The following is a 72,089-nucleotide window of genomic DNA, read 5'->3' as shown; positions in this document are numbered from 1 at the left end:
ACATATACAATATCATGATAATACTTCAATTCATCAAACTATGCCTTCAAGGCCATGATCACAATATACAAAGTAATTTAAACACCTCCACCTTTCAAGTGGAACAACAATTCAAGCACAATTCTAATTCAACAAGTAATTAGGTCAAACTTTTCCTTTCAAGGCTATGATCACAAATCCTCGATTCACCATAATTAGGCATAGATGATGATACAATTCAACAATCTAAATCAATCTAAGCATAAATCCACCATCATTTATTCATAATCAACAAACCCACTTCATAAGTCACAATTTAGGAATTGAGAGAAATCATGGGTTCATAGAGTATTTTCATCTTAAATCATCAACTAAACATCAATATAATCATAATTTATCATTTGAAAATGTTTGATGCAAGAACCCATGAGATTGAGTATAACCTAGGGTTTTGTGGAACTTAAAAACCTTGAAAACTTCTTTGAAATTGACTCTAGGGTGAAAACTAACCCTAGATGAAGGATCACCATACCTTTTACTTGAAGAATCCCACGAAAATCTACCCAATATCCTTCCTCTTCAAGCCCTAAGTCTTCTTCTTCTCTTGGTCTTCAATGGAGTTTTAGAGAGAATATATTTTGAGAGGGAGGGGTTTTGATTTGGGGAAATTTAAGAATGAAATCAAAAATAGTATTTTATTGTTTTAATACTCTTAAAATACCTAAATAACCCTAAAACAACCGTCCAAATACTTAACCAAGCAAAGGGTCAATTTACCACTTCACCCTTCATTTGGCCATGTCACTTGACAGCCTACGGAGGCCATCCACGGGGTGTGGACCCCTTCCGTAGGTCACCAAACTTTGGCCAACTCTCATCAATTAGGGCAGCCTTAGGGGTTAAGCTTAGGTTCCTGCTCAAGGATCCCTAGGGTGGTCTATGGGGAGTCGTACCTTGACGTTTAACCCCTCAACCATGACTCAGGACAACATAAAACACCATCAAACCTCACACACTCACTAGTTAGGCTCTAGTTTCACTAATTCACTTTTAGGGTCGTTACAAGATACTTCTCTGGAGGTTGATGTTGATTCCTTACCTGTAGAGGCATCTTCGCCTACCCCGGCCTCTGGGCCTTCATGTACTTCTACCTCTCCCACTTCTTCACAGGTTTTGGGCACCTCCACCTCGTCCCAGCCAGTCAATATTACTCATGCAATGATCCTGAAAATGGAGAATCTGGCCTATTCAGCTAATGTGAGGGCGACTCGATTGGAGAGATCAATCCCAACGATGATTGAGAGTGTTATTTTAGCTACACTGACCCCCCATTCAGGCTTCTGTTGATGATCTGACTACTAGAGTCGCAGCTTGTGAGAGCAGACACGGGGAGGCCTCAAAGGTTACGGCTTTGCAAGCCAAAGTAGCAGACTTGAGGAAGGACATAGACTATCTGAAGTCTACCGACTTCACTTCACTACTAAAGGATGCTGATGATGAAAATGCTCTTGAGATTCCTCCGGCTACCACCGGCGATGTACAGAGTGATGAGACCACAGTGAATGAGTCGGATGCTGAGACCGACGAGGAGCAGATACAGATGTAGGAAGAGAGCATATATAAAGACTTGCCAGATCTTGCAGGGACAAGTATGCAGTCAGTGATCAAGACATCACTTACCAGGACCTCCTTGGCAGCTCCTAGTGCTACTACTGTTCCTGCTGAGCTGACTCCGGGTACTAAGACCCAAGTCCAGATCGATACACCGGTTACTGATGCCCAGACAGATGGAGCAACTGCTTAGACAGGATCCCTTCTTTACCTCTCTCTCTGTCTTTTATTTCTTTTGACTTATGGATATTTTTATCTTGTTTGCATTTGAGGACAAATGATTTTTTGTTTGTGGTGGGGTGAGGCCCACCTTTGTGCATATTAGTTTTGTTTATGCTTACAAATTGTGTTATATACTGCTTTTTGTGGATGTTTGAGCTTGTGGCGCCTTTTGCTTTATTTATAAAAGATTTTGACCCTTCCAAAAAATTTCGCCCAGTCTTGTATGTACTGGAATGTGGTTGTGCTCTAGAAAATTTGAGTCTCGATTTTGATCAATATCGATGACTAAGATATTACTCATAATCGAACAAACATGAATGTGCGGCTACGATGAGACCAAGTGAAGTTACATAGAAAATATGTGAACTCTTTGCATCTCGTTGTGACTAGCAAAGTATCAAATCGATTCTCTTTTGATGAGCGTTGCACACTAGCGAAAGTGTGGAGTCTTGTTTGACTTTGGTGTCAATGCCTTGTATGATGAGCTTACTGTGAACCATGCATGTTAACACCTAGAATATGCCCCTTTGGTCCGGTCGACTAAGTAAGGCTATCTCTTGATATGATTTTAGGCAATTTTGAAGAGTGTAAAACAATTTGACATATACCTCTTTTGTGGCCTATCTTGTGAGCGTGTGTGAATCTCTTTTGAAAACCCCTTAAGACTTATCCTTCTTTGGAAGAAACTTGATGAAAACATGTCCTTTCTTAATCAACTATCTATAATCCTCTTGAATTGTGGTTGATTTAATAGCCAACTTAGACCAAAAGCCTAAGTTAGGAGTGTGGTGAAAAGAGAAGGCAAGTCAAGAAGTGCAAGAAAATTCCCTTCTATCCATGTGTTAAGAAAAATGGAACCCCTCCATACAAAAAAAAAGAGATGAAAAAGAAGAAAATAATGAAAAAAAAATTGTGGAATAAAATATGAAAATGCAAAAAGAAATGGGATCTCCAACAAACCATGGAAAGTGAATAATAGAATGACTTGTGAGTACGAATGAAATTAATGAGGAACAGAGAAGGAAGTGTTGTGAGCACCACATTTCATGAGGATGAAAGTCACTGAGCCTAAATGACCATACCTTTGCACTCAGCCCCATTACAAGCCTTGAAAGACCTTTTTGATCTTGAGTGAGCTGAAACAATTGTCAATTGGAAAATATGGGCAAACCTATGGGTGAAAGCATGCATAGTATTCTTCTTTGTGATGTGAGCGTTGCATTTGATTCTGGAACTTTAAATGATTAAACCATTGTGTGTGAACATGGAATCATTATTTGTGTGAGGGCATTTGATTTCCTTTGTTGAGCTTGAACTTGCATTTGAAGCAAGTATAGTGAGCTTGAGATTCTTTGATAATGGTGTGTCACAACTTGAAGTCTTTGAGTACACAATTGATCCTTGTATGAGTAAGTTGAGTCTTGTGTGTGCATTCATGATTGAGTCTTGTGTAGCACTGTTTGAGACATCCTTTTCGAACTGTTGAACTTGAGTTTTACTTAAGGACAAGCAAAAGTTTAAGTTGGGGGTGTTGATGAGTCCACAACTTGCACTCATTTAGGGCTTTATTTTGATCTATTTAGTGTCCTCAAATGCATATTTTGTCTCAATAATTGATGTAAATCGTTAAGTTTCAGGTATTTGAGTTGAGATACAAAGCATGGACGCTATCAAGCAAAAAAGGAACAAGGCGGCTGAAAGAACAAAGAAATGAAGGCCTAAGGATCGCCTAATGCATTAGGCGAGTCGCCGAATGGCCTTAACCTCGCCCAAAGTTCCAATATGTTGAGCCCTGAAGGAAAAATTCAAGTTGGCGATGAAAGAGAGCAGTCGGCGCGTCACCGAACAGATCCACAAAGCAACACCATATCACCTAATGATTCAAAACGCGAAGATGCTGAAGGCAAAAGCTGAAAGGCGATGAACCAGACCAAAGGGCAAAGCGCCGAGTGCATCGGCAATCCCGACTAACTGCGTCGAGTGGTTGTTCGCAGCACAAATTTTCAAACACTATAAATACTTTTTTGAATTGTTAGTTTAGTATGCTGAAATCTTGTTTTACAATTCATAAACCAATTTTTAGAATATTTCAGTTTTAGTTCTTAGAGTTTTTGGGAGACATTGTTCTTGAGCTTGAAGGTTTTCATCTCCAAGAGATTGGAATTGGGCATCAAAGAATCTTCATCTTAGACATGTTTAAAGACATTTTCGATCATAGCCATTTGATAGAAACACTTTTTGGTATCGAGTTCTATCTTTTTTTTGTCTAGCTAAAACCCCAATTCTTGGGGTGTGATTTTGTGAATATGGGTTAAATTTATTGTTGGGTATTGCTCATTGATAGTTTATTTGTTGATTAAATGTGATTTCTTTTTAGTAGTTGTGTTTGAACTTAATGGAATTGTAGTTGCAAATACAATTTCATCTTTGTGTTTTTGGCTTGCTCGAGATAGAGGTTTTAAAACCAAGACTACTAAATCGATAGCTAGTGGTTATTAGGTCGTCGTGGGTTCAGCTCGAGAGAATGAATCATAGGCCTTCTCCCACACATTCAGCTAGAGAGAGTGAATGGGCTAAGGCTAGGGCTGGCAAGGGGACGGGAACAGGTACTGGGGGACGGGATGAGACAGGGACACATTGGCCGGGATTTTGGGGGGACCGGGATTGGGGGATAAAAATTCGTCCCATCCCGTCCCACTATATATACGGGATGGGATGGGGTTTGGCGGGAACGGATGGGACGGGATGTGGAATTTTTATTTTTTATATGTTTATTTATTTGTATTGAAATTATATGTTATTGAATAGCATTTTTAGTTTATTTAGTTTTCAATAACATTTTTAGCTAATAAAAAATGCTTAAATTTTCAATTTTCAAATTTCAAATTTCAAATTTCAAGTTTCAAGTTTCAAGTTTCAAGTTTCAAATTTCAAATTTGAGAAGTTCAAATTTGTATTTTAAATATTTTAAAAGAATTTAACTTGAAATTTCAAATGTCAAATTTTAATTTTTAAATTAAGTATTTTAAAGTTAGTATTTTAAAATTAAAATTAAAATGCAAGACAATAATTAGATAAAAAAGACTTGAATAAAGCCTTCAAATTTATTCAATAAAATCTAATTGCAACTTAGAACTTAGAAGTTACAATTAACAAATATTAGTGGAGTAACTAATCTACGCAACCACCTTCTAGGAAGGGTTCTGTTTCAATAAGTTCTCATATGTAAAACTAATATTTGTTACAAATATTAGATGAGTAACGAATTTACGCAGCCACCTTCTAGGAAGGGTTCTGTTTCAATTAGTTCTCGGATGTAATTTAATATTTGTATTCTCCTTTAAAATTCAATTCTAATTGTCGCATCATATCGACGGTAACATCCTCCGGTGTTGGGAAACACGCTAGAAACTCTTATGACTCTAACTCATCATCACTAGATCCAATTACCGCATTTATCCAAGCTTCTTGTTTGGAACTTAACCTTGGCAAATTATAATTCCTTCTCTCGGCGTTGACCCAGTCTCTAAATAAAACTGATGTTTCCAAACTTTCTTCCGCCAATGAATGTCTATGATCGCCAATTTGAAACCTTGCAGCACTAAAAGCAGCCTCTGATGCAACTGATGAAGCTTGAATAGCTAGAACATCACGAACCATTTTGCTCAAAATTGGAAGTGCAACGCTCCGCCTCCTCCACCATGCTAATAAATCTTCATTGGCATCTTTGGCTTCCACTATTTCTAAAGATTGATTAAGATATTCTTCAAAATCATCACGGTCAGAAGAATTAAGACAAAGAAAACCTCACATATAACTTGAAATTCAAGCTTTACTCTGAGGATTAGAAGTTTGACCAACTTCTCCTTGAGTATTTCCTATAGTTCTATATTTTTCATACAAAATTTTTGCTTCTACTTTTATGCTAGACTTACACATTTCACAAATTAGAATTTCTTCCAATAAAATTTTTAAAGTATCATAAAAAGTGTCAACAAGTCCCTGCACACCTCGTAGGTGCTGCCAATTTCCTGCCTTCTAGTCTTAGGTTGGTGATTAGGGATTAAGTTAGTTAATTGACTAAGGGCTTAAGGGGTTGTTTAGCTAGTTGATTACTCACCTTTATAAGCTAGCAAGACCTTAAGCTAAGTCATGAAATCATTTAGAACCAAGACCCTCAAAACAGTCCCCTAAAAAGAGTTTTTAGTTTTAAGTTAGGAGTGAGGGTCAACTTTAGATGGTCATATCTCATAGCTTAAAATGAATTACGTGGACCATTACCTATCCAATGAAAGGTCTATGAGTCCTCTATCCAACGCCACCGAGTTTTCCCTATTTCGATCTTGGAGTAAAAAGTTATTCCTGATATAATGAAGCACTGTCAGAACTACGAAGGCCAAACGACGGTCCGTGACTCCACCTACGGTCCGTAGGTGGAGGGCGTAGATACTGCCAGTTTTATGAAGTTTTTAGTTAAGAAGGTTGTTAATGTTTTAATTAGTTATTAAGTAGGGGTTAAGGGAGGCCGGTTAGGTGGTTAATTAATGGACTATATAAGCTTATAGGACCCTAAACTAATCCATTAAGTCACCACCAGTCAAGACCCCAAAACATAACCCAATTATTTTCCCTCCCAAAATTCTCTCTCTCAAAACTCTCTCAACTCAAGACTCTATTGAAGAACTTGGAAGGAGCTTAGCAAGGGCTCGTAGATGGGAGTTTTCACATGAAATTCATAGGGTTTAACTAAGGTATGGTTGTTCTTCACTCTTGGGATCCCTTTCCCCAAGAGGTCCTTCCAAAGGTGGTTTTCAAAATCCCCCAAATTGTAGATTTCAATCCAAAAACGTGGGTCTTCTTTCTAAATGTTGAATTGTTGTTATAAACTAATTTTGATTGATGATATATGAACAATTATGGATGCATTCATGTAGTGTTGGTGATTTTTGAAGAATCCCCCCATGAGACCCATGTTTCCCCTTCTTCCACCAATTCTAACCCTAGTTTGTGTTAGATATTAATTGAAGGCTATGAATTGAATGTAATGTTATGTAATTCATGTTTGTATGATGATATTACCCTAAATTATGTATGATTACTATGGAATTAGGGTTAAGTCTTGAATGGGGCCTTCAAGGCTATGAGGAGATGATATCAATGTGATTCTTTATGTATTGTTGAATGTACTTGCTTAATTAATGTGTGATGAAGTTGGATGATGGTTCCCTCTTCCCTCTAATCCTAGTTGGTAATTGAGCATGTTATGATGAGATGCAATGCAAGTATGAATGGTGTGAGATGTTGGTATTATTGTTGTTATGTTGAATTGAAAGTAATTTTTGTTAACACAATATGAACATGCTATGAGTAAAGGTGTTTTTATGTGAAAGGCTTTCTCACACATGTACACACACATGAATGAATGAAGCTATTGACTAATGTAATGAATGTGAGTCTCTTGAAAGGTTTCCTCAATTGTACTCTAAACTAGTCTATGTCATGCATGGTATGATGATGTGAAAGGTCATTCTCACATGATGAAGGTTCTTGATGAAAGGTGAATTACTTAGATTGTAATGATGCTATACCTAATGTGTTGTTGTGGTGTTGATGTCCTAGTTTCCTCATCCTTAACCCTCTACACTTGAATTAGCTATGAAGTATGTATGTATGTTATGGTATGATTGTTATATGATTGAAAGGTAGTTCTCATGATTATAATGTAATGTAAAGTGAAAGGTTTACTTACTTGCTAAGTGTTTCTAAGGTGAAAGGATTGTTACTCACTTATGAACACATATGAGCTATTATGGTAAGCTGTCTACATAAGAGTCAAGTAAAGGCTAATGTGAACTTATGTGATGACTAAAGATGATTACAAAAGGGAATTAGATGCTTAGCACCGAAAGGGCATGTAAATGAGATGGGGGTCTCACGTTTAGTAAGTCCGGCTCCCCACATGGGTTTCCTCACGTTTAGCAAGTCCGGATTACCCACGGTATGTGTTGTCTCATGAGATGGAAATCCCCACGTTTAGTAAGTTAGGGTTTCTAGAAGCAATCTCCTTGACCCTTAACTATGTGCCCACATAGGACTCTAGCTTAGTGGATCCACCTAGATAGCTATGTACGAATGGTTACACCTTAGGCAAGTGTTAACCCTCTCTTTTCGGTGTGGGAGTAGAACACCGGATTCCATGTAGCTCTCATGGTCTATGTCGGTTATTGCAATATTTCCCTAATGTAAAAGTAAATGAAGGTATGACAGGTGTGAACTCTTACTAGGGCTTTCTTAAGGGTTTCTACATAGTGTAAGGGAGGGTATGAGACTTCTCTTGCACATTGCACTTGTGGGATCCTAAGGGATGGTTGTAGTAGTGTTTCTCTTATGATTATGATGATTATGACTTATGTATGTTGAAGCTATGTTGTGTATGATCATTATGAAGATGGTTTACCTATGATATGGACTATTTGAATTATGACTAAGATGTATGATATGAACATGTTGTATGAACTATGCCTTAATGGTGTTGTTCTATCTTATTATGATTATTATGAATAATGCATGCTTTAATTGTATTATGTTAATGATTGATTTTTCTTGATATGAACTAATGTTTGTGAATGTGACCTTTACTATGTATATGACCAATGGATAAGACTAATGTATGATAAGTATGAGTATGGTGATCCAAAGGTAATACTTAGTGTAGGTAGGACTATGAACCCTACCTATGCATTGCACAAGTAGAACCTAGGGTTACTTATGTTATTATATTATAATGTAATGGTCTTAATGTTTGAATATGCATGAGTAGTATGTCTTGTAATGAGTAATATTGTATTAAGACTATGTTTAGAGACTATGCTTATGGTGATGTTATTATCCTTTGTGCTTTGATGAACTATATGTGAATTGCTTGTGACTTGTGATTCTCCAACTCTTTCAAGATGATGTTCAAAATGTGCATAAAGCATGGTTTCAACTAAATGTCCCCTTTTAAGCATGTTTTAATGGTTTTTATGCATGGCTTCCATACTTAGTACGTGTGTTGTACTAACCCATATTTCATCTATATTTTTACAAAGTGTAGGGTTTGGTGATGTGATGTCTTATGCTTGGAAGTTAGGTTTCTAAGGAGCTTGGGAATGAAGACTTGGGGAGTCCTCATAGTTTCGAGGATGAACCTACCTCATACTCTTATGTCATTATGTCTCTATGTTTTATGTCTTTAGACTTGTGTAAGGGTCGTGTCCCTAGTAATTATTATGTTAGGGCCATGTCCCTAAGTTGTTATGAAAGAGTTGTTATTTTAAATGTTATAGTTGATTTGAGACATAGTGTCATAGACTCTCTCTTATTTTATGAAGACTTTGATTGTAATGAAAAGTTTTAAAATTTCCGCTATTTTCATATGCTTTAATGTTCATGATATGCTAAGGGCTTGTATAAGACCTCCGAGAGGTCGAGTACGCCATGTTACGACTAGGGGGTGCTCTCGGGTCGTTACAGATTTATATCTAGGAGATAGTGTATTTGCATGATGTGTTCATATCTATTATTTCATATTGAGATAATTTGTTCACATTAAAATTTTGAAAATCCATGTAGTAGAAATTGGGTACTGGGATGAAGCTTAGCACAACTTTTCATCCACATATAGATGGTCAGTCCAAGCAGACTACTCCGGTGTTAAAGGATATTTTACCGACGTGCATGATCAATTCAAGAGTTCTTATAGCAATAGTTGTCATTATAACATTTAGGTGGCCCCATTTGTATGGTAGAAAATGTCGCCTTCTAATGGATTGGTTAGATGCTTTTGAGGTCAGATCTTGGAGTACAGATTTGTTGAGAGATTCGTTAGATAAGGTCAAGTTAATTCATGATATATTTCTCACAGCCCAGTGTAAAAAAAAAGGTTATGCAGATCGAAAGGTTCGTGATTTGGAGTTCATGATTTGAGGGAAGATCTTGTTAAAAGTACCGCTCATGAGAGTTGTTATGAGAGTTGGAAGAAGAGAAAACCTAACCTTAAATTCATTAATCCGTGTGAGGTACTTCTACATTTTGGAGAAATGACTTATGAATTGGATATGCCGCTAGACTTATTAGGTGTTCATCTGATTTTCCATGCTTTGATGTTGAAGAAGTATTGTGTTAACAGTTGTCATGCGATTCAGTGTGACTCAATAGAATTCGACCAAGAAATTGGTATTTGAGGAAGGTCCAAGAGTTATTATGGATAGGCAGGTTAGAAATCCACTTGGAAGGTTAAGCCAAACATACAAAGCAAATATTCTCAACTATTTGATAATACATGTACTTTCTTTCTCTTTACATTCGAGGATGAACGTGTGTTTTAGTGGTGGATAATGTAACGACCCTCTTAGTCGTTTTATAAATTTTGTTCATTATTCTGAGTTTAAACCTTTTAGTAACTTTTATAAATAATTTAGAATGACCTAGAAGACTCTTATACTTGGCTCCGTTTGTCACCTAGACCATTCTACTCACGACTTTGTCAACTGAACACTTAAAGTTATTAAAGCACACTATTTTAAACCCATTTGACCGTTGACTTATGTGGTGTTTTTTTGCTGAATCAGATCAAGAGAGTGGTTACAGACATTTAAAAGCAAGTGAAGACAACTATTTTTAAAAAAATTAAAAAAGGATTAAAAGAAAAATATAACAATTAAAAAAAACCTTTCCCAATATGTTGTACGTTTATTCTTCTTCCTCCTCATAATTTCACCCAACCCCACCATCACCACACACACATCTTCTTCAATCTCTTCCAATACTCGTACCCACAATTCTTCCTCTTTCTCTCTCATATGCTACCTATCATTTGAGAGTTCTATAATGATTGAGAAAAAGACATTTATTTAGATTTGGGTAAAAGAGAGGAGGGAAAAAGAGGTTCTAAATTGTGAAATAGACGTGGATTTTAGATGGGTTTTTGAAAGATATGTTTGAGATTCTTTCTAAATGTAAGACAATTTTATTGAGAGCATTTTTGAAGAGTTTTCTATAATGACCCATTTTTGGTCTCATTCTCTTCTTTCTCTCTTCCTCCATTTGAGTCACTTTATTTCTCATCACCATTAAAATAACAAAATTTATAATAAAAAACATAACAAGGCTTTGCTTATCTCTAATTCCTCTTCAACGTAAAAAATTCACTAGGAAAGAAAAAAAATGAATGATTAGTAGCAAAATAGATGGAAAATATAGGAAGAGAAGAAAAAATGAAAAGAAACGATTTTGGAGATTAGTTTGAGATTTCTTTTTAAAAAATATTATTTGTAATAAAAAATTATGTGGCAATATATTTCTGATGTGGATAGTGAGGTGTTATCCACATCAGCGCGATTGGGAGACACATGATCAGAGGGGTTTAAAATACTGTGTTTTAATAACTTTAAGTGTTCAATTGGCAAAATCGTGAGTAGAAGGGTCCCGATGACAAACGGAGTCAAGTATAAGGGTCTTTCAGGTAATTCCGCCAATAATTTATTACTTGTGAGAATGAGTGATATAATTTTCAAATTTAATAATAGATTATTTTGTTGCTAATAATAAAAGAAATAAAAAAAGGAGTAGAATAGGTCAAGCCCAAAAGATAATAACAAATAATAATAAAATAAGCATTTGACAAATAAATAAATAAATAATAAAAGAAAAAAAGTGGGGCAAGTGCCCAAAATTAAAAGAGAAAGAAAAGGGCAAAATGGCTGGGCAGCAGCAGTACACACAGTAACAAGGAAAAATACGCTGTGCAATAAAAGGAAAGAAGGGAGAACGAAAAGGAAAAAGGAGGAGAAAATTAAGATTTTCATTCTAAAGCGTTAAGGTAATGATTCTCGTCCTTTACATTAAATTTTTATGTGCTTATGAATAAATTTTTAGGGTAGAAACGTGTATAATTTATACTGATTTTTAAAAATATAGGTCAAAGATTCTTTAAACAAAATCTTGATTTAGGGGTCAAATAATGATCCGTTTTAGATGAAATTTTATATGCGAGTTTGTTTTATCATGGGTAAACATAATCTGAAAGAAAATTCATATTCAAATTTTGTGGCTCGGGATGACTTTTTGACCCAAATTTTGAGCCGAAACTAAATATAGTAATATGGGTGCCATTAGATTCATATTCTTATGAGGATTATAAATTTGATAGATTTGAAGCACTTTGAAGCTTTATGAAAGGGGAAGACTCAAGTCCTGAAGTAATTACTCGATTATTTGAGGCAGATGGATTTCCCAGCCCTTGTTAAGTGTATAGAATTGTGTATTTCCTTGTGGTATGTGTTGGAAGTAATGGGACTTGGTGATGGGTTGACTTGTTCATATTGAATGACTCTAATAAGTAAAAAGGCCGGGGTAGTAAAAAGACAACTTGATTGTATATTGATGTGTGATGTGTTAGGAATGATATGAAAATTTAATTGATTTATTGTTGATGTTATATCACGATTGTGTTGTTGTGAATTTCTCATTGATATAAAAATGGCCATCTCCTTATTATTTATGAACATATCATTTGCATTGGTTTTGAGACATTGTTGTGACAAGTGTCATGTGAATTGAGGAAGGATAAGAAATTAAAGTGGATGTACCATTTCGGGGGACGTGTCGCACGCTGCGTTGGATACTATATTTCGAGGGAAGTATCACATGCCACGATAGATTCTATTACCGAGGGATGTGTCGCACGCAGAGATGGATTTTATTATTAAGGGTCATGTCACACGCCGCGACGGATGCATGGACAGATATTAGGTTTTGGGGGTATATTTAAGTTAGGCGGAATGGTCTGATGGACCCTTGTACTTGTATTTGTTTGTATTGTGAACCCTTCTACCTTTCCTTTTGTCATCTGGACCCCTGAACCCATCCAAACCCAACATTTTAAACACTTTTTTTGATGTGGTATGGAGCGTGTTGCACAAACACGTACACGTTGGCCAAAAAGAAAAAAATAATAATCCATGTATGATATTATATTCCATGTGGCAAATGACTCACCTTAAACTAAGAATAGTCCTAACTCCGGCGAAATTTTTCAAACCTTCGCGACTTTTACACTTCTCTTCTTCTCCTCTTCTCCTCTTCTCCTCTTCTCTTCTCCTCTCCTCTCCGCGACGTTCGTCTATGATTTTCCAAACCTTCGCTCAGTTGAAGCTCAGTTCCACTCCGATTTTCGTTGTAAGTTCTTGCCTTTTGTGTTAGTTCTGATCTTTTTCATTTTCTCGCGCGTATCTGTTTGATTTTAGGGTCGATTGTCATTCGATTTTCTAAAATTTTTTGGGGATTTTACTTTGGTTTGGGTGTAATATTAGTGTAATATGCTTTCTTAGTTGATGTATGACTTTGAGTGACTTCAATGGCATATTTCGTGAATTCGAATAGATTCTAGGGTTTATTCGTAAAATCCCAATTTCGACTAAAATTAATATTTTATTTCTGGTCAATTGTCTTGGATATTGATAGTGTTAGTGGAGCATTATTACAGCAATTACAGTCATGGTAAGGTAAATGGCTTTAACTGTTACAACAATTCATTATTTCCTTTAAAAAATTAGGGATTTTTGTGTTACATTCATGGTAAGTTTATGGTTTAACTGTAGTTATTTTTTTTTACTTTACAGGCATCGTAAGATAATGGTTTTAACTATAGTGACACTTCAATTTCACTATGGGGGTTGTTTTGTATCTAATCCTACTTTAAGGTATCTCAATGGAATCAGTAGTGTTGAAAAAATTAATATAGATGTAGATGAGTTGCATATTATGTTGTTTCATAAAATAGCAATGGAATTGGGTGTTGAAAATGTTGAGACATTTGGATGTAGAGTCAACAACAAGGGTACTTTTTACATGTTAAATATTGATTCTGATGTTTTAAACTTTCTGAATGGTTTGAAGGGTGTTGATTTTGTTGATGTATATGTTGTACATCCCATTAGTATACCTTTAGTTGTAGAGGAGATACTTGAATTGCCTAGCACTAATGCTGATGTGTCCTCATCTCCACAACAAGATAATGCTGATGTGTCTTCCTCCCCACACAAAAATAGGGCTGATATGTTATCCTTCCCACAAATAGATAGGGCTGATGTGTCTTCATCTCAACCATTTGATGAAAATGAAAATAGGGATTTAAACCAAAATCAGCCCCCCTTTAGTTGAAGAGCAGTCCCCTTTAGTTGAAGAACAAGCCCCTGCCCCTAGAGTTGAAGAACATTCTGATTCTGATTCACTCTATGATATTGATGAAAATATTGATGATTTGAGTGATTTGGATGAGGAGTTGCTTCAAGCTAGGCAGTCTAATATTCAAGAACAAGTTAAAGAAAAGACTGCTAGAGTAAATCTAGATGAGATACCATCTGATCTTATAGGTATAGATGCTGGTTTTGAAGACATTTATAAGGAGAAGAATGGGAGATTTGAAGGCAATTTGGGTGGTGATGACCCTTATTTTGATAGCTCAGATCCTGGTAGTGACATTAGTGAAGATGAAGGGGATCCTGTTAAGAATGATGAAGTGGTAGATCCAGCACCTAGGAAGGAAAGTACAAAGATCTACTTTGATCCAACTGCTAAAAAGGTTTTATTTCAACTGTATATGGTATTTTTGAATCACATAGAGTTTAGGGAGGCACTGCAAACTTACTCTATTCAGAAGGGTGTTAATATTAAGTTGAAACCTAATGAGAAGGAAAGGATAAGGGCAAAGTGTAATAAAAAAGGTTGTCCTTGGCATATTCTTGGAAGTATTGATGGTAACACTGGAAATTTTAGTGTTAAAACATATTTTCCTGTCCATAAGTGTTTTAAAAGAACAAGAAACAAATTGTGTACCCCCATTTGGATTAGTAAACATTACAAGGAGAGGATTATGAGTGAGCCTACCATCAAACTACATCAGATTCAGTCTTTGATACAAAAACAATATGGTTTGTATGTTAGTAAGACAAGTTGTAGAAAGGCAAAACTGAGAGTTATGAATGAACATATGGGAGATTTCAGAGAGGAGTTTGCTAGGTTGTATGATTATGCTGAGCAATTAAAGACCACAAATCCTGGAACTACTGTATCTATTAGGACATCCAAGAACACAATTCCAGGAAAAGAGGTGTTTATGAGCATCTATATTTGTCTTGGCTCCATAAAAATTGGATGGAAAGAAGGGTGTAGAGGGATTATTGGTTTAGATGGTGCATTTCTTAAAAGTGTATGTAAAGGTGAATTGTTATCTTGCATTTCCAAAGATGGAAATAATCAGATGTACCCTATAGCATGGGCAGTAGTTGATAAAGAAACCAAGGACACATGGTCTTGGTTTCTCAAGTGCATCAAACATGATTTGGAGCTTACAGAAGGTGAAGGACTAACAGTGATGTCTGATATGCAAAAGGTATTACTATATTATTTGTTAAATTTATTTCTTCATTTTTGGAGTAATTAATATTTAACATTGTTGTATGTCAAATGTTCTTTGTTTGACAGAGTCTTCATCTTGCACTTATTGATGTATTGCCAAATGCTGAAATTAGATGGTGTGCTAGGCATATATGGGCAAACTGGAAGAAAGACTGGAGGGGTGAAGAAAGGAGAAGAAAATTCTGGCAGGTTGCCAGGGCATCATTTGAGGTACTTTTACGGTCCAAACTTGATGACTTGAGTGAGTTAGGAGTAGGCATTGTAGAAGCTTTGTTAAAGTATAACAAAGAAGCATGGTGTAGGGCATATTTTAAAGAACAAAGCAAGTGTGATGTGGTTGAGAACAACATGTGTGAGACTTTCAACAGTTGGATTTTAGGTGCTAGGTTCAAATCAATAATCACTATGCTAGAGGAAATAAGAGTCAAAGTTATGGAAAGAATGAATCACATAAGAGAATTTTCAGAAAAATGAATTACTGATGTAGCACCAATGGCTATGGATATTCTTAGAAAAAATGTTGAAATTGCAGATAATTGTAAGGTAAAGTTTAATGGTGATCTTGGCTTTGAGATTCATGATCCACTATATAAACATGTTGTTGACCTAAGAAAGAAGGTATGTAGTTGTAGGTCATGGCAATTAAAGGGAATTCCTTGTGGCCATGCACTTACAGCAATTTATTATAAGGATTGGGTTGTTGATACATTTGTTGATCACTGGTATAAGAAGGAAACATACCTGAAAGCATATAATAGGTTTATTCAACCTATGACAAACATGAAGATATGGCCAAAAAGTGATAGACCAGTCATTGAACCATCTGAAATTACAGCTATGACAGGAAGACTAGGAAAAAATAGGAGAAAAGATAGTGATGAGCCACTTAAGAAGAAGTTTGGAAAGGCTACAATGAAGGGAAGAAAAATGAAATGTTCTGTGTGTAAGACTTTTGGACATAACAAGAAAGGATGTCCAACTCTGGTAAGTTGTGCTTTGATGTCTCTTTGTTACTGAATTTTACTCTTGTTATACTTTTGACTTTAAAATATGTTTGTAGAAAAATGTTGCTGCTGGAACAAGTGTTGCAACTTCAAATGTTGCTGCTGGAACAAGTGTTGCAAGTGTTGCAACTACTGGAAGCCAGTCAAGTGTAAATGCAGGTCCAAGTGCAGGTTGCACTCCAAGTGCAGGTCCAAGTGCAGGTTGCACTCCAAGTGCAGGTCTAATTAGTGCTCAACAATCAACTTCTAGTGCAGGTGGCCAAAAAAGAAAGACTAGCACAGCTTTGACAGGTGGTGCAACTCTTAAATATAAGAAACCAAGACCAAAAAAAGCAAAGACAGCTGGTTATGGTCTCTTATTTGGATCAGGTGGCAGTGTAACTGCGAGGGTATGTATTTTATCATTTAAACACATTAAATTGCTTTAATTGATATTAGTTCATCTTTAAGTTAAGATTTTTGTTGTTCTCTCAGTCTGAAAATACTGATAGGGTATTACATAGTGCTACATTGTCAAGTTCAACTCCTACCAATATTGATCTTGGTTACAAACCCAATGGACTAAGGTGGGAGGGAAGAGCTACAATTACTCAAAGGCAGCTACAGGAGGAGAGTTACAGAAGCACTCAAGGCACACCAAGCACTCAAGGCACTCAAGACACACATTAGATTTCACTTGGTTTAGCTTAATGACTTGATCCCAACTAACTTTATTTTGATTAATGACTTGATCCCAATTGTTTTGGTTATGCTATTAGGAAGACTTTGTTTTTGTATATGAATGGCGCCTACATGAATTTGTGTTATGTTGCTATTAGGAAGACGTTGTTTTTCTGTATGAATTTGTGTTTGAATGAAGTTGCTATTTAGATTTCTGAAGCAAATGCAGTCCATTTCATTATCAAATAACACCTAGTACAAATTAAAATATCTTAAAAATAACTGCTACAAACCAAATAACAACAATCACAATAACAGTGATATCACTACTAGTGTTTGATCCTTGTCTTCCTTGCCTTCCTTGCCTTCCTTGCCTTCCTTGTCTTCTATGTCTTCTTTGTCTTCCTTGTCTTCCTTATCTTCCTTGCCCTGAACTCGTTGATGGATTCTTAATGTTGTATTGTTCTTGGCATGTTGAATCATTTGCATCAGCCCATCGGAAGAATCCACACCCATTACCGGATGAATATTTTTGGCAACCCCAAAACATTCTTCCAAGATTAGTTGGTGTTCTTGATGTCTTTAGTTCAGCATATATTCCACAGTAGCAACATCGAACCGTCATTGTGAAGACCAACAAAATCAAACCAACAAAAATACAATAGAACCACACACAAAAAAAATGAAACAAAAATACAATAGAATCACACACAAAAAAAAGATGAGTAGATCGAAGGAAAAAATAAAGGCACCAAAAATAAAATAGAAAAAAAATTGAAGAGACAAAATCGAGAAAAAGAGGAGAAAAAAGCTCAAATTTGTCCAACAATGGTGTTTGAGTGAAAATAAAGAAGAAAGATGGCCATTAAAGGTCAAAATCTGACCGTTAGTTTATTTTTAAGGCGTCTCACGCTCTTACCTTGTGTGTATCACACGCTCCATGTGGAGTCTTTCCACATAGGATGCCACATAAAAACAAAGTGTTTAAAATGTTGGGTTTGGATGGGTTCAGGGGTCCAAATGACAAAAGGATAAGTAGAAGGGTTCACAATACAAACAGATACAAGTACAAGGGTCCACCAGACCATTCCGCCTTTAAGTAAATTGTGAATTTCTGCATTTATCGTATTATTTGGGTTTTATGTTGACTTGTCTTGGTGGGATAAAACGAGTGTCATCACATCCATTTTAGGGTTGTGACAGTTCCTGCCTATTGGGAACATCAAAATAGCATTTATCAAAAGTTGACCATGATCAAACTTAGCTTATTAAAACTCAAGAACTCAATCAATGACTTAATTCGCTCTTGAACACCTAAGGACCCATACTATTCATCCATGTAAGTCATAAATCACATATAAAAATTACACGGAGTGTTAAAATGGACAAATCAAGTAAAATTCATAAAACAGCTAAGAGGATCGTTACAATCATGAAATGCATGCTTGACAAAAAGATTAATATTATAAATAAAATGTCATAAATTATTAAAATGCTTGATAAAAAAGATAATCTATCACGTCTAACTAAAAAATAAATGACTTGCAATGTGAAGTCTCAAGTCAATACTACTAAAACAAATGAAATTGAAAATATAAGATAAGTTTTAAATTCAAAACAAAAAAATTAACATAATGCTCTTATGTCAAATTTCAACAAAACATACATACAGATGATTTAAAAGAAAAGAAAAATGTAAGTTTATAACCTTACTCAACAATGAATTCTCCTTTAATTTAAAAATTAGTATATCAACAGAATTATGCTAATAAAAAAATATTGGTGTAATATACCGCAAATAAAATAAATTACAGTTGAAACTAAAATGAACAAAAAATGAATAAAAAAAGTATTCAGGTTGAGGCGCAGCTATCTTGCTCTCATTAAGGAGATTCAAGCTCACTTCGACATAATCTACACTGATCCAATAGTATCACTCTTGACCTTCCACCTCTGGGATACAACAACTCAACAACGTCGTACAACTCAAGCAACTCCGGATTAGTTAAAGAGTCCAAGACTCCACAAAAAGAACACTTTTTTCAACATATAAATACTCTCTTTTGTATAATGAATAAAGTTGTAGACTTCAAATATTTTCTTTTTCTCAACTCTCTCTTTCACTATTATACACTACAATGTTTCTTACTTATCATCTTTCTTGCACTCTTTCACATCTATCTCTTGATATAGTCAACCCAGAGTAAGACCACACTATTTATAGGTGAGGAATTCTTCCTTGCAATTAATAGGAAGATAATGGGTAGTAAATTGGATAAGTAAATGACCAATAGGTTACATAAGTTACAATAATGGGTGAAATGAAGAGTTGGTGGTCACAAAAGTTACTATAACTAATGACCACATTCTTCCACAATTGTTAAGAGTAAAGAGATACAAATGTAATGTCCACCAATAGACATAACATGATACATAATGTGACATATAATATATTTTTAATAATATTAAAACATCCCCATAAAAAATAAACATGGCATAAAAATATATAATACAAAAAATTACACACAATCAGATGAAGTAAATGTTGAGAATGAGAAGGAGATGAAATATAAATAATAAAAAATAAAAAATAAACTTTTAATTTTTTTAAAATAATAATAATAAAAAAGAATTTAAAATAATAGATATAAAAAATAAATTAAAACGAAAAATTAAAAAGAAGAAATTAAAAAGTACACAACTTGTAATTACACCATGTAATTACCAGTAATTCATAACCCCTCCTTGAGAATTAGATAGTGTAATCACCCTCTGCTAATTACACAATTACCTGCTGACCAAGTAATTACATGGCCAACCAAACACGCTAGACATTGTATTTACACCCAATTACACCAAATCCAATTACAAGAGTGACTTTCCAAACATGTCCTAAGATACGATAAAGAAATGGGAAACTTACATGGATAAGCAAACATATACTAGTTAATTAATTAAGATAACTACAGTTTGCATTAATTATCACTAGTATACGTACCCGCACGTTGCGCGGATATTTTAAAATTTAGAAATCACTAATATAAATTATTATTGAGTAACAAAGTATATGTATAATCATATATAATATTTTAATATTATATATACAATTAATGCTAACAATATATGTGCAATGATGATATGTTCTTCATAAAAACACCAAACATTGTTCTAACAACTTCCCCTTCTTCTAGTATAATGAAAAATAAAAGCATATATGGTGTTTGTTAAATTAATACTTGTGCTAATTAAATAAATTTTAAATTTATAGATAAATCTAAAACCTAGTATTAAAAATATAATTTACAAAGCATGTTGCAATCTCTTTAGCACAATCATCTCTCGTTCAATCCTGCAAAATAGGACGATTATATTTAATCAAATAATTGCATAAAATAAGAATGTACAAAATAATTAATTTCGGTGATCAATTTAAAAAAATTACTATAAGTAAGTTAATTAAATATATACCACATAAAAATAATTTAGTGCAAAGAAAAAGCTTAAAGATGAAAAAACGGATCAGCTTCTATTCCTTTAATTTACTATAAATCTCTTTTTTTAATTTATGGATTTTTAGATTTGTTTAGCTTTTTTAAATATGTTTTAATTCTTTAGTAAATATGTATATTTTCACATAGTATAAAAACTTTAACTAATTTTACATAAATAATTAATATATTATTTTTAATATTAATTAGATGAAGTTAATAAATTATAAGTACCATCAACATGCTATTATCACGGAAAAAATGTTGTTGAGATTGATAAGGTTAATTTCAAATCATCAATTCAAAGAAAAGGAAAATAAAATTGTTTTTTTTAAATGTTTAAAAAATTATGACAGGTTGTTTTTTTAACTATAGATTACAGATTTGTGATATTTAATAATTTGTTTTTAAAAAATACTAATGCAACCATATGCACTATAATTCCTCATAAAAATAGTATTTATTATTAAATATAAAATTTATCTTAAAAGATTCTTTATTAAAAAATGAATATTTATAAAAAATAAATTTACAAAATTATATTTTGCAAAAAAAAAAAACACATGCATGTATTTTGCAGTTAATTATTTTAAAATTAATGGATTAGTTTTAAATAAGTTAGTGGGATCAATTTTAAATTTATGTAAATATTTTTATCTTTTTAATTTCGGAAAAGGGCCAAAAATACTCCTAAACTATAGAAAAGGTTTAAAAATATCCTTCATCTATCTTTTGGTCTAAAAATACCCTTCCATTCACCTTTTTGGCTCACTTATACCCTTGAAACTAACAATTTTCTCTTTATTTTTTTTTAAAAAAAGATTTATTATGTGTCATTCTCCTATTGGATAATATAAAGAGCCACACCTCAATTAGATTATTTCTCATTATTTATCCAAACCAAAGCAATATACCTCTTCAAGACCCCAATTTTTTATATATATAAAAAAATTATTGTAGTTTTTTTACTATTTATTTATTTTTGAATCCAACTCCTCTCCATTTCCTCAAATTTTTACTTAGATTGAAGACGCATGACATAAGAAAAAATTAACGGCTAATAGTTAATTAATTAAATCAAGATTCTAAACATGATATAGATGATTAATATTTTATAAATAAATTTATTATATCATAATCATAACAATATATTATCTTATCCATAAATACATACACACATTTTTCTCTATTTTCCTACTTAAATTTTCCCTATGGCTACAACCGTCCATCTGCTTTTTTTTTCTTTTTTTAATGAGTTAATGTTTAAGTAAAATTGTTTGTGGAACTTTTTCTTTGAAAAGTATTTATCTTTTTTTTTAAAAAAAAAAAGGAATATAGATAGTGTGGCACTATTAATATTCTTATAATATATTAATTATTTTAAAAAAAACTTTTTTTAAAAAAAAAAATAGAGCAAAAACAAAAATTACTAGATTTTTTTAATAAAAATATTGGGTCTTGAAGAGGTATATATTTTTTTATTTGAATAGATTATGGGAAAAAAACTAATCGAGATGAATTTTTTATTTTATCTAATAAGAAAATGAAAAATAATATTTTTTTCAAAAAAATAAAACAAAATAAACTTTGGTGGTTAGTCATAAAGGTATAAGTTAGTCAAAATGTTGAATGAAAGGGTGCAAGTGGGCCAAAAAGGTGAGTGGAGGGGTATAGGTGAGCCAAAAAGGTAAATGGAAGGGTATTTTTAGACCTTTTCACATAGTTCAAGAGTAGTTTTGGTCCTTTTCCGTTTTAATTTTGAGTAATGTAAAGGGAAGTAGTGAATTCCTAAAATATAAGTAAATTGATTAAGAATTTTCTACTTCCAATTTAAAATTCCATAATTCAAATAATTTTAATTTATGAATTAAAATTTAACAAAAAAGTAATATAATAAAAATTGTTAATCATAATTTAACAAAAAAAATACAATAAAAACAAAACAGAAACTAAACAAAGAGTTAGTAGAAACTCCTATTTAAAAACCCACTTTCCCAATATTTCCTCTCCAGTTCACACTTTACTAACAATTAAATTATTTTTTTTAGATAAATTGATTTCAAAATTTAAAAAAATAGAATAACTGAAACACAAAAAATAAAAATTGAATGATAAGCATTATCCGTAACCGTAACACACAATAATCGTATGAATTGCCGAATTGTAATACACAATTAGAATGTTACCACAGTTAATAGGACTCTTTTCTATTCTTTTTATTTTTATTTTTTTAAAAAAAAGTTGAATTCTAAGTTGAGAATAAATTTATAAATAAAGAAATTATGTATAGTTTATTACTTTAGAGTTGATATAGCTATTTTAAATTTGAATTAAGATGTAAGCATTTTCAACTATTTAATTATAATTAAAAAATAAAAACTTAAATGCATGTGTTTTTTTGAAATGATTAGTTAGAATTCTCACACAATCGTAATTTTTCCATTTAAAAAATAATAATAATAAAAAGAACGGAAAAGGGCCTAAAATACCCGTAAACTATTGGAAATGTTACAAAATTACCCCCCATCCACCTATTGGCTCCCAAATATCCCTGTCATACACCTATTGGCTCTCAAATACCCTTGTCATCGGATTATCATTTAAATATTTTTTAAATATGTGGCGACCAATTGTTGGCTGTAATTTAATTATTTAAATTAATTTACAAACTCACTCATGATTAATTATACATTACCCAAATTAATCACACCCGACCTAATTAATTAATTACACGCGTCCCAAATTATATTTACCCCACCGATATAAAAAAAATACACCCTTTATTGCCAACATTTCACTTCATCTTTCAACCTTCTTCCTTAATATATTCGCGTACAATCTCGAAAAATAGTACTTAAATACACACATGTATCACCATAAGAAATCATCAAAACACTCATTATTTTTTATGGTGATACACGAGTGTATTTAGGTAGTGTTTTTTGAGATTGTAAGCAAATATATTGGGGAAGTAAGGTTGAAAGAGGAAGTGATATGTTTGGAATGAAGGGTGTATTTGTTTTAATCGATGGGGTAAATGTAATTCGGGGCGGGTGTAGTTAATAAGGGTCGGGTATAATTAATTTGAGTCAAGTCTAGTCAATTTGGATAGGGTATAATGGATGAGTTTGTAAATTAATTTAAGTATTTTAATTGTAGTCAATAGATGGTCGCTAGGTATTTTAAAAAAATTATTTAAATGATAATCCGCTATAAAAAGTGGTCAATATTGGACCCAAAGGTGGATGGAAGGGTATTTGGCAGCCAATAGGCGAATGTCAGGGGTATTTGGGAGCCAATAGGTGGATGTCAGGGCTATTTGAGAGCCAATAGGTGGATGGAGGGTAATTTTGTACCATTTCCAATAGTTCAAGGGTATTTTAGGCCCTTTTCCTTTCTTTTTATTATTATTTTTTTTAAATGGAAAAATTACAATGGTGTGAGAATTCTAACTAATCATTTCAAAAAAACACATGCATTTAAGTTTTTATTTTTTAATTATAATTAAATAGTTGAAAATGCTTACATCTTAATTCAAATTTAAAATAGCTATTTCAACTCTAAAGTAATAAACTATACATAATTTGTTTATTTATAAATTTATTCTCAACTTAGAATTCAACTTTTATTTTTATTTTTAAGTTTAAAATGGGAAAACAATTGCATTTGTTTTTTTTTTAAAAACTTTTATAAAACATACAAATCTTTCAAAGGTTTGCCCTAGAAATGTCAATTTTTTGTTGATTATTTGGTAGTAATATTTTTGGTTAGAAGTTTTTTATATATATAAAATTTGAAAAATAATTAACAATAATTTAAAATTTAAGTAAATGTAGACAAATGAATTTTAGAAATGTGATTTTATCTCAGACATATTTGTGGAAATATGGTTTCAAAAGTATAGGATCTGAAACATGTAACAACATGTGTAACTTCCTTTTGAAACTGAAAAGGTTGTGTGGTTTTTAATTGTAAACGGATTTATATTTAATTATTTCTTGATTATTTAAAATTTAATTTTATTCTATAATTATTAAAATCATGCATTTACTTTTATTTTATCCTCTATTTATGTATAAGTTTCAATAAAATTTTGAATTCATGAACATTTCTAAATTAATTTTCATTATACGTAGGAAATTTAAATTAATATTTAACATGTCTTATTATAATAAATTGTTATTTATATGTTGAATCACGGTTAAATTTGATTTTAGGGATGAATTAAAAGTTTTAATTTTTAAATTTAACATGTTACTATTTAATTAAATTTAAAATCATTTATATATCAATTTAGAGGAATACATCATTTATTGTGAATTTGGCAAGTAAGTAATAATGTCACTCAGCTTAAAGAATACTTGAGAAATGATAACAGGCACAAATGATTGAAATAAGCAATTTTTAACTTTTTAGTATAAATTTTAGTATGCCTAAATTAATCAATAAGTACAAATAAAAAATAGGTTACACATAAGGGGAGGGGGTTCACATGCACCCATCCTCCCCTTCCTAACCCCTATATAATACTATTATTTTTCTAATTATCTTTTTAAATTTGTATTGGTGAACCCAAGGTTAAAAAGAATACTCTAGTATATTGATAAGTAAGTACAAATAGGGGGTGCATAACTTATAGATTTGTGGTTTAAATTTTTCTATCCACATTAATATTTTTAATTTTTAATTAATATAACAAAATGTGCCACTTTTCATAGATCATTTTAATAATTTATAAATAAAAAGAGGTTCAATTACCTATATTTTTAGGTTGCATTAGCTATGTCTAGACCTTAAGCTAGAAGTGTCAATAAAGTCCAATTATATTTTTTACTTTCTTTTTTTCTTTCCTTCTTTCTTTAGACGTTTTTCTTATTTATTTTTTAAAACTTTTTCTTTTGACTTTTCAATGCCCTAAACTAAAAATTAAAAAGGAGTAAAGACATCATATTGTTCTTCTTTTGGCTTCATTCCACATTTCCACTTTGTTGTTCATGGTGAAGTAGAAGTGAGATTTGAGAACAAGTAACATGGTATGTTATCTAAAAAAAAAAAATTATTTATTAATGTACTTCATTTGTTTTATATGTTTTTCTTGATTTATGAAGTGGTTCCATTATTTGATTGCTTGAATATTTAAATTTATAAGAATTTCTTGATTTCTAAATAGTTATCTAATAATTGTGATTCTTTTATTAGTAAACTTGTTATTTGTGCTAATATTTTTTAAAAATTATTTTGTTTTTATAAGATTGAATAGAAGTGTGAATATTTAATTTTGTAGGTAAAATAATTCTTACAATCAATTCATCAAATCACAAATGGATAAGTTTCTCATCAAGTTACCAAAGCCAAAAGATGGTCAACCAAGTTCTAGCTCTAATCAACCATTTGTGAGTTCACAAGTTGCTCCGGAAATTCAAAGACATACAAATTCTTTTCCACTTTCAAATATGGATAATATGCTTGATTTTAAATCTCTTGAAGCAGATCCCAAAGATCGAATGCCTATTTCATCTTATGGTCCTAATATTCGAGATGCGGTAAGGAGGTATTACCTTCAAAAAAAGCCATGTCAGCCTGTTGATCATATCTTCCCCAAAACTAAGTTTGGAGAAAAAATGCGTCAATTTCGACCAACTTGGTTTAAGAGAAGATCTCAATGGTTGGAATATAGCATTAAAGCAGACGCGGCATTTTGTTTGTGTTGTTATTTGTTCAAGAATGAACTTGAAAGTCGTGGAAATGTCGGAGATTCATTTACAAGAGATGATTTTAGGTGTTGGAACAAAGCTTTAGAAAGATTCAAAAAACATGTTGGTAAGGTAAATAGTATCCATCATAAATGTTTCAATAGGATGCAAGATTTGAAAAACCAACGACAATTGATCCAATCTTCTTTTGACAAGCAAAGTGAAAAGGCGAGAAGTGATTATCGGATGCGTTTAAATGCCTCAATTGATGTAGCAAGATTTCTCTTTACATCGGGATTTCCATTTCGTGGACATGATGAAAGTGAAGGTTCCGAATATAAGGGTGCTTTTCTTGAACTTTTGAAATGGTTTGGGGATAGAAGTTTTGATGTGGGAAGAGTAATATTAGGTAATGCTCCACAAAATGATATGATGATTTGTCCGACAATTCAAAAAGATATTGTGGAGGCTTGTGCTAAAGAAACAACTAAGGCTATCATTGAAGACTTGGACGGTGATTATTTTGGAATATTAGTTGATGAATCAAAGGATGTTTCTCATAAGGAGCAAATGGCTCTAATTTTGAGATATGTCAACAAAAGGGAATGGTGATAGAGCGATTCTTGGGTATTGTCCACGTAAATGATACATCTTCTCAATCATTAAAAAAAGCAATTTATTCTTTGCTTTTGGATCACTCATTATGTACATCCAAAATACGTGGTCAAGGTTATGATGGGGCTAGTAATATGCAAGGGGAAATAAATGGTCTCAAGTCTTTGATTTTACAAGATACGTCATATGCATATTATATTCACTGGTTTGCTCACCAATTGCAATTGGCACTTGTAGGTCTTTCCAAAAAGAATTCGGATGTGGATAATTTTTTTTATGTTCTCACTAATATTTTGAATACTATTGGAGCTTCATTTAAACGCAGAGATTCACTTCGACAACATCAAGAAGATAAGTTGGAAGAGTTGCTTAAATTTGGAGAAGTTCATACAGGGCAAGGTTTGAATCAAGAACGTGGCCTCCAACGACCGGGTGATACTCGTTGGGGGTCTCATTTTAAAACCTTGGACAATTTCCTGATTTTTTTTCTTCAATTGTTAATGTGCTTAAGGATATGAAACGTGATTGTCCATATCATCTTGATAGATTTGCAGCGAAAAATCTTTTGAGCAAGATTCATGAATTTGAATTTGTCTTTATGTTGCACTTGATGTTTAAGGTGTTGCTATTGACGAATGAGTTGAATAAAGTTTTACAAAAGAAAGATCAAGATATCGTTAATGCTATGGGATTGCTTGACCTTTCAAAGAAACAATTGCAAATGATGAGAGAGGATGAATGAGACTCTATGATGGATGAGGTTAGCTTATTTTGTGGTAAACATGGAATTTCAATTTCCAAAATGAATGAAAACTACTCTAATGGGAAGTTGAAGCGTAAGAGGTCCAATATTTCATATTTGCATCACTTTCGTGTGGAAGTATTTTATGCCGTCATTGATTTGGCACTTCAAGAACTCAATAATCGTTTTGATGCGGTGATTAGTGACTTGCTCCTCGGTATGGCTAGTTTGAGTCCGGTTGATTCATTTGCTAATTTTCACAAGGATAAGATAATGAAACTAGCCGAGTACTACCCAAATGAGTTTGGTGAAAGAGCTTCGGGAACTCAATTTTCAACTTGATGATTTTATTGTCTATGCTCAAAAGTGTGATAGAAAGTTTCTCAACTTGAAGGGAATCAAGGATCTTGCAAAAGTGATGATGAGACAAAACTAGATCAAACTTGGTCACTTGTGTATCTACTTGTGAAGTTAACTTTGATTATTCCTGTTGCTACCGCAAGCGTGGAAAGAGCATTCTCATCAATGAAGTACATAAAGAATGATTTGCGTAATAGGATGGATGAAGATCTTTTGAGTGGTTGTTTAGTTTGCTATATAGAGCGTAGTATATTTAAAAATGTAAGTAATGATGCCATTATTGACCGTTTTCAAAATATGAAAACTCGTCGAGGACAATTGTAAGTAAATGATGTTTTTTGCTAATATATTACTATATAAAGATTGCTACTACCTACTTGCTCGTCAACTTGTTCTCACCGTAAAATTTATATAATTGAATTAATTGTCTATTTTGAAGATAATGGTGCCCCCATGTTCTTGAGATCCTGGATACGCCTCTGCTCATTATATAGCTATCGGTCAAATGGTTATAAATTATAAGTGTGCACTTTCTCCCTCATATGAGAACTCTCTTTTCTTTCTCTTTTTTTCTTAGTATGCTATGAGTTAATCAAAGTGAAGTGTAGTAAGCATGTCTGAATATTACTGTTACATTAAATTTTACAAATTATCAAGTTATTTGCAATTATAATAAGATGGACACTTTAATATAATAATAATAAAAAAATTAGTAACTTAAACTAATAATTAATTTACCTTTAATGAATTAAGTGATAATTTATGCTAAGAAGATTCTTCAATGCAATTACTTATGTACACTATAACTATATTTAAAGTGATTTCTTAAAACTCTAATTCTAAGAGACGAAGAGTTCTTCGTTCAGGAATTGTGGCTTCAATATATGCAATGATAATACTAAAATACTACATATAAAAATTCACGTATAATGTTGTCAATTCATTCAAAAAGTTGATCAACATTTTCATATATTCGTAATATATAACTATTTAAGACTAAGTCGCAATACTTTCACTTCAATCTTATGTTGAATTTGAATCCTTCAAATGAAGATCCTCTTGTTTATGCTAAGTATTTTCTTCATTCAATTTTTATTATAGAAACGGTGCAAAGAGATAACTCATCGAAAAAAAAAAGAGAATAATTTAGTTTGTTACCTGAAAGCCATGAAGCATAATCAAAATTTCTCACGATGATTCTCTTTCAAAAATAAAATCACATAAAAAAAAAGAACGTAAATATTATGTTTTGTATTTATAGAGAGAGAAAACAAAGATCAAAAAAGGTAAAACTCTAAAACTGTAAATAGAAGTTATAATCAATTTTGAATTCAAAAATCTCAATTGTTTAAGATAAAGTCAAAATTCTAAAAATGCACCCAAGTTAGTTTTGTTTTTATCTTAGACCCACGTTGCTTTTTAATTTTCCCCTAATTTTCTTCATATGAAACTTTAAAATGTGATTAAAAAAAAGTGTAAAGAAAAAATAAAATTCATGATTTGTCCAATGTAATATAGATCTTGATTAATGTTTTAAATAGTTAATTTTCTTAAAACAATAATCTTATGTTAATCAATTATCTATAATTTAGGAACCATTACCTATAGAGTCCGTACTTATTAAACTATTCAGTTTTATTTTTATATTTTTAAATTCAAATTAAAAAACAGTGACTAATTTTTAATTTTAGGAAAAAAAGAAACATTGAATTATTTAGTTGGCTACTCTTTTTTATTTTTTATTTTGGGTTAGTATTAGATACATATTTAAAATATTTTTAAATTATTTTTAAAATTTTAAAATTATTGAATTTTTGTGGTGCTGACACATGCCACTTTTACTTCTCTTATTATATATAGATAGATTCACGGCTAACCTTTATCGTATTTAGGGCATCTCCAACCCTATACTCTATTTTATTCTCTAAATATAGAGTTCTCTATTTTTTTAGACAACCAACTTCAATCCAATTATCTATTTTTCTCTCTAAAAAAGAATCTTTTTCTCTCTCCTCAATATTATATTATTATTTTTATTTCATTCTTAATTTCTTATTTCATAATATAAACCATTCTTCTTCTTTTTCCCCAAATAATCATTTTATATAATTTACATGTGATATAATATTTTAATTTTTCAAATTATTTATTAAAAATAAAATATAAAATATTTTATTTTAATTTTTTAAATAACATAAACTGCAAGCAAATATTACATAACATACAAATTAATGGACAATTCAAATAAAAGTGAAATCATTAATGAAATACAATTACATAAACATTACATAAATACTCAACTTTCAAGATTATTATATTGCTCCCGTAAATGTTTTGTTAATGCATTACGGAGTTAAAAATGAGCATTTTTGTCCTTAATTTTTTTATAGCTAACTAAAAATTTGTTCAAATAGAAGATTTTCAAATTATATTAGTGACGAAAATTGCAAAAATAAATTAACATATTATTAATTCGGGATGAAAATAGAATATATTATTTAATACATTTAAAAAATATATTATATAATATTTAAAAAGAATAACGAATATTATATTTAATTAATGGGATTATATGTAAAATAATATGTTCACTGAAAAATAATAGAAATAATAATAAAATAAGAAAAAAGTAAAATAGAGAGTATGAATAGTTTGGAGAACTATTATTCACATATCTATAAATAGGAATAGAGAGTAATATAAAGATGAGTTGGAGAGGATATTCTCTATTTTTACCCTTCAAATATAGAGAATGGAGGGTAAAATAGAGATGGGTTGGAGATGGTCTTACATATCTCCTCTCATCCTCTCTCTCACCTCTCTTTGAAATCTCGCTTTCCTCTCTCCTCTTTTTTCAATCATCTCTCCCTTGCGTCTCTCCTCTCCCTGCATAGTCTCTCTCTTGCTTATTTCTACCAGAAATTATACAAATACAAATGTTAACAGTCGTTTATACAAACACAAATGATAACAATCAATTTGTTTATACAAAACACAAATGATAACAATCAATTATACAAATACAAATTGTAAGTGTCAACTCTACAAATCTCTTTAGTGATACAAATACAAATACAGATTTATTCGTTGATAAAAACATTGATACAAATGATGACAAATAAATTATACATATACAAATACAAATTGATTTGATTGTATACAATTTATTCATTGATACAATTTGTATTTGCTAATATTATGGCATTCATTGATGCATATACATACTAATTATATATATACAATTATGCAAATATACAAATACAATCATTAATACATATGCATATATACCAATTATATATATATATAAAATTATCTGATAGATATACAAATACAATTCGCCTCTCTCTACTTTCTACCCTCTCCCGCTCACCTCTCTCCTCCCTCTCCAATCTCGCTCGTGCCTATCCTCACTCTCCCAATCTCCCTCGCCTCTCTCCTCCTCTAACACGTAGCTACAAATTGTAATTAGCAAACTATAACTATTTTTGCCTAATCATGTTTCAAGTCTTGGCTCTTTTTGAGCAATTTGTCCATCCTATTATTATTGATGTGACACAAGTGTGCAACACACATACTCTACACTAGTATATAATATGCTTTTCAACTTGTTTTCATTGATATTCAGGTCTTTTAATTTTGGTGTGCACAAGTAGACATTTAACTTATATAAAATTGAATAAATAGACACATTTTTCCTACATGACAATTTACTTGAAATACAACTGAATTGATTTGTATTATGTCATGTAGACACATATATATATGTCATTAGGATGCATGTGTCTAGGGGTGACAATTGGACGGGTTGAGTCAAATTTGAACGGGTCATAATGGACTAGGACAACAAATGGGTTAAGACCCAATCCAACCCAATTTTGCTTGGATCAAAATAGATTGGGTTAAAACGGGTCAAGTAATGAGGGATAGATCCAGATAAGATTTAATGTAACTCAACCCAACCCAATCTTTACTAACAACAACAACAATATACCCGGTGAAATCCAACTAAGTGAGGTCTAGATAGGGTATAGTATATGCAAATCTTATCAATTTTTACTATGTTTAATTATTTTATTTATTCCTTCCAAAATATTTTAATACCTAATAAATTTATTCTTTCTTTATTATGACTATATATAACATATCAAATTAAAAACCAAGTTTATTAAAAATATTTTGATAGGATTTCTAATGAGTCAATTTGGGTTATTCTATTTTGCAGGTACTCAAAGACTAAGTAGGCGTTTGGCCATGCGACGATATGATATCGTGAGATGAAATCAGCGTTTGGACATGCGATTTTACGCTGATTTCATCTCATGATTCCATATCATGAGAGGTGATATCATATTCTCCAAAAACCATGATATGGAATCACCATATGATTTCATATCATGATTTGAGATATTTTAATACAACAATTGATCCATGAGTTTATTTTTTGTTAAAACAACCCCACATTTATATCTACTAACCATTTGTTTCATATGTAAATAAAATTTATAATCACATCATTACTTTTTAAAATTTATTATTCTCACCGACATAAAATTTATTATTCTCACCAACATATAGTCACTTTAACTCACACCTCAAAGTAACAATGTTGGTTCGTCTTCTTGGTCACATGATCGAGAAATGCAAGTTCAACGTGAGGAAATTGTCCGTACTATGTGGGAGGGTTATATTAAAGACTAGTACACTACAATTTATGTTCAATTTTTTTTATTAAATTAAAGTTAGATGAAACAATTACTTAAGTGGAGAACAAATAATTTTGTAATAATTTATTATGCGATTTTATAATTTTTTGTTTACTTGATAAGATTGAATAAACAATTGGGGCTATTTTAATAGTTTTATAACTTATGGGCTTTTTATGTTTATGAGAAAATATACAACACAAAAATTCCATATCGCATGTCCAAACAAACCTTCAATTTCATCTCATGATTCCATATCATGATACCATATCATGATTCCATATCATGATATCATATCGCATGGCCAAACGGGCCCTAACATACTCAAATTTTTAGAACATACCAAATGTGGCACGATAAAGAAAAAACTTCCTAGCCTTAGGATAAAAAGATATCAAAATTGAGACTTTGCTAACCATGATCATACGCAGAGAAGATAACATGAAAATATACATTATAATAGAGCATTCATATAGCTGGCATTTGAACATTCAAGTAGATGCATTAGTGATAATAAGTGAGAATAATAGACTACCTATTTTTTTTGAATTTCAAGCAGTGGTATAAGCTATTTAAGCTTAATCTGTTGAGAGTCGAGGAGGATGGCGAAACATTGTTCTGGAAAAATGGATGGATGAGGGCATGAAAGCAATCAAAAGGAAATCAACAAGGGCGAAATGGATCGAGAGGAACAAATACTTATCCTGTTGGAAATCTCGGCATAAGCAAGTATTGGAGTGGCATGCTTGCAGCTGAAGCTTTGGTACTAGAATCGATACTCATAAGAGAAAGAAGATGGAGATTTACCACCAGTTCTTTGATTACTGGACAACAAAAACTTCATAATCATCTATGGAACTCACCAGATCTGCTATTGTTGAGTGGAAGAAGTCTTCATTAAGATTGTTTTTATGGCATTCGTGAGATTTGGAATGTCTTAGGTGAAAACACCTTAAGCTCGACAACTTCTAGGTTATGGAGTGGAGTTGGATACTGAATTTGAAGACTTTGATGTCTCTCCAGCTCATTGACGTTTCTCTCAATCGATCCATGGTTGCTTCGTTTGTACTCTGAGGAAGGAGATGAAACTTTTGCCCCTTCCCCTTTTTACTTTGATGTCCGGACATTTCAGGTCTTGGACTTCTTTTGTTTCCTTTTTGTATTGTTATTGGGCATCAGTTGGATCAGGTATGTCGGAAGATTTTTATTATTCAATAAAGGCCTATATGGTCTACTTCATTTAAAGAAAAGAAGAGTCAATATATTAATCCAATTTTTAATAGGTTGAAATGAGTTGAACTAATAAATAGATAGGTCAACCTAAATGAGTTGAGTGGATTGAGTTTGATTTTTTCACCTCTCTCTATATATATATACTTGTTCAACTTTATATAATAATTTTAAATAAATTAATAAGTTGAGCTAATAATTCAAATGGATTGAATTTGATTTTGGCAACTCTATATTTTAGGCTTAACCCATCGGTGGCCCTTTAAAGCTGACAACAATTTTCACTTAAACACCTTAACTAGACTTTTTTTCATTTTAGACACTTTATGTCATGCCCCGTTATGTCATTTTGACACTTTTTTCACAATTTTCTGTTGACCCTACGTGAGTGTTAACCAAACATATCCACATGAAATAAATGACCAATTATGTCATGCCATCTTATTTTAAAGCCATGTCATTAAACACACAAAAAAAATTAAAGGTCAAATAGAAAGGGTTTTGACCAATTAAAAACAAATTATTTTGAAGATTTCCCCTCCCACCCCTCTTCCCCCACCCACCCCGATCATCTTCTTCATCAAAAAATTCTCACCACAACACAGTCATCTTCTTCGGATTTCTCCTTTTTCATTTTCTTTTCTCCCATTCCCACCCTATAAACTTCTCCGCCATATTCCCCCATTTTCATGGTCTTTTTCGTAATACCCACTTGATTTCATTGTCTTCTTCACCATAACTTTCTCCTATTTCTTTATTTAATTTAGTGTTTAGAATTGTAAATATGAAATTTTAGAAGTTATAATGGCGATGTGAATATGTTAAAATCAGATTGTAGATTTTTTTTTATACTTAATTTTATTCTCCATTCTTTTCAGGAAAATGGGTTACATTCTTAAAGTTGTTTTGCTGAACAATCAGTACTGTTTCAAGTCTTTTATATGCAAAGTTTATCTTGCCATCAACCGGTGAGGTCAAGTATGTATTGTGTTCAATAATATTGACATTATGTTTTTCCAACATAGATAATAGAAGGTTTGAAAAAAGTCTTGGATGGATTTTCTGGAAATTTTTGAGAGAGAAAATGTAAGAAGATGTACTAGCTGAAAATGAGAAAGAAGAAGAGAAAAAAATAAGTAAAATAGGCTAAATAAGCAAAACGTGTCAAAATGACACAATAGAGAGTGACATAAGATGTCTAAAATGATTAAGTCTAATTAAAATGTCTAAGTAAAAGTTAGTGTCAATTTTAGGGGGCCACGGGGGTTAAGTCTTTTAAATTAAATGTGTTTTTGTGCAAAGCCAAAAGTTGAATTAATAATATGGGTTGTTCAAAGCTGGATAGTCGATAGTAAGCTATTTGTGTCCATCTAATTCGAAGTGAAAGGGGGAAGAAAGCAAAAGGTTGAGAAGAGGAGAGGTTGAAGTGTATTATTTTGAGTTAAAAAAATCCCTACAACTCCCAAATCCAAAATCTCTGCGTCCGGATCTGTTTTCACAAATAGATACTTGAAGCTCAAAAGTGAGATCGGAGATGCTTGACGGTATACTAACCCGTGGTTTCAGCTCCAAATGGTATGTATGGCTTTTTTTCTTTTATTTTTTGAGATTTGTGATTTTTCACTTTGGTTTTGGGATGAATGAAGCAAATCGCTAGTAAAGGCTACAAGGACGCGAATCGAGGTGGTGAGACGGAGAGCTGAGTCGAAACAGAGGTTTTTGAAGGAAGATCTTGCCAAATTGCTTGATAATGGACTCGATATTAATGCTTATGGAAGGGTGAGTGTTTCCATCCAAATCCAATTCTGATTTGATGAGTATTGCTAAACTGATTTACTGCTTACTGAAAATAAGGAACTAAAATAACTAACATAATTTTAAATAAATTAGGAAAAAGAGAAACAACTAAAAAAAATAGCAATTTACTTTTCTTCCGTATGTTCTCTCTCTCTTCTAGATTAATTATAAATTTTGGTCTTGTAGACACCTAGGCACCAGCTAAGCATTTTCTGAAAACAAGCTGCAGTTCTACAGACAACTGCAACACTCCTACTGGCTCAACAACTGCATAGTCCAATCCTCATTATCAAAAATCCAAGGCTTAGTAAATACATCTGCAATGTGATCTTCTGACTTGCAATAAACCAATTTGACCTCTCCTTCCTTGCACTTCCCTCAGAAAGTACAATATGATATTAGAATGTTTTGTTTTCCCAGGAAAACTAAAATGAAAAGCTATATTATGAGAAATCGATATGGCTGCCTATCATCCACAAATGTGTATGTTCTTCCTTGTTGCTCTAGATCAAGATCTTATAGAATCTTCCTTAGCCAAAGATCTTGATTAACTGCTGCTATTGCAGCTATAAATTCAACTTCTGCAGTTGACTGTACGTACCACGATGCCTTGCTTCTTTGAGCATCATGAAAAACATCCCGAACCAATGCTAAAATAATTACCTGAAGTACTTTTCATGTCATCAACTAACCCAACTCAATCACTATCAAAATAACCTTGAACTTCAGAATTTTACAAAACATAGCACCTTAGTCCAAAGTTCCCTTGACATAACTTATCACTCTTTTGGCTGCTTTCATGTGCATTTCACTTGCACAATTAAGAATCTGGACAAGACACTTAGAGCCTGTTTGATTTGGCTTAAAAATTGGCCAAACCTACTTTCAAGTCATTTTTAGCTTTTGGGAGTGTTTGACAAAGTTAAAAATAATTTAAAATAAGTTAAAAACCAAAAGTAGGACTCTCCTTACTTTTTATTTTTTAACTTAAGAGACATTTAATTTTGACTTTAAAAAGTTGCTTTTTAAAAGCTTTTTTTTTCCAGCCAATCCAAACGGGCTCTTACTGCTTGCAAAATGTCAGGTCCGTGGTAGTGAGATAATGCACACCCAGTCATACTTTTATAACAAAGCTTCATCAACCTTTTCTTTTTTTTTTTGATCAAGTAAAAGGTTTCATTGATAGTAGCACGGTCAACTTGGTTATATACAAGTGATTTACCAAAAGGAGGATAAACCTACAAAATATGGTTCTCTCAAACGACACCCAACCCTCTATACACATAGGAACTACGTGGGTGCTTAGAAAGAAAATAAGGGATCGGAGACTACTCCTCAATCGAGCAAAAATTCATTTCAACCCCTTCAAAAGCTCCCCTATTCCTCTATTTCCAAATGACCTACATGACCACATCAAAGCAAGAGGAGTAACATTTCAAGCCTTGTGCCTTCTTCTCCTAGCTATACTCTTCCATCAACCTTGTCACTACCATCATCTTTAATAAACCTCTCTTTCTGATTCATTGGAGTTTTCATAGGTTTGCAATCTTCCATTAATCTACTTTATTATCCCCCTTGCATACTTTTTTGGCAAATGAATGCTTTAGTTTGAGTTTGATGAATCTGCATTCCAAGAAAGTAAGATATTTCTCCCAAGTTTGTCATTTCGAACATTTTCTTCATCACTACCTTGAATTTGTCTATCATTTCAAGGTTGTTTCCAATTACAAGAAAATTATTAACATAAAGTGGTATAATCACAATATTAGAATTTCTTTTTGTTGATAAATAGAGTTGATTCACTTATGCTTTTCTTAAGTCCTAAGCCTTGCAAGAACCCTATGGTGTGTCCTAGTTGACAGTTAAGTGGGTTGAGAACCATGAGTTGAATCATAAAAAATGCTTGTTGATTTTTTTCCATCTATTCTAGCCTTGTTAGATAAAATTACTTGGTATTTGTTGTTGATTGGAGATGATAGGTATTCCGTGGAATTTATCGAGATGTGTAAAAGCTAGCACGAACACCATAGTTATTTAAAAAACCCAAGGCTTGCAAATGCTTATCAGTCTGACTTTACCAAGCCCTTGAGCTTGTTTTAAGCCATAAAGGGCTTTTTTTAATGGATACACTTTATCTTCATGCCCCTTTACAGAAAAACCTTGAGGCTGCTCCTCATAAATTTGCTCTGGTAGAAAACCATTTTAAAAAATTGATTTGACATCCAACTGAAAGATTCTCCAACCTTTTTGAGCAGCAATAGCTAGTAACAACCTTATAGTATAGAGTCTAGCAACTGGAGCAAAAGTTATTGAATAATACACTCCAAAAAGTTGTGAGTAACCTTTCATAACAAGTCTTGCCTTGAGCTCGTTAATAGAACCATCAACATTCAATTTCGTACAATAAACCCACTTCACACCAATGAGCTGTCAAATGCAGAAAAAACACGAAAAATTGAAGAGTGATTATCTTAATTCGTTGATCCAATACATCAAATTACATCGGTATTTATTCACAAGAGAAATAAGAGATAAAAGGAAGCAAATTATTTTACACTTAATGTAAATCCTACCAAATATTCTATAGTTAATGTTGCACAATATTGTATAATCTATCTATTTATCTATCTCTATATCTTTCTATACTACCTTAAAAACATGAACTCCTTAACTTGAATGTTAAATTACTCTAATACCCACAACTTAAAATACTCCATTTAGATGTTATATTTTATATTATATTATACTAGGTAAATTACCTGTGCTTCACATGAGATCGAACTATTTTATTAAGCTTACATATGATCATTCGATAATATTCGTATTTCGGTACATACACTACATTTTCAACAATATTTTATCTTAAGGCAAAGCGTTCCTCCAAAATCATAAAGTACTATATTTTTTTAATTTCCATTATTGTTGCACAAAAAATTATGAGTCATAGAGTATGATAGAGAGATTTTAAGTATAAGAAAGAAGTCTAAGAAAATCTCCATGAATATAGTTGGTCAAAAGTGACAAACTTTCTTTCTAAATTTCAAGAAGTTATAAAGAACAACATTAGCCGTTAAAGTGTTAAAAATTAGTGCATCTTAGAGTTTTCTTTTACTGTTTTACTTCTGCAGTTTACTGAGTCAAATAACAATTCCTATATTTTAGGAATGATGATTAAGTTAGTTGTTTATTAAGCTAGGAGTCTTATTTGTTAGAGTTATTGTAGGAGTTAGAAGTTAACGCTTATTTTATATATAACTCTAAGTGCCTGCTGTAAAAGAACAAAGCCTTCAGTTCAAGCAAAATAAAGTTCTTCTCTGTTCAATTTCTTGTTCAACTGCTGCACTTGTGCTTTCTTTTCTCTGCGTGTGCTTTTGTTTTATGGTATCAAGAGCTAGTTTATTGGCATAAACGTTCTTTCCTTCTTGTCTATCAATTTTGTTCAGTCTTGTTGGAGGAGATTGAAAGTTGCAGAGAAAAAGTTTGTGCAGTATGGAGTCAACAAATGGGGGAAATAGTTCAAACGCACAGTTTGGTGTTGAGAAGTTTGTAGGGACAAACTACAGCTACTGGAGAATGTGTATGGAGGCTTACTGTTGCTCCTAATTGCACACGCAACTGTACGTGGTCGCGCAAGTAATATAGTGGCTCTTAAAAGAACCAGATTATCGAACACAAAGGACTTGTCAATTAACTATTTACTAAATTATACTAGTCTAATTATTTATTTAAGAGTGTCAAACTAAAAGAATGCAAGAACAAAATAATAAAATTACTTACAATGGTTGAAAAATTCCAGGGGCTGTAGCATGTAATGAATCTCATGCATCATATTCTTGGCTTAGAACTAATGTCAAGTTATTGGTTTATAGGGTTAATTATATGAGTTGGGCTATATACCTCTCGTTGCCTACTCCAGTTAGCTATCTAACTACATCGTTGAGCGGGGATAAATAGACTAACTGACGAGCATTTATATTTCATCCTATTTCGTAACCAAGCAAGGTGTTCGTCCGGGCGTCACTCCTGAACACTAATCACCTCAATCTAATGGATGGACCGAGCTCTCTATATTCTCTGGTCTATCTAACCTCTCCTCTCCCGATTTTAAGATTAGACAATATATTTATCTTATGGTGATCAAGCATAAGATACTAAAACAAGAATATAGAAGTAACTTATAATGACAACCGATAATTAATTCAAAAACCTTAAATAATCAACAATCAATTCGTAGCTACAGCCCCATAACTAGGGCGTTTAGCCACTAATCTCTAAGAAAAGAAAAACAAAAAAAAACCCTAAAAAGTATTGAACTTTTTACTTGATGCCCTATGATTAATCTCTTCCTCTAATTGATTGCCTCAAATAATTATTTCTATGGACTATTTATAGATGTAGAAAACCCCAAATAAAATAACTGAGTCCAAAACAAATTAGGAATCCAAATCCAAGCGGAATAAGAATTCCCTGTACGTGTAAATAGTGCTCTGCCGAGTTTCTTGCCCATCTTCGTTCTTCATATGATGCCACATGGAATTTTCAATTCCAATTCCAATTCTACTTCCACCAAAATATATATTATTTTATAAAGTTTAATCTATTAAGCTGTTTGCTTGATTTCCTTCTTCAACCTTCCATCTTTAATTCGTTTTAGCTCCAAAGTTCTTCAACTTTACACTAATTTATTCCTACAAATAAATTACACTATTTAGCACAATCCATAAAATCCATGCTAAATCCATGCTTAGAAAGGACAAATACAAATAATCAATGTGTGGCAAATAATGATTGAAAATATATATTTTTGGCCTCACATCAATACCCCACACTTAAACTTTTGCTCGTCCTCGAGCAAACATTAAAGCTCATCTCAAAAAATCATACTAGTAATGTCATCACTTTGGTTAATACAAACAATTAGGCCATATACCAATTTCAAAACATCAAGTACACTTCTCAATCATTATGCAAGACATCCAAATAAACAACAAACCTCTAACCTCCTAACCTCCTAACCTCAAGGAAAAACTTTGAACTCATCAAATTTAAGCTTGCTCACCTACTCTCTTCAAAGAAAGTTAATAAAATCACCTATCCATCATGAAACAAGTACCCTTACAAGAAGAAATAGTCCACACACTCAATTCAAAAGATTGAATATAAATTAAGGACTTCATATCATGAACAACTCTCACACTCACAAATAAAATTCGCATGTATGTACAAAGAACCATAGGCTTGCCCATTATGTACATCTCCACTAATTAAGCATGCTTGAATAGAATCAAATATGACTTTAACGGGTTGTAATGTAGACTAGGGGACATGTAGGAAAACTATATAATAGTGACTTACACTTCCTTAAGCACTTTGCAATTTTAGACTTCATCACCCATAATTTTCTTCTCTTTTAAAAGTTTTCCTTCATAATAGCCACCCTCAACTTACGTATTTTACATGCGTTAAGGTGCACGATTCCTTGGAAGGACCAGGGCCATCATCAAGGTAACTTCTTTTGTTCATCTTTTTTTTTTTCACATCACATTCTTTCAAAGAGGGCTTTTTAAACACTTTGTAGCTATCATTGATTACCTTTTCACTCAACCATCTCTTTTTCTCAGAATTGATAATTAGAATAAGTCTATGCTATAATGCTCAAGGAAGCAAGGTGCAAAAACTAGGGATTCAACAAAATAATCAAGGGAAAACTATGGCTACCAATAAAAGACTACAGGCTCAAAAGGGTTAACTAGTGATATAATATCTGAAAAGGCTAAAATTTACGAGACAAATCAAAGAAAACCTAAAATCATCTCCTAAACAAAGCAACACTTTTTATTTCGCTTTAATAACATTCATGACAAGTTCTAGACTAAGATGCAAAACATGGAATAAACAAAATCTTACCACACATGGCACAAGTATCAATAAAGGTGGATCAATTCCACTTCTAAGAGAGACAAGATCATAACAAGCTACAAAATAAAATAAGCTATATACAAAGTCACAACCATGAGCTTAGGTGTCAAAGAATCTACATTTTTTTTTTATCAATCAAACATTCACAAGAAAGTAGTACTAAAAAATTAGGCCTAAATAGCAAGTATCACACCACTCAAAAGGGTCTTTTCTTTTCTCTCAAAAGAAAAATGAATTAAAATAAACTTATTCCTAAAAAAATAAAAGACACTCTGTTCAAAGGGATTATCCTCAGGAAAAGAACCGAAAACAAAAGCCGATGAACCCATCCTAAAAAAAATAAAAGACTCAATAAAACAATAAAAATTAGGAATTTATTCTTCCACCCTACACTTAAAAAGATGCTATGTCCCCAAAGCATCAAATAAAATTTAAAACAAGGGTTAGTAAAACTCCCTCATGCCTTTAGGCCTAGCTAGTAGCATGTTCTCTTAATTTTCATCAAGGGTCGTCACCCAACACTTATGCTCAAACGTGCTCCTTAGCTCCAAATTTTGGATACTCAGACTTCACCAAAACCTGCAAAAAAAAAAAAAAAGACCAAAAGAGAAAAAAAATGGCACTAATAAAATTAAAATAAAATAAGAAGTTACACTATAAATTGGGTTGCCTCCCAATAAGCGCCTAATTTAATGTCGTGGGACGACACAAGTAAATTCACTATTTTTCTTTCCACTTTGAACTTATGAATTGTACCCCTAACTTTGCATCTATTTTTCTGCTCCTCTCAAGGGGAGGTGGTAGAAAGATAAAGGAACCAAGTAATATATGTCGCATCTTGCACTTCTTTACCCTTATGTGAGAAATGTCGTTTTGTCTACGTGGACTAAAAATTTTTAGAATGTAGGGCCCTTGTTCCTCATCAATACACTCATCCATTAGTTCAGATTTTATAGAAAAGTGTTTTGAATGAGATTCAAGTTGCCTCAACTCCAAAGCAACATTATTTACAACATTCTCACTTTTGTACTCTTTCTCAACATCGATATTAAGGAATAAGGTGTAGTTGAATGGTTGAAATTCCTCTTTTTGCTCCACTAGTTGGTCATTATCCACGACAATTGGTAATTGAGCATCAGACGCCTTAATCTTTTTGTTCAAGTGAGTCTTTAAGTCATGAATATCTGAGCCAAATTGATCTATTTCTTGTGTGAGCTCAACTCTTCTTCAATGAGTTGGGTTGTCATGTATGTCAGACCATCACGAATAGACTCTTCAAGCTTTAGAAGTTGAGTTTGTCCTTGTATCCAATATTGGCTCACTATCTTTGTTTCTCCATAACTTTCTCCTTGTTGGGCTTCAATCTCTTCTAATTCAGCTTGGATTGTAATTTCTAATTGAATAGCGTCAAGCTTATCTAGTAATTTCATGATTTTTTTGTTCCCTTCTGTGCATTCAAATATTTGTCCAGTGATTTTTGAATTAACTTTGTCCAACATGTCCGTACATTCCATAAGTGAAACTTTTTTTTTTTTGAAACTGGTAAATGTGTATTCCTCAGCATTAAGGACATGCTGGACACCATCAAAAAGTGTTAGATAAAAAAAAAAAAACAACTAAAAAACAAGATACTTACAAAGATCTTAATATATCTACAAACTGATCTATATCCTCTAAACCTACTTCTTTACACCAAAAGTAGAAAGATATTATACAATTCCATTTAACTTTCTGGATGGAATTGGATCTATCTTCATAACACCTCCCATTTCTCTCTCTCCAAACTGTCCACCAGATACATTGTGGGATGATCCTCCACCACTTCTTTTGACTTTTGTTGCCTCCTCTTTTCATCCAGCAACTAAGCAAATCTGCAGTATGCTCCGGCATAGTCCAGCTTGTCTTTGTTATGTTGAGAAATAGAGACCAAAGTTGTGCTGTAAAGGTGCAGTGCAAAAATAGATGACTGTTTGTTTCATTTGTCTCATTGCATAAGAAGCACCTGGAAACTATGATGGCCCCTTTCTTCTTCAAAACTTCTTGTGTCAGGCATGCTCTTTTAACCACCAGCCAAGTAAAGCATTTTACCTTGGTTGGGGATGGACTATTCCATAAGTTTCTCCATATTTTTGGTTGCTTGTTTTGCATTCTCCACTTCATCGCCCCTACCAACATCACAAATAACAGAAGAATCATAATAGGGGTTCGGGGGAAGGGAATAAGATTTAGGGCAACCATTCCAATGAATATATTGACGACCACATATATGACCCCAAAATTGTTAATATCATAAAGATTTTTCCTCATTGTCTCTGAATATTCATTACTATTGCTTAGATTTCATATCACCAACCCCAACTTATTTGGAATTCAACCATAGTTATTGTTATGGTTATAGTATGCAGTTATAAAGAATTAATACAATGATCAACCAAGCAATACGTGGCATTTGAATGGAATTGTTCACCACTGGATATTCTAAACCAAAATTTTGATACATAACAAATTAAAATCTCACAGCATAATTTTGTGAGAACTTGAAACTCACAAATATCCACAAATGATAATAAAGGCGACCTAATCAAGAAGAAAAAGTCATGTTGCTTGACATATTTTTCAAAAAGATAGTCTGTCGGGCTGTATCCAAGTTTCCAGGGTCACAAAGTTAATTGAAAGAAGCCAAAAGAAAGAGTTATCACTACAACAAAAATGATCTTTAACGATAATTGATAGCTTAATTGCCGCTAATATGTATTTTCAGAGACAATTAGTACTCTCTATAAATGTCCCTAAAGTCTATAGCGACATTAAATCTAATGACAATTAAATTATGTCGGTAAAGACTCTAACACTCTTTGTCAATGTGCATATTTATTGCCGATAAACATTGTTTTTGTCATAGTGTATTTTGGGCATATGTTAGTTTCAAGAAAACTTGATCTCTTATTATGCCCAAAAATAAGAGAGGAATTTTATCCTTGGGTGCGGGTTTTCCTTGTCATAAAAAAAAAGAAATGTGACAAATTAGTCAACTTGCGATAAAAAAGGTGGACTAATTGTCTCTATACTAATATTCTAGCAAGAGTGTAATGGCATACAAAGTGTTTGTACCTAAGATAAAACAATCAAAATAATATACTAACTGTGGCAAGCAAGAAAGCAATTTGTTTGGTTCTTTTAACAAACTTCACCATTGGTTCCACATAAGTTATCTATTTGTTGTTGTATACTATCAAATATAGCACAACCCACAAACAATTTTCTGAAAAAGTATATGAAGGAAGCCTGTAGAAAGGAAAGAAAGACGAGATCAATTTTCAATCATCCTTGCTGAAATTTTTAACAGAGTTGAAAAAAGTCGCCAAAATAGCAAAAAGAAATTGCAATAGTAACATGAATCACTATGACTTACAATAAAAGATTAAGCTTCATGAAATAGGAGGAAGAAAACTTTGAGGAATGAAATACACTTCATAAGAAGTTTAATTAATGTATTTGAATTGACTCCCCTATAGCAGAAAAAAACCTACAAATAATACTGGCAGAAATGTAAGTTTTGCTTACTAAAAAGCCAAATGTTATGAATTCAATCATTCCAACAACATTATGAGTTGTAGACTGAGAGGCGCAAGAGTAGTAGGGTCGCATTGCCATTGAAATCAATTTTCTTTGTTTATTCTTTCTTCTTTTGGTGCCTTAAAATTAAGTGTTGGGTTTTAAAAGATATGAATGAAAAATGAAGAGCTGTGACTTTTGTAAAAAGTTGTGACTTTTATGAAAAGTTGTGATTTTTTTGTAAGGTTGACATCTAAGAAGGGTTAAATAAGAATCTTCATCTGTGAGAGCGCCGTATAGATGGGTCTAAGATTCTCTTATATATATATATATATATATATAAGAGATTTGTATTCCCTTCATTTATAAAAGGGTTAAATGAAGATTTATTTATTTGTGTTAAAAACAAACACCTTTTCAAATTGAAGGATTGAGACTTTTTCGAAGGGTTATGATTTTTCCAAAGAGTTGTGACTTTTTGGAAGGATTGTGACTTTTCTAAAGAGTTGTGACTTTTTCGAAAGGTTGGGATTTTTTCGAAGGGTTGGGACTTTTTCAAAGAGTTGTGACTTTTTCGAAAGGTTGTGATTTTTCCAAAGAGTTATGACTTTTTCGAAGGGTTGTGAATTTTCCAAAGAGTTATGACTTTTCTTATAAAGCATACTAAGCACATGTTCATACTATCCTTTGTTGGTTATAAATTTGAGGGGTTCTCTCACATTTTAAAACTACAAATTTTCTAAGTTTTCAATTCTTCTTAAAACACTCAATTTAGTACATCTTCTATATTTCATATTATATTTATTTATTTATATTATATATATATTATATTAAAAGTAGATACCTTTTCACATTGAAGGATTGTGACTTTTCCAAAGGATTATAACTATTTCAAAGAATTTTGATTTTTTTCGATGAGTTGTGATCTTTCCAAAGGGTTGTAACTTATATGAAGGGTTATGATTTTTTTTTTGACAAGGCGTAATAAACACTTGTTCATAGTACTTTTGTTGACTATAAATAGAAGGTTTCCCTCTCGTTTTTAAACTACAAATTTTATAAGTTTTCGATTCTTCTTCTTAAAATGCCCAATTGAGTATATCTTCTATACTTCAGATTATATTATATTTATTTATTTGTTATGTTATATTATATTAAAATTTAAAAGCAGTCACCCTTTCACATTGAAGAATTGTGACTTTTTCGAAGGGTTGAGACTTTTACAAAGATTATGACTTTTTCGATGAGTTCTGACTTTTTTGAAGGGTTACTATTCTTCTTTTTCTTCTTAAAAAAACACCCAATAGTACATATTCTATATTTCATATTATATTTATTTACTTATTATTATATATAACATTTAAAGCAAACACCTGACTTATTTGATGAGTTGTGACATTTCCAAAGAGTTCTCATTTCTATTCTTCTCTTCCTAAAAAAATCAATTGTGATTTGCAGCTGTTGAGTGAGTTCGAAGCAGTGGAATTGGAACGCTCCCATAACTTGAATTTTAAACTACTATAATATCCCCAACGTAAAACACTCAATTTAGTATATTCTTTATATTTTATATTTATATTTATATTATATTTATAGCAGGAACTCCAACAATACAACAATAACTAAACAATGAATTATAGGGGAAGAGAAGGTATATTTAAGAGATTTAAGAGTGTCTATTTTTATTCTTACACATCACAATTGATTTTAAAAGGAGAAAAAAGTCAAAAAAGGAAAAAAAGATAAATGTAATTGGAGGACATTGAGAGGTGCCACATCACTTTATCTATATCTAAACTTTATAGATTATAAATAAATGTAAATGTTTTGGGATATTGATTTGACAACTTTCAGTATGCACACAATTAGTACTCATAAGAAAGTTTACATCCATTATTTAGAGAACCTTATTCATTATTATTTTATTTATAATCGTTTACTTAAATTTTTGGTTTAATAATATTGACATTATTTAAAAAAATAGTATACTACATTGTTTGCACGTGCATCAAAACTAGTAAATATAAAATATCTCTATTTTTAGTTTACCCTATTTAGAATATCTTGTCGCTACATCCTCCTCAAATTGATGTTGATGAATCAAAAACATCAATTTGCCTAGAAGCCGATGATGCTATCATGCCATTGATTTTGTAAACACATCAGCTACTTGAAAATCACGGGATACATATGGAGAAGTACTAATTTTACGAGTTACAAAATTTGTTAGAAATGTATAAAAATAATTTTGGAAATAAGGTTAGATTTTCGATTACAAATGTATTAAATCCCAAAAAAGAAGATTTAAAGAAAGGAAAATAGCTATTGAGAATTTTGCCAAAATAAAGAGAATAAAATCTATAGGAAATAAAAAGAGAAATGGGAATAAGAAAAAGAAAGAAGCTTTGGGGACAGCAAAAGGAGTCCTATTACTATGGTCACTGCAGTGAGATTTGTGGAACTAATCATGCCTTTATGCCTATCGTCGTAGAAGTTGTTCCTAGGAAATATTATGGGTCTCGGGTATCCAATCAATTAATCCCACAAACTAGGGAAGCTTAAGCGGAAATGAAAGAGAAGGTTGAGGGACGTCACTAGATTGAGAGATTCGCTCGCTCGCTCTATCGCTCGTTCAGTAGACAGCAAGTGGAGTGCATAAGCTCTTTTATTTACAACTTCTCTAATAAAATGATAGTCCAGTTCAATATGTTTGGTTCTTTTATGATAAACCGAATTGGCAGCAATCTGAATGGAACTTGTTTGTTAGCGTGGAGAGCAGTAAGACTAGATTGAGGTAATCCCAGTGTTTTGGGAAGCGAGAAGTGGAAAAAAGCGACAAGGGCTCGCTTCACAAAAGCGAGAAGCGAGAAGCGAAGCGCACACTTTTTTTTGAATAAAGTGATATTTAGTATAAAAATAAAAAAATATTAAACAACTGAATAGAGGTAATATATTCTTAGATTAAAAGTAAAAAGATAGTCAATAATACTCACAAGTCATAACATATAAAGCAAAAAATCAAAAACATAATTAAAATCACAAAGAATCAAACTCCTATTCTTCCACAAGAGTAGCAAAAGAATTGAAAAAAACAGAGCAGTAATATTAATTGAAAAAAAATAGGTCCGTAATAGAGATTGAAAACAGAGCAGTAAACAGAATTGGAAAAAAAAAATGAAGCAATAAAAATATAGAAAAACACCCAGCAACAACCAAAAAAAAAAAAAACAGTAGCAGATCGCAGCAGCTTCGCAGAGAAGCAGAGAAGAAGAAGAAGAGAAGAAGAAGAGAACTTACAGGCTACAGCAGTCGCAAAGAAAAAGAGAAAAAGTCGCAGCTTCTTAGTTGCGTAAGTATCTTTCAGAAATTAAAAAAAATAAATAATAATTGGTGCTTTTTCATAAAAAGCGCGCTGTATCGCGCTTTCGCTTTTCTCGCGCTTCTCGCTTCTACAGTAGAAGCGAGCGCCTTTTCAATGTCGCCTCGCTTCAGGAACTAAAAGCGCAGGAGCCTCGCCTCGCCTTGCGCTTTAAGCGCGCTTTTCTGTGCTTTTTACAACACTGGGTAATCCAACTTCTATCTTTTGCAAGTAAACCACGAAGCCAAAGAAAAAACTTTTTGGATCCATCTTTTCCTCCATTGGATCGTAGGAAAACTTTTTCCTCTCATTTTAACTTAACAGATTTCTTCACCATTTTAGATCAAAGATCACACACTTGTCTTAAAAAATAAGCTTGAAACCATTCTCCAAAAATTACCCTGCGTTTAACAAAATAAAGTTTAGAAACAAAGAGTGCATTCGAAATTAACTTTGTACCTATGGAGCTTTCAATAGTTACTGTGCCTTTCCCTTTGGCAAGATGATAATCACTATTACCAATTCTAACTTTAGAGATTACAGATCTATCTAACTCCCTATATCATGAGTCATATGACTTGTACAAACGCTATCAATTAACCAGCTTTCGCTTGAACTCTTACTTGCAAAACAAGTAGCAACAAACAATTGCTCTTCTTCTTGTTGATATGCAATTTGTGCTTCATTTAAGTGTTGTGTTATGACACTTTCTGCATCTCATATCAGGTCAAAACTTTAAGTCTAGATGATTTCTCTTCCCACAATGCTGGCAAGGTGGATATTTTCCACCTTTGTCATTGCTAGAATTGCTATCAATTGCAGTAACTTTTGTTGCTGTAGCATATCTCTTCTTGAACTTCTGCATCTTGGCCTAGCCTCCCGAATTGAATTTTACCTTGCTTGTAAAGCTCCTTCAACAACTGCCTCATTCCTCATCATTCTTCTTTGTTCTTGTGCTTGCAAAAAGTTGAAAGTTCTGCCAAAGTAATGTTTTATGTATTTTCCAATGAATCGTTGCTTCAAACTTTTTAGGTAAAGTAACAAGAATTTTCTTCACAGTTCTTTTGTCGAAAATTCGAACAAAGTAACTTTAGCTTATTTGCTAGATTGATAAGTCTATATGAGTAACACATTAACTGTCTCAAATTCCTTCATTTTTTGCATTTCAAATTCGCTCACCAGGTTTAAGACCTTCACACCTCAAATTCTTTCATCTCCATGATATTTTTTCCCCCATAAAGTCCCATACTGGCTTAGCCAAACTAAGAGTCATGATTCTGGGAAACAATTGTAGGCGATACTGCAACATAGAGACACGCCTTCGCCTTCTACTTCCTGGTCTTCTTCTCTTTATCAGTTTTGATATGAGCTATGGTAGGATTGCCTGGTAAAGGCGGAACTCCATAATCCTCCTCTACCGCTCCTAGTGATCACATGCATCCATGTAGGTTTCCATCCTAATAGCCCAAACCTCCAAAACTTCATAGTTTTTCTCCATCAAAAACTGGTGGAGCAGTTGATGAAAAAAATAGTCACCTTCCATAATTCTGAAAGCTGATTTTATGGATGGTCTGTTTAAGTGTTTGGGTTTCACTTAGTCAAACACTCTCAAGCTCTCACAAGTCCCTTGAGAACAAAAAGGCTCTGATGGCAATGGTAGGATTTTGACAGCAAAGAAAACAAGTAAAGTGACTTGAAAGATATAATTTTATTGATCATCAGGGACTATATGTATACATCACAGCTTGACTAAAATACTGTGAAGTACTGCTAAGTCTGCTAAACTGATTTACTGCTTACTGAAAGTAAGGAACTAAACTTAGAAATAGCTAGCAGAATTTTAAACAAACTAGGAAAGAGAAACAACCAAAAAAAATATCAATATATTTTGGTGTGCACTTCCTCGGTCTTTTCAGCCCTACGTTACCTCTTCTAGCTTAAGTTTTTGTAGACACCTGTGCACCAGCTAAGCATTCTGAAAATAAGCTGAAGTTCTAGAGACAACTACAACAGTTTTAGGGAGCTGAAACTTCTTGCATTTGAGCTTGATTAATTAATCAATGCTAAAAGAAGGCTTAATGCATTCTTTCATTTCTTTTACACTCTTTTATATTCTGAAAAGTTAGAATCTAATTGTGGTTTGATGATTTCTGACGAGGTGATGCAGACTGAAGAATTTTTGCTTGGGCAGAACCTCTTGTCCTGCTATGACTTTGTGGAACAATCTTGTGAATATATTGTGAAGCAGCTCTCCAACATGCAGAAACTAAGGTACACAAGTGTTTGTCTTCGGACCTTCTACACCTGATATCATTAATTTTATTCTATGCAAATTTAATCTCAATAGGTAGTTACAGAATTATTTATTAAAAAAGAAAATTGGTTGACAACAATTTTCAACTTGGGAATATCTGTTTTGTAACAGATACCTCATACCAGTAATTCTTTTAAATAGGATAGCATGAGAGATCTAACTAAATTTTAATGAAGCTACTTTAAGGCTTCAATTAAGCATGTCGCACATGAGTGTTTACATAAGTCATGATGGAACATAATGCTCAAGGACTTGGCAGTTCTATTACAGAAGCCATATGTCTCGTAAGGAGATTGCTAGAGCATTATAGGGAGAGAGGAAGAGGGATTTATATATGGTGTTTCATTTGCCAAGAAAAAGCTTATGACAAAGTTCCTAGGGGGGTTTGGAGACTGAAGGTGTACCTATAACCTACATTAGGGCAACTAAGGATATGTATGTATGATGGAGGAGTCTGGAGCCAAAAGGGCAAAAAAATTGAGCAAAATTTTCAAAAGGGCAACAAAATTGAGTATGAAACCAAAAGGGCAACATTTGGATGAAGCCGTTGACAATGTTAAATTCTATGTATAAGGCTCATGTCAGAATGAGGCTTGTAAGACTCATGTCATAATGTATCTTACAAGGCTCATTCCGACATGAGCCTTCCCTTCTAAAAAAAACATCGCTGGCTTTAAAAAAAATTAATATCCCTTCTTCATATTTATTCAATTGTTTTGTTGTGTTTTCGTGTTTTTTTTTTTTCCTATTTTCACTTTTTATATGTAAATTAAAATGCAAGTGATGTGGTCAAGTTTAATAGTTTTTTATATAATTTGGTAATATTGAGGACAAAGTATAGGGACATGAAAAAAATATGAAGGACAAAGAGAAATTTTTATCTTTTTTATGTCAACAAAAAGAACAGGCAGTTTAGGGTTGTGTATCGTTCGGTTCGGTCTGATTTTGAAGTTTATCGATTTGACTTATTGGTTATCGGTTTGTAGACATGCTAAACCATTATAAAACCATTAAGATATTAGCTTATCGGTTATTGGTTTATCAATTATTGATCGTTATTAGTTTGGTTATTGGTTTGAACGTTAGGATTTGACACAAAAAAAATCATTGAAAATCACTTATAAACAAGGTAAAGTCCATGCTGGTTTCTTCATCATTTATATACCAATTTGAACTCGTTTGGTGAAGTAAATGATTTTCAATGATTTTTTTGAGTCAAATCCTAATGGTTAAACTATTAACCGAACTGATAACGATCAATAATCGATAAACTTGTAACCGATAAGCCAATATCTTAATGACTTTATAATGGCTTAACATGTCTACAAACCGATAAACTTCAAAATCAGACCGAACCGAACGATACACAATCCTAAACTGCGTCTTCTTTTTGTTGACATAAAAAAGATAAAAAATTCTTTTTGTCCTTTATATATTTTTTTTCATGTCCCTAAATTTTGTCCTCAATATTATCAACTTATATAAAAAATTATTAAACTTGACCACATCACTTCTTTTGAGAATGGTAACTTTTTCTTCTATTTATCCACAGGTATACTACATCAAAGTAGCCCCCCTTCCAAAAGTATTACAAACTAGACTGACTCCATCTGTGCTTTTTGTCACAAATAGTCTAAAATATCAAAAAGTTCTTCTGCCTGTACTAAGACTTTCTGTTTACACAAAAAATAATAAAGAGCTATACAATTCATCTTGAAATTCTGCAAATTGTTCTTCTTGCCCTCAAAACATCTTTGATTCCTTTCTTTACACACTGTCCACCATATACAAGCTGAGACAATCCTCCATCTCTCCTCCTTAATTGTAGTATTGCCAATATTGATCCAACAATTTAGGAGTTGTACTATGTTTCTTGGTTTCACCCAAGTGATCTTCCTAAGGTTGCTGAATATTCTCCATAATTGATTTGTCCATTTGCAATGCAAAAAAGAGATGGTTGACTGTCTCTGCCTGTTCCTCACACAAATAGCATCTTGAGCATAGTTGGAACTTCCTCTTCTTTATATTTTCTTGTGTCAGCACTACTTCCTTTGCTAGTACCCATGTGAAACAGTTTACCTTGTATGGGATTTTAGGTCTCCATATCATCTTCCATGGCCAGAGCTCCATCCTATCATTTGAACTTCAGTGATTAAGATCTTTGTAAGCTGATTTGACACTGAAAACCCCTTTGCTGCCAATCTTCCACACAACCTTGTCTTCTTCCCTAGTCAGATTACTAAATTGTGCCATTGTATCATGGATGGCCACTATGTTCCCCATCTTCCAATCATTTAGATTCCTCCTAAGATGTAAGTTCCACCCCTGTCCTGTCCACATTTCAGCCACAGTTGCATTTTGTTGAAAGCTTAGTGTATATAAGTCTGGGAATAATTGTTTCAGGGTTCTTTGGGCTCTCCATCTGTCCTCCCAAAATGACACCTTCATTCCATTACCCACCTGGAATCTGATTCTAGAAAGGAACAGAGGCCAAAGATTTCTTATTGATCTCCAGATACCACATCCATATGGTGTAGTTACCATCTTTGTCATCCACCTATTCTCCATTTCATATTTTGCCCTGATCACCTCTCTCCATAGCTTATTCTCTCCTGTCATAAACTTCCAAAGCCATTTTAACATTAGGCTTTTGTTTTGTTTCTTCATGTTCCTGATCCCCAGTCCCCCCTCTTTCTTATTTTTTATGACCTCTTCCCACTTGACTAGATCAAACTTCTTTTTATCTTCATTTCCCTGCCAAAAAAAATTTCTTCTCAAAGCATCTATCCTCTGTATGACCCTGTTTGGTGCTGGGAACACAGATATCATATAAGCAGGTATTGCATCTAGCACACTATTAACCATGGCTAATCTACCTCCCCTAGACAGATGTTGGCTCTTCCAGTTGGTTAGCTTCTTTCCGCATTTTTCTATCACTCCATTCCAGATCTCTATTGATTTGCTCTTTCTCCCCAATGGCATACCTAGGTATATGGTTGGTAGTTCCCCTACCCTACCACCCAAAATCCCTGCCAGACACTCCACCTGAGCCACTTCATTTATGGGATAAATGAAACTCTTCCCCCAATTGATATGTAATCCAGAGACTGCTTCAAAGATGATGAATATTACTCTTAGGATCAACATTTGCTCTGTCATTGCTTCACAAAAAATAAGGGTATCATCTGCATATTGCAGATGTGTAATCTCCAAGCCATTTTGTGCACTGCTGTCCACCCTAAATCCCCTTACCCAACCCTTCATCTTTGCTGTGTGAATTAGGTTACTCAAACCTTCCATGGCTAAGATGAATAAAAAGGGTGACAGGGGGTCACCTTGTCTCAGTCCCTTTTGGGATGAAAAGAAACCACTAGGAGTTCTATTAACTAAAATAGAAAACTTGACTGTGCTTATGCAGAATTTCACCCATCTAATCCATTTGGCTCCAAAACCCAACCTTTGCATCATAAGTAGTAAGAAATTCCAGTTTAAATGATCATAGGCCTTCTGTTTATCAAGCTTGCATAGAATTCCAGAGCACTTGCTTCTCTGTCTAGACTCAACACATTCATTTGCAATCAACACTGCATCCATTATTTGTCTACCTTTTATGAATGCCATTTGTTGGCTGTCTACAAGCTTGTGTAGCACCTTCTTTAACCTTTCTGCCAGCAGTTTAGCAATGATCTTGTAAACTCCACCTATTTGACTAATAGGTCTAAAATCTGTCAGTTCCTCAGCTCCCACTTTCTTAGGAATTAAAGCCACAAATGTGGCATTAATACACTTCTCAAACCTCTCTGCCTTATGAAACTGCTGCACTGTAGCCACCAGATCAGGTTTAATGATGTCCCAACATTGGCTGAAGAAAGCCATGGAGTAACCATCTGGCCCTGGTGCTTTGTCCCCTACACATGCTTTTATGCTCTCTAGAATTTCCTGCTACTCAAAAGGTGCCAAGAGTTATTTGTTTTCTTCTTCATGAATCATAGGATAGTTTCTCATCTCTAGGTAGGGTCTCCATTGTTCTGGCTCATAGTATAGTTCCTCATAATAAGTTACTATCTCCTTCTATATCTCCTCTGGTTCAGTCAAACTTTCTCCCCTCACTTTCAGCTTTGAGATTGTATTCATTCTCATGTGTGCATTTGCAGTTCTGTGGAAGAAATTAGTGTTTCTATCCCCCTGCTCTAGCCACACTGCCCTAGATCTTTGCCTCCAAGCTATTTCCTCCCTTTTAGCTATGTCTTCAAACTCACTGATTAATGCTGTTTTAGAGGTTATCTCTTCTGGCCTCAGGAGTCTGTTTTCCTGTATCTCCTCTAATTCAGCTAGCTGTTTCAAGACATTTTGTTTGTGTTCCCAAGTTCCCTTGTGCAGTTTTGCTCCATTCTTTCAGCTTTTCTTTTAGTACTTTGAGCTTTGCAACCAAGACATAGTCAGGTTTCCCTATGAAACTGAAGGAGTTCCACCATCCTTTAGTTTTGTCATTGAAACCCTCTATGTCCAACCAACAGTTCTCAAATTTAAAGTATGACTTTGCGTTTTCCCAAGCACCGCATTGTAACATTATGGGAGAGTGATCTGATGTCACTCTGTGAAGTATGTGCTGCCTTATATTTCTAAAATTTGCTTCCCATTCTTCCAAGAACAAAATTCTGTCTAGTCTGGCTGCTGTTGTATGCCTGTCTCCTTTCTTCTAGGTGTATTTCCCCCCAGATAATTCAGGATCAACTAACTCCATGTCTTCTATGAAATCTGAGAAATTTGTCATTCCTTTGTTGATTCTGTTGCAATTTTTCTTCTTCGATGGGTACCTCACAGTGTTGAAATCCCCACATAGGACCCAAGGTCCTGCAATCAACCCCCTGGCAGCACCAATTTCCCACCAAGTCTCTTCCCTTTCTACTCTATCATTTGGAGCATTGACACCTGTGAGGTGCCAGCTGAAATCTTGACATATCCCTGTGAAGCTACAGGTGACAGAGTACATCCCTACACTGCTAATTTCTCCTTCCCACTCCCTTTTGTCCCACATAATAACGATGCTTCCCCTGGTTCCACTGGCTTCTAACTGTGCATAACTCACCCATTTATTCCCCCATACTTCCTTCACAATATTTTCAATTTCCCCTTCCACCTTTGTTTCTTGGAAACAGACTACATCTGCCTTCCAGTTCTTCATAATATTTGATCACTTCCCTCTTTCTAGCACAGTTCATCCCCCTTATATTCCATGACACTATGTTTAGCTTCATTATTTTTCTATTGCCAGGTATCCCCTCTACTTCTAGTGCCAAAGCTCATGAACTTTGTATCCAGTTCCAGGCTTTTCAATTCGTTTGCTCCTTTCTTTTTGTTTGTTGTGACTTCTCCCTTGCCCCCCTTGTTCCCTTGCTTGTTATTATCAATTTTCGTAAAGAGCTCCTCTGCTTTCTCCTCACATCCTCTAAAATCTACCCCAAATTCAGTGCTCAATTTGAGTATGTGTTGCTTAATCCAAAGTGGAGGACTTTTTGAATTAAAATTGTCTTCTAATGGCAAATGAATCATCAGCGGTGCATCATCCTCTGTGATCTCCGTATTGTTATCATTCTGCCTATTCAGTTGTGATACGGCCATTATTTGTTTTCCCATGTTTGTAGCTTTCGCTACGGTGACTGTGTTCTCCCCCTCCTCCTGTATTGTCTCCTCTTGTTCGCGAGGCGTGAAATTTCTCTCCTCCACCTCCAGGTTGTCCAGATATTTGAATCTATTCTGCGTCTTTGTTTGAGAAAGATTTGCCATTATTTCAACACTTACTAAGTCTAGTCTTTGGGATTCTTGACTGCTTTCTTTTTGTTTAAACCTTGTTTGGCCTAAAGCTTTTTTTGGGCCCTGATTTTTTCTCTCGCTTATTTGGCCTGCTACTGCATGAAGTTGCCCTTTCCCTTTCCAGCTGCGGTCACGTGCCTGGTCACGTGACTCCCAATTCAAAATGTCTCCAGCTGTCAATCGTGCCCATGTGCTGTGGTGTATAAACTGTTGGTTTCTCCATCGTACTAGATCTTGAAACTTCTTTACCCAGCGGTTCTCTGTCTTCATTCTCTCTCCTTGTCTCCACTTTTCTGACGGTCACCGGTGCCTCGCACCAGATCGGAACTTTGTAGGCGTAGCCGTCACTGGAAATCTTCACCTCCCTCGGAACCTTTTCCCCGTCACCCTTCACTTTTATACGAGTCCAGTGAAGGTGATTTTTGAGCTTTGTTTCTTCCTCTGTTTCGATAAATCCACCGCATTGGTCGCCGATTTGTTTGAAGATACTCGATGACCATAAGCTCGAAGGTAATCCCATGACTCTTATCCAGACCCAATCTCTTTTTACTTCATCTGGCCAGCATCCAGTGGTTGGCTTCCACCAGTACAAGCTTAGGTTCATCTTCTTCCATACCCATACCCCCGACATGACATGTTCTGCTGCTACTCTTGATGGGAGTTCAAACAGAAATTGGCCATCATTCATGGCAAAAACATTGACTCCTATTGCTGACTTCCAAGTGTTGCAGGCACATCTTCTTACGTCGTTTAAAACTGGGGTCTGTAGTGTGTCTTGGAATCTTCCAACGATGCATCTATTGAGAAGATCTGTTTCTGCCAGCGGTGATCCGCTTGTGACTTCTATGTGAGCCTCCTTCACATGTAACTTCGCTCTCTTCATGGAATCCGTCATCCACCTGCTGCTTTGGACTGCCTCCCTATAAGATGTGTTCGATTGTTTGCCCATGTTAACTTGGGGTTTTAGTTGCAAGTTGGGTTCATAGATGAACTTGGCTATTTTGTGGACGATATTACTCCATCCCCCCATGTATGAAGCTTCCGGTGTAATAATTATAGACTTGTTCTGACCTTGGATAGCAATAAAACTGACAAATCTGCCATTCTCGTTGTATTTAAGAGAGCAGTAAAACTCTGCAAAGTGTTCCTTGAGCTTCCATCTCCTAATAACTTTCCCTTGTACCTTGGACGCCTCAATAAATATTGATACCAACCACCGCAAAACTTTAATGCTAATCTTCACCCTTCTCACTAAGTTTCTGCTACTCTCAGTCCATTTGTACCACGAATCTGTACCATCTTTACATCTAGTGATTTCGTATGATTTAAACCTTGCATTGTAGTAAATGCTGTTGACCCCTGATGATATGATTCCTGCCATATGTGCCGGAGAATAAGTCCCCAAATCGATTTTAGTTCAGACTAGGCTGTCTTCGAAAATCGTGCCTGGGAGCATTTTCTCTCTCTTGTCTTTCCTTTTTCCTGATGACCACATCACTTGCATTTTTATTTACATATAAATAGTGAAAATAGAAAAAAAAATTAACACAATAACAAAATGATTGAATAAATAATGAAGAAGGAATATTAAATTTCTTTTAAGACTCATTCTGCTTATACATAGAATTTAACACCATCAACAACTACATCCAAATGTTGCCCTTTTGGTTTTATACTCAATTTTATTGCCTTTTTGGCTCCGGACTCTGTGATGGAGCCAAGACGCAAATAAGGATAGTGGGAGGAGACTCGGAACACTTCCTGGTTATGCTTATGAAAATGTTCCTAGGAGGCTTCGTGGTGGCGTTTGGAGTCTAAAGGTATACCAATATCTTACACTAGGGTAACTAAGGACATGTTTGATGGAGCCAAGACACGAATTGAGATAGTGGGAGGAGACTCGGATCACTTCCTAGTCATGATGGGGTTGCACTAGGGATTGACCCTCAACACATTTCTATTTGCTAGATGCATTGACGTGGCATATCCAAGGGGAGGTGCCATGGTGTATGCTCTTTGCAGATGACATAGTGTTGATTGACGAGACATGCGACGAAGTTAACGATAAGTTAGAGGTTGAGAGACAGACCTTGGATACGTACAACATATGTTAGGGCAACTAAGGACATGTGTGATGGAGCCAAGACGCAAATGAAGATAGTAGGAGGAGACTCAGATCACTTCCTAGTCATGATGGGGTTGCACTAAGGATGACCCTTAACCCATTTCTATTTGCTGGATGCACTGATGTGGCATATCCAAGGAGAGGTGCCATGGTGACATAGTGTTGATTGACTAGACACACCATCAAGTTAACGATACATTAGAGGTTTAGAGACGGACCTTATGGTCTAAAGTATTCAAGTTGAGTAGGACTAAGACAAAATATTTGAAGTGCAAGTTTAGTGACGTAACTCACGTGGCAGATTTGGAAGTAAGGATTGAAACACAAGCCATTCCCAAGAATAAGAAAGGAAATTTCAAGTATTTGGCGTCACTAATCCAAGGAAATGATTGACAATTATGTTAAAGTGTCGTATTGGAGCAGGGTGGATGAAATGGAAGCTCACAAAAGATTCCTTTCATTCTCACAGGGGTCTTAGTCAAGGGGACCCCATGCCACCTTTCTTATTCTTGCTAGCTATGGAAGGTCTAAATCACATAGGCAGGATAGCAAATGCAAATAAATGGGTGATAGGTTTAAGTGCTCAGTCAGGAAGAGGGGAAGATCTTGAAGTATCTCATCTGTTATATGCAGATGATGCCTTAATTTTCTGTGAAGCAGAGTCAAGTCAGATCAGATCAGACATCTAAGAGCCATCCTAACTATTTTTGAAGGAATCTCAGGTCTTCATGTAAACTGGTTGAAAAGCCACATCCCTATCAACCAGGTTGGGAATTTGCAAAAGTTGGCTGCTATTTTGGGTTGTCAAGTGGACTCCTTACCAACTAAATATTTGGGGTTGCCATTAGGGGCCAAAAATAAAGAATTGGAAGTGTGGAGTGGGGTGATGGAAAAGTGTGAGAAAAATTGTCCATGTGGAAAAGTCAATATCTATCATTAGGGGGTAGATTGACTCTCATCAAGTTAGTACTGGATGGCCTCCCAACATACATGATGAGCCTTTTCCCTATACCAAAGAGCATTGAGAAATATTTTTAACAGGGTGAGGAGGTCCTTTCTATGGCAAGGAAACAAGGAGAAGAGAGGTTACAATCTGGTGAAATGGGATGTATTGACCCTCAACAATCAGCAAGGGGGGCTTAGTTTGAAGAACCTCAGAAAACAGAACATTTCTCTTTTTACAAAAATTGCTCTGGAGGTTCTGCTCAGAAGAGGGAGCCACCTGGAGAAGATTTATAGCAGGGAAATATGGTTTACTTAATGGACAACTGAGGAAGTTGTGGGCACCATTGGGTGTAGTGTCTGGAAAACCATAAGAAGACTGTGGCCCCAGTTCAACAATAACATCTCAATCACTGTGGGTAAATGGTTTTTTTTTTTTGATGACAAGGGAAACCCGCAGCCGCTACCCTTTGGGTGCGCACAGGGTAAAACCCCCACTCCTATGCAATAGCTCGCAAACCACATAGGAGAGGTAACCCGCACTAGGCAAGCCCGGTGCGACGAGCTCGACCCAGAAGGCAAACCCCTTGCTTTCGCTGGCAAGGGGTTTCGAACTTGAGACCTCCAACATGGAAGTCCCAAGCCCAAACCACTGGGCCACCCCGAAGGGTCTGTGGGTAATGGTTTAAAAAATCACTTTTTTCATAAGGTGTGGATTGGAGAAGGTAGTCTTAGAAACTCTTTTCCACACCTATATACCTTAAGTCTTCAGAGGAATGCGAAGGTATCCCAAGTTTGGAGCCAACATGGTTGGGAGCTCTTATTTAGAAGAGCATTAAATGACTAGGAAATTGGAGAAGTTGCCAATTTATTGGAAGTTCTAAACTCACATCTAGCTCTATCTGTGAGACATGACAACCCTAGATGTAAACTAGGTGTTCACAGTGATATCATGTTATTGGAATCTTAACACACTACATATAGAGCTAGACAGATGGCTTGTTTTACTTGGTTGGTATGTAGAAAGGCATGCCTAACTCATGAGGCTTTACGGAAAAGGGGCTGGCAGATTTGCTCAAGATGTGTCATATACGAGCAGGAAGAAGAAATCAATGATCATCTATTCCTTCACTGAAAGGAAACTTTGAGCCTATGGAACATGTTTGTTTTGTTTGTTAGGTGTTAAGTGGGTGATACCTAACACGACAATGGAACTCCTAAGCAGTTGGAAAGGTATTGGCAACAGAGGAAGAAAAGAATTCTGGTGAAGAACTATCCCAACATGCATATGGTGGACTCTTTGAAAAGAAAGGAACTCTAGGTGCTTTGATGGACAAAAAACTAACTTACAGAAAATTAGAATGGATTGTATAAGCCTTTTGTTTTTTTGGTGTAAATAAAATCTGATAGGGGAGATACTAGAATTAGTTGATTTTATAGGAAACTTGTAAAGAATACCCTCCCTATGTGGAATGTAAGTTTCCAATTCATCATTTTTTGGATGATGAATCTTTTGGTGTGAATACAAGGTTACCCTTTTCTCAAAAAAATGGAAGCTCACATCCAATGTCTTGTGTGATAAAGAATGTGCCACCAAGCCTTAAAAGTATGTTTTTATAAAGTGGTGGTTAGACCTGCTATGTTGTATGAGGCGGAGTGTTGGTCGATCAGGAACTTGCATGTTTAGAAGATGAGAGTTGTGGAAATGAGGATGTTGAGATGGATCGGGCATACTAGGATCAGAAACGAAGATACCAGAGACAAGGTGTGAGTGGCCTTCGTGGTTGGCAAGATAAGGGACGCGATGCTGAGATGGTTCAGACATATGAAGAGAAGTTGCACAGATTCCCCAATGAGAAGGTTTGAGAGGCTGGCTATAGTGGATTCAAAGGAGAGGTAGAGGTAAAGGTAGACTGAAGAAGTCTTGGAGACAGAAATGACTCACCTGCAACTTACCGAGGAGGTCGAGGATTAGGTTAGAAGGTTAGTAGGTCGAGCGTTGTCTAGTTTCATTTTTAATATTGTTATCATTGCTCTATTATTATCTTATCCTTCCATTTTAGTATTACTTGATGTTTCATTTGCTTCGGTTATCGTATTTCATTTGGCATGCTACTGTTCTCTTGTTCATTGTTTCAGCATGACTTCTTCGCTATTGTACTTGCTTTGCATACTTGTTTTTTGTATGCTTTACTTGAGTCGAGGGTCTATCGGAAACATCTCTACCTTCACAAGGTTGGGGTAAGGTTGCATACACACCACTTGTGGGATTACACTTGTGTTGTTGCTGATTCTTGGATGCCAATCCACCTATTCTTAGACTTGAATTTTTGTCCATAAATAATTATAGCACCTAGGCAATTCATATCCTTTAGCTTCTGTATTTACACTTGGAAGTCCAGTGACCTTGTTTTGCAACTCTTTAGCTTGAGATCTTGGTAATGGCCTTCTTGGAGATTTCAAAATGTCATCCTTGTGCTTGAATAGAATTGAGCTTCCTAGGTTGCTATCATTATCAACTGCAAAAGTTCTCATGAGGTGAGAATGCCCAAAATCATGTAATAACAAGACAACGCTCCTTTCCCTCGACTGATGTAGGACACTTAACAAAAGCATTGTTTCCCAACTATGATTGTGAGAACTTTAATAATAATTTACACATACTGTCTATATCCAGGGACTGTCCTGAGAACTGCAGAGAAGCTGTGGCATCGTTGATGTTTGCTGCAGCAAGATTCTCCTATTTGCCAGAATTACGAGAGCTAAGGGATTTATTTCAGGAGAGATACGGGAACTCTTTAGAATGTTTTGTTAACCAGAAGGTGATTTGCTTATTATATTATGTCCTTAACATCTTCTCTTTTCATCTCTCTTTTATATCTGACTTCCTTCAGTGCTATTAGTTTGTCGAGATATTATCTTCAAGGCCCCCTGCAGTGGAGCAGAGAATTCAGCTGCTGCAAGATATAGCGGTAGAATTTTCCATAAGGTGGGACTCCATGGGATTTCAAAAGAGGATGGCATTTGCACAGGTACATAATTTTAGTTTAAAACTGAAATTTTCTTTGGCTGCTGAAAGGTGTAAATGTTGCTAGTGTTTGCCTCCAAATGAATGGTCATCCTTCATCTCGGGTAAATATCATAATTTGTACTTCTTTCAACTGTCTGGGGAAAAGAAACATAACTTTACCTAAAATATTAGATTAAAGTGAAGTTTGACCGTTGTCTACGGCTTAATTATTGTAGGCTCATCCAAGCAGGAGTGGACTTTCACATGCTTCTTCTGGCAACCACATTCTACCAAATGGCAAGGATGGTGGTTTAAAAGCTGATAAACTTGACATTGTACTTGGTGAAAGGCACAAGGGATTGAATGATCAACACAATATACAGAATGGCAGAGAGGGTGTTGTCTTGAAAAGAGAGCAGCAGGATCTTCATTCCTCTGATGGAAAAGAGTCAAATAAGGATAGAAATAAACATCATACAAAGCAGGAAGCAAGCTATTCAATGGGGCGAAAACATGATATCTTGTTTGACAAGGAGGAGGAACAGACAAGGATAAGAAACAAAGCAGTCCTGGAGAAAGATGATAATTCAACAAGGATAGCAAAATCAGGCAGCTCATCACATGGAGAGAGGCTAGAAGGTTTTGATAATAAACTCACTAGACACAATGAAAATCAAGGTCAAATTCTCACAGGAAGAGCACAGGGCACTCTATCTTGTGCAAGATCAGAGACTGCTCCTAGTAGGGGACTCCCTTTCAGAAATGAAGATGTCACTTCTGCTTGGGACACAGCCATTGAAAAGAATACTGTTAACTCAACAAAAATGGTTCAGCAGGACGTTGGAAATAGGTTAATGACATCCTATGCCAACTTTGCTCTCCCTCCACCATACAATAAGTCCAAAGAGAAAGCCATCCCTCCTCCTTATGTAAAGCCAAACGATAGCAAGGAAAGAGGCCTTAAAGGTTCTAAGCAGTCTGCTTCTGAATTTGATGGCCATTTCAAAAGTTCCTCTCCATCCAATAGAGTTGAAACAATTAAGATCACTAAAGAATCAGACCATTCTGATCATGTGGCTCAAACTAATAAACCCACTAGAACAAATAGTCATGGTCATGATAAAGAATTCTCTCACAAGGATGTGATTTTGCCCAAACCAAGATCTGTTAGGAGAAAGCACCATAAATCAGCTACAAATAATCACGGCGAAGTGGACAAGTCTGAAGATGCCAGAGCAGCCAAGAGAAGTTCAAGTAGCCGGCGAAGGGAACATTCAAGGAAAGGCTTGCAGATTTTGTTTGAGGATGAACGCCATAGAAAAGATGAAGAGGAAAGAATGATAGATAAACTATTGCTGCATTACAGTAAAAGACCATCAAAGTGTGATGTGAGAAAAAAGCCACAAGCTCTGGCAACTCCTGATACTGGTGAATTCTCAAATAATCAAACCAATGGAGATCAGGATAAAATGGAATCAGATATGGTTCTTTTCCCCAAAAGATCTATTTCCCTACCACACGAGCAGGCTTCTCCATCGAAGGCAACACTTATATTTGCCCGTGCCAATTCATTTCAGCCAGACAACCAGGCATGTCATGTGCATCCCAAACTACCAGATTATGATGATTTGACTGCCCGATTTGCTTCTCTAAGAGGCTGATAAATTTTATAATAGGTTAAACTTGACGAGTGTTTGCTCCAGTGTGTGTTACCTCTTCACATTCATTTACACATGCTGATTCTTGCCCTAAGCTGTTTACTGACTGGAACCTGTAACCTTTATTACTTGACAACCTGTAACCAAACATATTCAGCATGAAGTTCTCTCATAGGCATAGGTTTTTAAATACTGCATGTAGGAGCCTAGGAGGCATATGGCTCCGTAATATGACATGTTTTTCATGAGGTGAGTAGGGGTGGCAATTGTGCGGGTTGGGTTAAATTTGGGTGGGTCAAAATGGTCAAAGATAAAAAATGGGTCAAGACCCAATCTGACCCAAATTTGTTTGGGCCAAAGAGGGTTGGGTCAAAATGGTCAAAGATAATAAATGGGTCATAACCCAATCCGTCCAACTTTTACCAAGTTTTAATAGCATTATTTGTTATTTTATAAGCTTTTAGTATCTAATAAATTTTTCTCATATAAAATCAAAACAAAGTTTTTAAAAATATTTGGACAAGATTTCTCAAAAATAAATTTGAATTACATATCAATCCAATTTTTAATGGGTTGAAATGGATTCCGCTAACAAATGGGTGGGTTAATAACATACCCAAATCTGAATGGATTTGGACAGATTGGGCAGGTTGAGTTTGATTTTGCCACCCCTAGAGGTAAGTGATGTCCGGGCACAATTAGGACTTTAGCTATTCCTTGCTTTAGTTGCCACTAGTGTACTGCTTATTTTAAAACTACAACCATTCATATGTAACCTTCATATTTGAGGCTATGAGACTCTTTGAGCAACTATTCCTGTATAAGCTTGCTCTATGTACACAGGTGAACCCATGTGGAAGGGTAGTGATCTCATCTTCAGAGTCTTCCTTCCTAGCAGCCTATGTCTAGTGTCAAAAGAGGCATTAGCAAGGTCTTTCCACATGGACCTTGTTGAACTATCCATCATCTTGGTCTCGACCTTGTTGAGCTCTCTCGGCTATTCTTTTCTATTGAAAAGGAGTCAGCTGTCTACGCGAGTCACCTTCTTCTAGGCTCCGCTAGACGACACAGCATTTTCGTTCAAATATATATAGGCCGGCCGTACTTGTGATGGTTCCCAAGGATCCAATATGACCACGTAGGTCTACATTGCCACGATATTGTTCTATGGAAGCACATGTACTTGTTAACTACAATTTTTTTTTATGTATATACACATATTTGAACAAGGATTATATATTTAAGTATATTTTATATTAATTTCATAGTATTAAGAGCTAATTACATTTTATCCCTACTTTTGTTTTTAAGTTATAAAAGTTCCTTAAATTTTAATAATTTTGGATACATCACTCAATGTCTTAATACAACGTGTCCCGATTTTGGATACATCACTCAATGTCTCGATACTTCGCATCTCGGTTTCGGATATATCACTTAACGTTTGATACATCACGTTTTGATATATTATCTTTGTTGATACACGACACACCTGTCCCGATAAAAATTGCTTAACGCCTAGATAAATCGCGTCCTGGTATGTTACCTTTGATGATATAAGACACACATGTTCAGATACATTGCATCCTGATACATCACGTAAGAGTGATGTCTGAGAATAGAAGAGAGTATGAATTTTTGTAATTTTTTCAAATGGTAGAGAATTTTAGAGAATATGATAAAATAAGTTGTATATTTATGTAATTTTTCTATATTTAATTGTTTCACCCTCAAAATACATAAGCTGATTTGGTGCACTGGTTCAACGCTCATCTTAGTGCTTTTGTGCAAGCTAGTTGCCCTGGGTTTTTGTAATCATTTTTCAAATAAAAATGAAGCTTTACGTTAGATTAATGGGGGCAAAAAAAGTTGTGTGGCCTAAAATCTAACTTTAATACTAGGCCTTAATTTTTAGGGAAAACTACATAAGCAAGACGCTAAATACAAAATAATTACAATTTCATAGCCCAACATAAGGTAATTCAACGATTGTCCATTTGGCCCAATTAAATTAGGAAATAACTATGGATAATGGCAAAAATGCCAACATATTTATGGAAAACAACTATAGTTTTTAAAAAATCACAAAAAAATCATTGTATATTAAACTCTCTCCCCCTCTCTCTCTCTCCAATCAATAAGAAGAAATTCATTTAAATATATTATATATCAATTGTATTCAATCAAATATAGGTGAGAGTTTTGTATTTTATATCAATTGTATTCGAAAAACTATATTTGTAATTTAATATCAATTGTATTTGTATTCATATGAATATAATATGTATAAATCCTTTCTATCAAAATGTATTATGTATCAATTGCATCCAATAAAAAAGAGAATGAAAACAATTGTACTCGTTGTGTTTCAAATACAATTGATACAAAATATAGAACATTTACACACTAATAAATATATAATACAATGCAAAATAAATACAAAATACAATCCTCTCTCCTCCATTCTCTATCGCGTTGCCTCTCTCCTTCCTCTCTCGATCGCGCTGTCTCTCTCCTCTTAATATGTATTCATTTTACACAAATTAGTTGTATTTGTATTTTTTTCTCCAAATCTGCGAAAAAAATACAATGTGTAGCAAACCAAAATATTGCTACGAATTGTAATTAGTGAACTATAGCTATGGAGTCCTATTTAAAGCCTAATATTTGTTGTTTTTGAAAGTTTCCCATTAAATTACAGCCCATGCCCCCTTTAGTTTAGGCCAAATTTACTACCCAAGCCCAACTCTTTTTAGCATTAATTAAGATTAATTACCTTGTATAACTAGACTCTTGCATATTTAATTCTTTTTTTTTTAATTTTACTGTTCGTCTTTAGAGAGTCGTTTGTCAGTGCTTTGCTCAATCTTTTTCGGCGATTTCAGGTTTTTTATAAAACCACCAAATCGCGGTACTTTATATTCTCCCCCCATCCCATCCTAGTTCTCTGCATGCTTTGAACTAAAATATTGAATTTTTATTTACAATAACCTTAATTTCATTCAGTTTTTTTTTATAATTTGTTTGTTGTGGATTTTTTGTCTATTTTTTTTGAAATATTTTCAATGGGTCATAAACACATAATAATGACTAGTTGGTGGGGTCATCATCATTTGGATTCAACTGTTCTTGATGTTGATTGTGATGATGTAGGATACCAAGAATCAATTGCTTCTGAAATGTGTGGTCCAAGTTTTTCTTTACATTTGGATGTCAATACACAGGGTAATATTGAATTAAATGGCAAGTCTGAACATGCAGAGGTTAGTGTTGGAACTTAGAGCGATTCAGTTGTTGAAAACCCTAATAATGTGATTGGTGAAAACCCTAATGATTTGAAAAGTAAAGGGAAGGCATCAATCGGTGATCATGATTTCATTGATGAACAATTGAATAAAAAATGAAAGATTGGTACTCATGATGAGCCCTGTGAGTTGTTTTTCCAAACTATAACTGAAAATATTGATGAAAACCTTGATGAAAAAAGTGATGATTTGTCACATATGGAGGTATCATAATTATATCATGCTATTATTTTAAAAATTTACTTTGAAAATTTGATTGTTAGATGTTGATATTGTTATTGTATCATATATAGTTTTGATATCTCACATTTGTTCATGTCTTGATATGCTTTATGTTAGTTTCTGATTTACTAATGAAATGTTTGGTTTGTTCTTTTTATTATTTGATGATACTATTAGAGTATCAGATGTTCTGTTGGTATCGTGCATCATTTTCATGCTTTAAGTATGTTTTTTTGTTATGTTTTAGCTTTACTAAACTATTTTGTATTGCTATCTTTGTTTGTGTATCTTCGTTTTCTGATTTGTATCCCTAATATTTAAAGTTTTGATATTCTTAAATGATATCATCATATTATATGATTTTTCTTAATGATGCCATAACAATTTATGAAGATACTGTTATAGTATCATTGAGGATTTGCACATTGTGCAGTTTGTTCTTTCTGTTACTTGATGATACCATTAGAGTATCATATGTTATATTGATATCATGTATTAGTTTACATGCTTTTGATGTGATTTTTGTTCTGTTTTACATACATAATTGTTTGTTTTGCTATATTATTTGTGTATCAAAGTATTATGATTTGTTTCCCTGCTAGTCATCATTTTTAATTCAAGTTTCGATCATTGCAGATTTGAAAAGTTTACTCTTTGTTGCTTTTGTTACTTTATTATACTATTCAATTATCATAGGTTGTTTTGATATCATATAATAATGGGAAAATGCATAAGTACCCCCCCAGCCTACACCCGAAATTTCAGAGACACACCTAACCTTTATTAAGGTCCTATTACCCTCCCGAACTTATTTTATATGTACTATTCTACCCTTTTTTGGCCTATGTGGCACTATCAGGTGGGCCCAACACATGTTGACATTTTTTTCAAGGATAGTGCCACGTAGGCCAAAAAGGGGTAGAATATTATAGATAAATTAAGTTCGGGGGGGGGGGGGTAATAGGACCTTAGTAAAGGTTAGGTGTGTCTTTGGGATTTCGGGCATAGGCTAAGGGAGTACTTATGCATTTTCCCTATAATAATTGGAGAAAGGTCTAAAATTTCCCTCAAGTATTTGAATTGGTACAAAACTATCCTCCATCCACCTATCGGCACTAAAATACCCCTGATGTCCACCTTTCGGCTCAAAACCTCGATGTTAATCGATTGACTCATATTTACCCTTATTTTTAATAGCTCCCTTAAAGTAAAATTATTAAATATTTATTTATTACATTGCTTAATGTGACTGGTTCAAATTTAAACCCTTCTCAAATAAGTAATAAAAATGATTTTTTTAAAACAAACATTTTTTCTATAAAACCACTTGTGATTCATATTTTGACCCAATACACTTGAAAATAATATTGAAAAAATAATTAATTTCATGATATCTTCCTATTGGCCTATTTTAAATCAACCCTTATTTCGTGTAATGTAACCCAACTCATAAATGGGGATCCAACTAAAATCCTTACTTACCATGACTGATTGTCCATCTAAAAAAGTTATTAATTTCATTAATATAAAATTTTCTCTCAATTATCCAAATGTCTTGTTAATTTTTTCTTTTATTCCCTTTTTTAATCTCTTATTCTTAATTAGGATATCCGGGACTCAAACTTGAAATGAACTCACACATTTATATTCTTTTAATTAGTATTATTGTCATGATGGGATGAGGGTGGGGATAAGAGAAATGATTATTTTTATTCTTTTATTTTTAATTTTGGGTACACACAAAATAAAAATATAATATTTGTACATATTTGCTTAATTAAGTCATTTTTTATTTTACTAATTATTTCTATATGAATGCATCATTATTTTCCTCCTTTTTTTCTCTCTATTGTTTATCATAAATTTTTAAAAAAATTCAAATGGTGGACAACATTCAAATAGAAAAAATAATTGGAAGAGATAGGAAGTGAAGGACCGGGGAGGGAGGAGTGTAGAGAGTAGATGTCTAACCTTTTTATAATTTTAAATTTACTATGAAATTCAAAATCAAGTCAATCATGTGAGCTTATATATTAAGTAATTTCAAATTATTTTAACGGAAAGGGCCTAAAATGCCCTTAAACTATGAGATTTGGTACAATATTACCCTCCATCCACCTAATGAGTATGATCCGTTAGACATAAGGGTATTTTTGAGCCGAGTGGACGTTAGGGGTATTTTAAGACGGATAGGTGGATGGAGGGTAATTTTGTACCAATCCAAATACTTGAGGGGCATTTTAGGCTTTGTATAATTTTTTAAGCTTTGTATAATTTTTTATGCTGCTTTTGATTTGCCTAGTGTAGTAACTTGTCTGTTCTTATTGTTTACAGTAATATCAACTGTATATCAAAATGTATGTTGATTAATAAAAGATTGAACATAGTTTTAATTGTTCTGTCATTGCTGATTTAACTGCAAAGTTATCTAAAAAACAAATTGTTATGTCAGAAAACATTCTTTGGTGTGTTTATAGATTTGCCTCCAATTATTTTTCAGAGGACGTACTTTACATAACATTTTGATGTGGCAAGTGTATCAGAATGATGTTGACTTTTTATACTTTATTGTTAATGAGGTATAACTTCGATTTGAACTAACTGAATTTTATGTTGTTACAGTGCTGCGATATAAGAGTAATACAACAATTAAAATTAATCAAAAGAAAATCGATTGGTGCAAACTTACTTTAGCCGTTCAATGATGACATGGTCAGAGCTCGATCATGTCTTTTGTACCGTAAAGTTTAAGTCTGACACTGATGTGGTGAAGAGAGAAATTTATTTTTTGTGAACACATTCTTATTCTCCAGGTTGAAGACTAAAGTACATGAAATGTCGTTCTTTGATTTGGTTGAGAGTTCAAACTTACTTTAGCCCATAGTCGGAGCTCGATCATGTCTTTCGTACTGTAAAGTTGAAGTCTGATGCTGATGTAGTGAAGATGAAAATTTTATTTTTTTGTTAACACATTCTTATTCTCCATGTTGAAGACTAAAGTACTTAAAATATCATACTTTTATTTGGTTAAGAGTGAAAACTATAATTCATATGCTTGAAAAATTGATGTATTCAATACAATTCTTGAATTGTGTTTCAATAAATTTAAGAGAAAATGTGGATATTATAGGCATGGCAGATTTTCTTTAGATTTACGAAATTGATTTTATGAGTGTTGTCCTGCATCGAATGGTTTATTTGTTGAACGTACACGATCTGAAGTGCCTAGAATTTTGAATTGGGTGATGCACAAACAATTAGGGAATGATTATGTTTGTTTGTTAATATTCGACTTAACATATGATGAGATATCTCTAATATTTTTTTATTTATCAATTTAACTTATCATTTCATCAGTATTTTGTAATGTATTATTCATTTTAAAATTGTAGGCGAATAACATTTTACAACATGAGAATGAAAATATTTAACTTGATTTGGATGGTCTCACATTTTAAAGTAGCCCTGCCGGTTATTAAAGTGAGCATTTGAGTGACTAGTTTTTTAACACACAAGTGACAAAGCTTAATGTTGGCCAAAGTTGTGTTGGTACTATTGCTGATTTGAAGAAAGAGCTCGATGGGTTGAAACTACACGTTGATAAGAAGTTTGAAGATATTCTTAAAGCTTTTGGTGACTTGAACAAGAAATTAAATGAAATATAGTTTTCGACTTTTAGTGATATACTATATTAGTATCATATTCTGTGTTTGTATCATGTTTGTTTTAGAAATGTTTTTTTGATATGCACCGTTATTTTTATGCTTATGTTTTTTAAATTGTATAACTGAATATTAGTGTACTGGCTTTGTTTACAAGATGAATATTGTCATTGTTGATTTTAGGAGTGTATCTTAGAATTTCTTATGCAACATGTATGATATTCTCACAGTTTTATATACTCTGTTGGTATTAGGTTATTTTTATGTTGTTTTTGATAGATTGATATGCAGTGTAGTTTTTTCATTATACATTTTTTCATTTCTATTTGGTTGATACTTTTGCTGGGGAGAAAGAAGCATGAACATGATTGCTCTAGGGATGATGTCGCTACAGATTTGGGTAAGAATGTAGTAGAATTCCCATGTAATGTTATTCCAGATAAGTCTTCTAAGCCTCCTATATTGAAAGATGAAGAAGATATTTGTGTATTGGTTGATGTTGAGTCATTAAAGAATGATGTAAGTGATGTTGTTGAGAAGTCCGAAAATTGAAAGGCGAGATAAGTCTTGAAAAAGACTCTTATGTTGATTTTGTTTTTGTTTCAATGCGTGCGTCTTTTCTTGATGCTAGTGAAAAGGA

The 72,089-nt window shown here is 33.7% G+C and overlaps 2 protein-coding genes and 1 long non-coding RNA gene across 3 annotated transcripts; 2 read left to right on the top strand and 1 right to left on the bottom strand.

The window, feature by feature from the left end:
- The first annotated feature begins 25,746 nt into the window (after window positions 1–25,746).
- Window positions 25,747–26,730, top strand: LOC125877473 (uncharacterized). The gene has a single exon (XM_049558760.1). It carries the CDS (start codon window positions 25,747–25,749, stop codon window positions 26,728–26,730), a length of 984 nt encoding a protein of 327 aa, XP_049414717.1.
- A 3,762-nt stretch (window positions 26,731–30,492) lies between these two features.
- On the bottom strand, window positions 30,493–33,643 carry LOC125876955 (uncharacterized). Its single transcript, XR_007447561.1, has 3 exons — window positions 33,402–33,643; window positions 33,074–33,304; window positions 30,493–30,747 (listed from the first exon to the last, which is right to left on the bottom strand). It is a non-coding gene; the product is annotated as an uncharacterized LOC125876955 (long non-coding RNA).
- Window positions 33,644–35,098: 1,455 nt separating this feature from the next.
- Window positions 35,099–64,387, top strand: LOC125877729 (uncharacterized). Its single transcript, XM_049558953.1, has 6 exons — window positions 35,099–35,343; window positions 35,415–35,547; window positions 50,565–50,668; window positions 62,270–62,414; window positions 62,496–62,624; window positions 62,839–64,387. Exons 1-6 carry the CDS (start codon window positions 35,303–35,305, stop codon window positions 64,261–64,263), a joined length of 1,977 nt encoding a protein of 658 aa, XP_049414910.1. The 5' UTR covers window positions 35,099–35,302; the 3' UTR covers window positions 64,264–64,387.
- The last annotated feature ends 7,702 nt before the right edge of the window (window positions 64,388–72,089 follow it).

This window comes from Solanum stenotomum, chromosome 9 (assembly GCF_019186545.1).
Source record: "Solanum stenotomum isolate F172 chromosome 9, ASM1918654v1, whole genome shotgun sequence".
In the NCBI taxonomy this organism is placed as follows: Eukaryota; Viridiplantae; Streptophyta; class Magnoliopsida; order Solanales; family Solanaceae; genus Solanum; species Solanum stenotomum.
Note: the sequence above shows the minus strand (reverse complement) of the source record. Positions and strands in the feature narration are given on the sequence as shown.

Bases quoted from the DNA above. Each gene is read 5' to 3' on its own strand.
- LOC125877473 (XM_049558760.1), top strand. From the start codon at position 25,747: ATGGATAAGTTTCTCATCAAGTTACCAAAGCCAAAAGATGGTCAACCA.
- LOC125877729 (XM_049558953.1), top strand. From the start codon at position 35,303: ATGCTTGACGGTATACTAACCCGTGGTTTCAGCTCCAAATG. The intron at 35,344-35,414 runs GTATGTATGGCT...GGATGAATGAAG, and splicing joins CGTGGTTTCAGCTCCAAATG to CAAATCGCTAGTAAAGGCTA. The intron at 35,548-50,564 runs GTGAGTGTTTCC...GAGGTGATGCAG, and splicing joins ATATTAATGCTTATGGAAGG to ACTGAAGAATTTTTGCTTGG.